Consider the following 72,089-nt stretch of genomic DNA (forward strand, 5'->3'; position numbering starts at 1 on the left):
TTAATAAAGCAGCTTGACTTTACAGCTTTATACTTGACATTTTATATTCAAACTGCATCAGCACAATACACTGCAGCTGACATAATCACTGCTTTGATCGGCAGGCGAAGAGGCTTTATACAAAGTTTGGTTCTCTGGTTGGCACTGTATCTTGTTTACTTTTCTTCACTGCTTTCTCACTCTTCCCCAATCTTTCTCTCTCTCTCTCTCTCTCTCTCTCTCTCTCTCTCTCTCTCTCTCTCTCTCTCTCTCTCTTTCTGATTGGTCTCTTTTGCTGTCTGCTGTAAGCCTGTAACTCTTGTATTTCCTGACTAAGCTCTTCATCCAGTACAGAGTCTCTTCTCTTTTAGGAAGATTCCTTCTCTGCCTGTGATTTAAGCCAGGTCTGTCCTCTTAGCTAATTGATTTAAGTCAGGTCTGCATTTACCCATTGTCAGCCTGTCAGGCCTCTTGCAGGCCCCATAAACTACATTAGCTGTATAACTGATGGATTGGCAGAGCTGTTGGTCTTGGTGCCCCTGACACTCACACACACACACACACACACACACACACACACAGGAGCGCATTAAGGCACAGGCTTATATGGGCTGAAGCCCAGGGGCCTACAACTCCCATGGGGCCCAGCTTGTAGCCATGGGACCCATTTTCCCCTATCCATGTTTGCGGGAGGAGTGCGTTTAAATGCTTTCAGCGGGAGATGCAGTTGTTGACACGGTGACAGTGCACAACCATTAAAGGTTTCAGTGTAGTGCTTGTTCAATGCACAGCAGTCCCCCCTCTCAACAACTGGAAGGGATCCTCTGTGGACCAGCGAGCCCATGGGTCCAGAGGTAGGCCTACCTTAAAGCGCCCCTGCACACACAAACACACACACACACTCACACTCACACACACACGCATATACTCAGCTGGTTTACAAGCATTCACATCGATCGAATCATACAGCACCACGTAAACAAAAACACAAACATACCAAAGTGCAAAGCAAAGAACAATTCGTTAATATTTTTCAAAATGTTAAAAAATACAATAAAAATAAAAATCTTTGATAATAAAGTTTCCTGTATTTTTTTATATTTTATTATTTTTTTTTTTTTTTTAAGGTGTTGGTCACAATGCCACAGAAATCAACCATTCACATTTGCTTTAAACTGAAAATTCTGTCATCACCTACCAATTCTTTTCCTGTAGAACATAAAAGGTGTTCAATATTTTGTAAATTAAATATTTCAATATTTCCCTTTTCCATGCCACGAAAATGCATTGTGATCACTGGCTGTCAAGCTTGGTTAATTAAATAAATACAAATTGGTAGTACAGTATATATTAGGTCAGAATTTGAACCTTTGTCTCTTTGCACACTAATCAAAAACTGTACCACTATACTAACATACTGTATCTTAAACTTATATAAAGAACTAATATATTCCTTTTTTCTTTGGTCATGTCTTATCTTGCTTAGAGCACCATGTGACCCAGGATTCTGAATGGTCAAACCAACCCAAAACCCAAACCCAACCGAACTCAACCCAACCCAACAAAAGAAACAAGGTGCATGAGCCTCTGTTCTCACAGATCACACTCAGCTACAGACATGCACACAAGCACGAACACTCCATGTCATCTGTGAGTGAAGCAAACAGGGTTTGTCAGAGGATCTGATTATGCCAGTGTTTACTTGGTTAGAAAGAATGGAGAGAGACGGACTCCACTGCCCTGCATTGATATTCTGATAAGCATTATCCAATTACACAGTCCCAGCACACTCTATTATTCCATTACCCAGCTGTAGTCTTCAAATATACATGCTGGTAAAACTACACAGTGGCCCCAAAATTATAACCCTGTACTACACAAGACTGAGCCAGACATGAGGTTTATGACCCATTAGCACTCTTTACTGGCAAAAATAGATCTCTTAAAAACATCACAGTTATATCTATGGTTTCCATCTCAAAATGTAATGAAGTTTGTACAGTGTTTGTGATGAGGGTTCATGTTTTGGGGGCCACAAAAAAAAAAAAAAAATCATGCTTTCAGAGCAGAGTTGATTTTAATGGTTTGTAGATTTATATGTCTCCAGACAGTGGTAATCCTGTGACAGGTGATATAGGCAGTCGCCAAAGGTGTCAGTGTTCTCTTGGGCAACGTGGAGCACCGTGTTGCTGTCCCTGCATACAGTAAGACACACTCCACTTCTCTTTTCTCAACTGCGGTAGTTTCACAGGATTGTGCACACTCTCGGTTACACTCGCTCCTCTTATTGAAAATTAATTTAGAGGGTAACATTTTTCGAGCAGCCTCATGGGCTCAAGGCCTCATGTCTGATCTCGCCTATAGGGCACCATGTGAGTCAGGACAACCAAGCAAGTCTGGTAAAAAAAAAAAAAAAAAAAAAAAAAAAAAGTTTTATCTTATATACAACATAAATCTTTCTCCAAAAGCAGTGAGTTGCTTTTTGTGGAATGGTTGTATAGTAGAATAGTTCAAGGTAATACATTGTCCTTGAAGAAATTGCATTTACATATTAATGTCTACCATGAGTGTAATAATAATAATAATAATAATAATAATACATTTTAAAGTTGTTTTTCTCTTTAAAAAAAGAAGGGGTATTTTCTTGCCAACAAACATTAACTTTCGCAAGCAGTAAAATTGCTGGTAAGACCTCTCTTATGGACGGCCGTCAAGGACATGGAGTGTTTGGATCTTAATGTCAGACTTCTTTATACATTTGTCTTTTGAAATCATGTGAAACTTCAAAAAGCATATTTGCTTGACTCAAACACAAGCAGTTATTCAGGCACAGTGAGTCAGGCACAGAATAATGTTATTTGATGTTTATGAAGTTTAAGTTCACAATTTATTTTACAGTGTTAATGTTACTGCTTTTTAAAAAATATGTAATTACTGAGCGATACTAACTTAAAGGCATAGTAAAAAAAAAAAAAAAAAAAAAAAGTAACTGGTAAACTCACTCCAAACCCCTATGACTTTCTTCCATGGAACACAAAAGATGGTGGGCAGAATTGTAGCCTCAGTTACCAGTGGTGACAGAGACTATCGTTCTGCATAACATTTCCTTTTGTATTCCACAGAACAAATAATGTTATTTGTGTTTGGAAAGATATAGGGAGAGTAAATGGCACAACTTTCTATTTTTAGGTAATCTGTTTGAATACTAAAGATACATGTATATACATGTATTTTGTGCTTGTACTTACTGTTTCTACTTAAGTAATTAATACAATTAACATGTGCAACACAGACACTGTAATGTATTGTAATATACATGTACACAGTCAGTGTAAATAATCACAAAGTTTTTATTATAGGAATTAGCTTTTGGTGAATCCCATTCCCAGCCTTACAATTAACACATAGTATTTGATATGCCTTGACCTTTTAATTTAGAAAGTCTAACCAAAGTGTAGCCTTCAGTAGATTTAAATTGTACATTTTTAAGGGTGACTTACTTGATTTATCACCGATTTATCATGCATAAACTAAACAAATATGTCTAAATGTCAGACTGAAATTTTTAAGGCCGGTGTCTAATGCACGTGAGTAGAGATACATTGATGATAATTACTTGTCAATATTGAATGTAATGCGATTACAAAGTAATTCATTTTTAAGTCAAAAAGTTACATAACACATTGCATTTAATTTTTTTTATCAGATTACAGTTATTGACATTCAGTTAATTAAAGTACTTTTAAGTACATTACTAGGTTACAATTTTCTTTAAAAACGATATTGTGTATAATGCATTTAAAACATGAATTCTGTTTATTCATATGTACAGGATGTCTGTTTACATTTCTGTGACAGTTGAAGAGTTACTAATAAGGATTTAATGTGTGAGTCCTTAAGTTCTTTACAATGAATGGAGGAAACGTTGACATTATGTTAATATTGTTGAGTGGAAAGAGTTTTAGAAAGTCATTTACTTAAGAAAGTAAATGAATCAGTAATGTGATTTAATTAAGCAATCTGAAAAGTAATCTGATTAACATTTTGGAGAAGTAATTAGTCTGTTGGAGTGGATTACTTTTTTTAGTAACCTCCCAAAAGCTATCTAATGGACATGTCGTTCCTCTGTCTAAAGCTGTTCCCAGTATTCAGTAGGAAAACACTTAGCGCACTTTGCTGCATGCTGCAATGAGAAATACTTAAATCCAGCAAACATTAGTCCTCAAAACAAAACTTGGTCAAGCCTGGTATATTTTGAGATATCATGGTCATTCACACTTTTTCCCAGCATTCAGGATACAGCTCTTTGTCTTCTATCAGGCAAGATGAATCTCCAGTAGTTTGCAAAAGAAAATTGGATTGTTCTGTTGTTGGGAATGGTTCTTTCCAGAATGACAAACTACAAAGGAAACACCAAGAGTCAGCAAGAGGGGTCACAGAATATAAGACAAATTACTGTTCATTTGACTCTTAACTACACATCCTGAATCACACTGAATTCATAGTGGTCATTGCAGATATATTTTCCCATGTTAGTGTGCCATTGCATTATGTGAGCTTTTTTTTTTTTTTTTTTTTGTCATTTTGAGCAATACTGTATTTCGATTTTGTGTCAGAGAGAAGCTTATGTATGATTTCTCAGCCCACTGTGATAATGGTTGAACTGCCCATTAGATGAAGTCTGAAGGGAACTTTACCTCATAGTGGGAAATTTCTGAGCTCGGCAGCTTGTACAAATCATTTTACTTCTTAATAGTGGCCATGTGATTAGAAGTTCATTAGACACCATGAGCCGGTTGCACCAGCTATACATATGTTACAACTTAGCCTAGTTGTGGCATAAATGGTCACTAAGTCACAATTTACACACTACTAAATATTTGAGCGTTGCACCATTAAATTTAGGTAGAACATAACCCTACGTATAAACTAAATATTTACGGAAGCCTCCGACCAGGAGTAACAGATGGAATAAAAAAGCAGACTCACTTAATGACATCAATGAGCTCATGTTTTGGTTGACAGGCTTCAGTCCTTTCAACATATATGATGATGTTGGCATTTACACTCATTTACATTTATGGGAGAAAACATTATGTAAAAAACTTACTTCTTCAGCATGAAACCAATCTAACGGTGCACTTTCCTGTGTACAGTGTGAAGTTTCAACATATATGATATATATATTAAAATGTCAATTTTTTTTCCAGCCAGTTGTATTAGTAGGCTATTATTTATTTATTGTCCCTTTCATTTTAGATACAGTTATTGAATATTGTTATTTACATAAGCTAAATATATCATTAATGAAATCTTGTTTTATTATGTATCGTATTTCAATGGGGATATAATTTATTATAGCTGACAGTTACATGAGCAAAGAAGGTTTGAACATCAACGGTAACAAGATCAGTCTGAAATTCAGGACTTTTTAACACTTCTGTGTACAAATTTGAAGGCTGTTTATTGGATCAATACTGGTAAATGTCATATTGTGTGACTACGTATTACTTTACAGAGAGCTTACGACCTATTAGTTAAGAACAGGTGGTGCAACCAAATTAAGCACTGACAAACTAACTAGTAGTTACTAAGCCCTTAGTGTGAACTTTACATCCCAACTTACACGAGACCTTACGCACAGCTGGTGCAACCCTACCCAGGCTGTTAACCAAAGACACTTAAATCACAAGAGATTGTTGAAGTTTCAAATAATTATTACAATTATTCAAAAATTGTACTGATGCAATTATAGGTGTTTCAGTCATAACTGAGCATTTGAAATACATTTCTTCATTCACTGAGAAGTTAGCTAATACATGAAGCAAAAAACAGGATTTCTTGGTAATGGTAAGTCAATCCACTCACAGTGCTAATACTCCCAGTAAATCATCTTTAGTACAGCTGGTGGCCATATAATTTATTTAGTAGCAAGTGAGGTTTTACGTTATCTTTAGACTTGCACACCTCTAGAAACACTGACAAGCCACTGACATTCAAACAGATTTTGAAGACTGGAAGATACGGTGACATTTACAGAATTTCCACCGTTTGACTATTTGTTTTGTAAGGGAAAACAGCACAAGGACAACATGATATTCAAGCATGACTGCTTCCAGTGTCATAAAATAGGAAGATAGTGTCAGAGGTCAGGGGAGGAATAGGACTCAATTGCAGATGGGAACAGGTCAAAATAAGGTTTATTATAAAAATAAAGTCCAAACAGTTCAATAATCATACAATTTAAAAATGTAAACCAAAATACTGGGCACTGGAAACGCAGGCAGGGCTAGTACAAACACAGACCGAAGGGATAATCCACAAACTCTAGAAACCGAAGGGAAAATCCACATAAGTACTGATGAAAGGAACTGACAAACAAAATAGGGAACAAACAAAATATATAGGGAGGAAAATCAGAAGGTGAGAACAGGTGAAACAGATTAATCAATGAGACAAAAAGAGGGCGGGGTCGAGAAATGAGACTGAGCACCTGGTGACAAGAGATAAACAAAAGCCATGTGCTAGACATGAAAACCAAAACACAAAAAAAAGGTTACAGGGTCCCAGCACTGAATAAAATCTTGACCAGAGTGTCAGGAACCTGACAGATAGAGTGTGGAGTGGTAAACGCTTAACTGCGATTTGTTCTTGCACAAGAAGGTATGAGCTGTGTTTTAATTAACCCCAGTAGCTGAACAGACAGAGGACACCATGGCCAAGCATAAATCATTGCAGGCAGTCCCAATCTACATCTTTATTGCAGCAAGCGGACACAAACATATTCACTTGACAAACTGCATGTCAATTTAGGCACAATAATTACAATTTAGAATGGATAAAGGGGGTTAAAATCAAGACTTCCATAGACAAATGAACAAATTATTGACAAAGTTTTCCTCCTATTCAATTCTACTCCTGTTCTAACTGGTAATGTTTAATCATGCTTAAATCATCAGGCCTGTGTACTGCTAAACTCATATCATTCTTGTTCAAATAAAATATCCAGATAAATGAATGCAGTTACAGTCTCCAGTTACTTTTATTACTTTTTGCGAGGCGGGGGATTTTGGCTAGTGAAAATGCTGAGTGACTAGTGACTTGAATACCACTAGCCAAAGTGACCAGTGAGCCAAATAAGTTAATATCATGCCCATATAGTTTATCCAAAAATGAAAATGCTGCCATCATTTACTCACCCAAATGTTGTTCCAAACCTGTATGACTTTCCTTCTACCAAAAAGGAGTTTTCCATGCAATGAAAGCGAATGGTGACTGAGGTTGTCATTCTGTGCCTAACATCTATTTTTATATACGTAAGAAAGAAAGTCATGTAGGTTTGCAACATCATGTGGTTGCATACTGTAAATGTTGACAGAATTTTACATTTTGGGTGAAAACATTCCCTTTAATATCTTATATCAAGTTTAAATGCACTATTGATTGTGATTTGTTGACTGGCATGTAGACTATAATGTATAGTTATCGAGCCTTGTCATTAAATGTCAAGCATACAACAAATTACAATGTCTTGTGTTATTTAAAGGGTGTCATGAAACATTTTCTAAAGGTCAGTGTCATATTGCTTTGAACAGTTAATTTAAAAGATTCCTTTGAGTCTAGTAATCTAGTTTATTTTATTAAACAAACATGAACAAATATATACTGAGACACAGAAAAGCACACTCCAACACACAAAGCCTGAATAATTGATGGGTCACCAATTTCATGCATCATAAGTTGTATTTGTCCATTTATTTGAGCACAACAAAGATACAGCTGCCTGTCATTTAAAACTGAGGCTTAGTTTGGCTAAATACTAGCTTATTTTTGTTTATTTCAAATGTCTGTAGAATTTACTTATTTCAAATGTCAGTTAGAATAGAATTGGTGCTGTGTTTCATTAGATATTCCCATAAAACTGCTACAGCTAACAAAAGACACACAGTTCTATGTTCTCCAACAATTGTATCCTTCTTGCAATTGATCCTGGACTACAACTACAAACCATCAACTATGTAAAACCATTGATTCAGCAGCAACCCATTGATTAGTGAAATCACGCAAGTGAGCATCACAAGTCACAACGTTTTTTCTGTTTTCCTTATTTTCTGGTTGTAGATCTGTCAGTGAGACTGTGAATTTTAAAAGGATGCCTCAGCACTGCATTTTCATCATGATGCAGACACTTCATTTCACTCTCACTGGTCAAAGACGGGAATACAAGACTCATTCAAGGAGATCATTATGATGCATATTTCCAGGAACTTTTTGAGGAGGGCTATATAAAAATGTGTTAGTTGTCAGCTCTCTAATAAAAGGCATAAGCCTTGATGTGGAAGTCATTAGAAAATAGTTTAAAAAAAATAAGACTTTTAAAAATGTCTACACCAAAAATGCTGTTAATAAAATTTTGTGACTATATTAGAGATATTAGGCATTGTGTTGCAAGGCTGCATTGCTTGAATTAATGTGTTAGTGAAAATGTTATTGCATTTCAAATGAGCTTGCTGTTTACAGTAATATAAAAGAAGGTCACATCTTTCAGATTGTACTTGACTGGCTGAGCACAGAAGAACCAATTCCTCTCTGTCCAGCACTCAGGCTTAAATGTCACCTGATCACATGGCATGCCAATGCTAAATACTGAGTGTGAGACCACGTTAAAAATTGTAGTTTATTTTTTATTTTAGGATTTTGGACCATTTCAGTAGAAAATGAATGATTTAAAATGAAGAAGAAATATTTAAGATTCTGCACTATTTCTAGGTTACTAATTAAATGCAAGCAAACTTATGAAATTAACCGTGTTTTGTACAAATTGTCTCATTTCCTAGATGCTCTTTGGAACATTCTCAAATCATGCTGGGATAACAGATCCGGTTTTACACAAATTTGGGGAGTCCAGCTTGAGTGCATGCAATCATTAAAGCAAAAAGGATAATAAATTCTGAAGAAAAAAAATCAATAAAACTTCACTTAAATTGCTGCTCATGATATAACTTGTATTTTTTATATTAAGAAAGGAAGAAAGAAAGAAAGAAAGAAAGAAAGAAAGAAAGAAAGAAAACATAATGAAATATAGAAGGATTTTCACTATTGGTCTCAGACTTCTGGACCCCGCTGTGAATAAAGTGCTCTTGTAGTCTGTGAGGTCACTATGTGAAGTAATATGTGTCTGGGTTTTATTTTACCTTTACCATTTCTTCTGGAGGTAAAGAAATTTGCTGTGAGAGGTCTTAATATAATTTGAGTTTTTTCCTGAGCTGACATATTGTTCTTTTAAAAAACACTTATGATATGGTCTTTGTCGTCTGCCTCATCAAACTTGCATATATTAGCCTGCATAGTTTAAATTAATTTACTACTGTATGCAATCTTGAAGCTGTACTATTTTTCCCACTGATGCCTCTGCATGTGGACCTGAGCGGGTGAGTGATTACAGAGCTGATCACACCAAAAGTTGGCCTGCTTCAAGCCATTCATCCCAACATTTTGCAGATGAACTGTCAGCTGGTGCTACTACATTAATTGACAACTTGCATTTTGTTCACCTCCCAGTATGGTCCTTCCTATAATAAATGTCTGAAGAAGAGCCAGCCTCATGTTTCTACCCTCCTCCACCATGTCCCCATATCCGCGACAAATTGCACCCAGTCAATGATATGGAATCTTGGCCTTTACGCCGGTCGCAGTCTAATTGCCTCTCATCTCCGCATCTGTCACGCAGTGGAGGGGGATGAGTCGGAAAGAGGTTCAAAGGTGTTTGGTCAACATGTTTAACATGACGGAAGAGAATAGAAGCGAGGTTGTTCTTTATACATGGAATTCACACTCCATTCATTTTTTTCTTTATTATGCCAAATGAGTCATTCACTGAAAGCTTCCTTAATTAATGAGATTTATGAATTGTAATTTTTTGATACACTTTTATTGTTTAAAACATGGCTGGAATGCAATCAGCATCCAGGACTATCCGTTTTATAACACTACTAAGGGGGTTCACCCAAAAATGAAAATTCTGTAATCATTTACTCACCCTCATGTCACCCTTCCTACTGCCATTGCTTAACGTCATCGGTAGGTATGACCTGGAGCTCCACTTTATGGCTGAAAATTAATTCCCATTCAATTAGTTAAGAAGTGCCCATTGACTCTGTTATTTTATGTGTTGCATCACTCATGTGCCGGCTGCAGCCAGAAGCATTCACACATCTGCCAAAAGTAAGATATGCCTCTCATATTATCATTCTTTTGTCTGTATTCTACCCATTTACACTCTTTTAGACACCCATCTTTGTAGTGGCATCAGTGCCATCATAATTTACAGTAAAGTGTGTAATTGGCATATATTATGGCAGCGTAGATTGTTATTGCATTAGCGCCATGATTGCAAAAGTTAAACATTAAAAATTACACATTATCTACTGCGTATATATTACTTTAAATCATCATTGAGTGGTTAATACAGCTTCTTTCACTGATCTCGTGTGAATTCTATTCATAGAATGAGGCATGAAGTAATTGATATTACATTTTAATGTCATATTAGTTGATGTTTTGTCTTTGATGTAATCTTTAGCTTTCATATTTACCTCTAAAGGCCTCCCCCAGCAGCATGCCATTTGTCTGAATGTTCGCAAACAGTATTTTCAAACTTCTTTTTGGCTCTGAGCAAAGAAAAAAGAAGAACTTCGCCGTGAGGGTGCCAGGCCTTCAATTCACCTCAGTTTTGACTCACTCATTAGTTTAATGTGCAGGTGTTGGAAAAGCTCATTTCTGGGAGACAAAGCAAGAATCAGTGGAATGTAATGATCATTTTAGGAAATTGCCATTTCAATCAATGCAAACACAGCAGAAGGAGCTGTGTGCTCTGATGAAATGCAGGAGCATTTGTAGGAGCATGCAGGAGGGTAAATTATTCATGTGGACCCTCAGCATTTCCCCTCCCTCTGATAACACCCAGCAATAGTCCCTGTCAAGATAGCAGCCGTGATTTAGTGGCTTTGATTTCAGTTACTACAGGCTGTAGAGCACTTCAGACATGTTGGGTGATACCTCTACACTTACACTTGTCATTTAGAAGTGATTTTGGAGTTTCACAATTTTGGCACCCATTCACTTGCATTGTGAGGACCTACAGAGCTGAAATATTCTTCTAAATACCTTAATTTGTGTTCTGCAGAAGAAAGAAAGTCATACACATCTGAGATGGCATGAGGGTGAGTAAATCATGAGAGGATTTTCATTTTTGGTTGAACTATTCCTTTAAGGGCAATTGAAAAATTGTTCATATAGGTGTCTAGCTCCAGCTAGTGGAACATTTTGGAAGTTACATGGGGAACTGAAAAACTCCAAAACAGCTGGGAGTAACTTCAACACTCATACTCAATATTAATTAGCTTATTTCATCACAATTAGTTGTCAAAATGTTACTCATAATTGTGTGTTTGTTCTATTTGGCCAAATTAGCAATTTCATTTTATTTTTATTTTTCACAAAATCTTTTTACCAAGCCTTATTTTTGCAAAATTTCAAATGCCTTTTAAATAGGCTATACATTTTATAGTTTTACTCTCATCCCAGATCCAGACTTGCAATCATTTTATATACTATTATTATATTTGTATAATTATGATGTAAAAAAGTGCAATGAATATAAGCCATTTCAATATTTATTGTATGAAAATGATTTAAATACTTTTTTTACACAAATTATGACTGTCCCTCATTTGTGATGTAATTTCTATCATGATCAACAATTTTGCCCCTAAAATATTTTTTTCTATTCTTTTCCAAATGTTAACATATCACATAATTCTAAATATATATATACACACACAGGTGCATCTCAATAAATTAGAATGTTGTGGAAAAGTTCATTTCAGTAATTCAACTCAAATTGTGAAACTCGTGTATTAAATAAATTCAATGCACACAGACTGAAGTAGTTTAAGTCTTTGGTTCTTTTAATTGTGATGATTTTGGCTCACATTTAACAAAAACCCACCAATTCACTATCTCAAAATTAGAATACATCATAAGACCAATAAAAAAACATTTTTAGTGAATTGTTGGCCTTCTGGAAAGTATGTTCATTTACTGTATATGTACTCAATACTTGGTAGGGGCTCCTTTTGCTTTAATTACTGCCTCAATTCGGCGTGGCATGGAGGTGATCAGTTTGTGGCACTGCTGAGGTGGTATGGAAGCCCAGGTTTCTTTGACAGTGGCCTTCAGCTCATCTGCATTTTTTGGTCTCTTGTTTCTCATTTTCCTCTTGACAATACCCCATAGATTCTCTATGGGGTTCAGGTCTGGTGAGTTTGCTGGCCAGTCAAGCACACCAACACCATGGTCATTTAACCAACTTTTGGTGCTTTTGGCAGTGTGGGCAGGTGCCAAATCCTGCTGGAAAATGAAATCAGCATCTTTAAAAAGCTGGTCAGCAGAAGGAAGCATGAAGTGCTCCAAAATTTCTTGGTAAATGGGTGCAGTGACTTTAGTTTTCAAAAAACACAATGGACCAACACCAGCAGATGACATTGCACCCCAAATCATCACAGACTGTGGAAACTTAACACTGGACTTCAAGCAACTTGGGCTATGAGCTTCTCCACCCTTCCTCCAGACTCTAGGACCTTGGTTTCCAAATGAAATACAAAAATCTGAAAAGAGGACTTTGGACCACTGGGCAACAGTCCAGTTCTTCTTCTCCTTAGCCCAGGTAAGACGCCTCTGACATTGTCTGTGGTTCAGGAGTGGCTTAACAAGAGGGATACGACAACTGTAGCCAAATTCCTTGACACGTCTGTGTGTGGTGGCTCTTGATGCCTTGACCCCAGCCTCAGTCCATTCCTTGTGAAGTTCACCCAAATTCTTGAATCGATTTTGCTTGACAATCCTCATAAGGCTGCGGTTCTCTCGGTTGGTTGTGCATCTTTTTCTTCCACACTTTTTCCTTCCACTCAACTTTCTGTTAACATGCTTGGATACAGCACTCTGTGAACAGCCAGCTTCTTTGGCAATGAATGTTTGTGGCTTACCCTCCTTGTGAAGGGTGTCAATGATTGTCTTCTGGACAACTGTCAGATCAGCAGTCTTCCCCATGATTGTGTAGCCTAGTGAACCAAACTGAGAGACCATTTTGAAGGCTCAGGAAACCTTTGCAGGTGTTTTTAGTTGATTAGCTGATTGGCATGTCACCGTATTCTAATTTGTTGAGATAGTGAATTGGTGGGTTTTGTTAAATGTGAGCCAAAATCATCACAATTAAAAGAACCAAAGACTTAAACTACTTCAGTCTGTGTGCATTGAATTTATTTAATACACGAGTTTCACAATTTGAGTTGAATTACTGAAATAAATGAACTTTTCCACAACATTCTAATTTATTGAGATGCACCTGTATATATATATATATATATATATATATATATATATATATATATATATATATATATATATATATATTGTGGCTTTTTCAGCCTGTGCATATAAAATTCCAATGCTTCTGACTGTCTGCTGTTTTGCTCTTGACTCATTTCATGCAGACACATAGGCTGATTATGGGCTTGATTGTGTCCCATGTCTCTCTCTCTCTCTCTCTCTCTCACACACACACACACCCATCTCCAGGGAGAGGTGTGTTTGTTTACTTTAAAGTTCACCATGCTTCACTGGGTTTGCGTTTGTCCACTCACATTTCAGGCTCTTCTCATCTTCCTTACTCATCTTCCTTATACTGGACATGCGTCCCTCCATGGCTTTGAGGCAGACAGGACTGTTTTTATGCATTTTTCTGCCTTCTCATTGCCTCTGATAATCCTGAACCAACTGCAGTTTTTCCACATTTTTTTTTTTTTTTTTCACATTTCCAAAGTGTCAGATTTGCGGCCCTCTTCAGTTCATGCATAAAGTGTTTAGATTTAATATGGCACATACTGACAAATAACTGTTTATTTAACGTTCAATTTAGTAAAATGAATAATTACACTTTTTCTTATTGCATGTAAACTACAGCTTTGGTCTATTAATTACTACATGCATTTAGTAAAAAAAAAAAAAATCATACCCATAGGAATGTGTCCATTGAAAATTAATTCACTGCAAGTTTGATGCTGAATGCTGACACACATAGTAAGCCACAACAAGAGGAGGGGGCACAACGCATTGTATGGTTTTAGGGCTGAAACACACTACGCAGCATTTCATTGTTGCCATCAGTGAGACAAGTGACTTACTGGTTTTGTACTCTATTTGCTTTGAAAGCACTGTTTTAATAGGTGACCTAGATAAGTAAAAAGCAAGTTTGTATAGGCTTTTATGTTGCTTAATGCACATGTAAAAAGGCCTATGTGTATTATTCCACGCATGATTCCTAAAAGCATAATCGACTCTGTAACTAATGTTTTATGTATTTATTCATTTATTTTTTTATTCAATAAATATCAACATTCTACATTTTTATATAATTACAAATATTAAAAATTATACTTTTAATCATAAAACTTCTTATTTTATTTATAGAGCCTCTAATATTGTCAACATATAGCCTTGCTTCACTCAGTAAAACCTTAAAGTTGGGGTGGGGGGTGGTGTAAAGGCCTACTAGAAAATTTGGTCTGGTCAGAATTGTAAAAAGATTAATTAAATAAAAGCATTTTTATCTCCTTTTGTATAATTGTGTATTTATTAAATTCATACATACAACTGGGGGACAAAAAGTAATTCAGTTTCTTTTACTTTCATTGGAGTGATTCATACATTTCATGATGTGCTTGCTGATAGACAGAAAGAATTTAATGGTAATTAATGTTGCTTATTAAACTACATAAAAATTAAATACAAGCCATTAAATTAAATTAAACATTGACACCTAATATTATTTGAATAATTTGAAATATTTGAGTGTAATTAATAATAATAATATTAATAATAATAAAGATTATTGTTATTTATGAGCCTCTGTGTAAAAACAAACAAACAAACTACGGTTTTATTGAGTGAAGCAAGGCTGCACATTGACAATATTAGAGTGCATTGAAAATATTTGTGAGCTTTATAAAAGTATTTATTTTAATCATATATGTACTTTTTGTACCTTTATTTTCTTTTATATTATTTCCTCCCCTTTGCATTATTTTATGTCTTGTTAGAAGTTTTATCCATATCTTGCTGTATATTGTTTTATATGTGTAAATATGTAAAAATGTGTAATGTTGATGTTTATGGAAATCCCACAACCAATCAAAGCGCTACTGGGAACCACGTGACTGAACACGGAACTAAATACATGTTTTTGTTTTGTTTTTTTTCTCTCTTGGAACAATTATTTTCTTTATGTTTTTTATTTTATTTTATTTTATTTTATTTATTTTAATTTATCAATTTCATACACAATTTAGGTCAAATTGAAGGTGCATTTTTATTCTCACGTACTGTTAATTTCATGTACACGTTATATTATAGCTTAATAGACGTTTTGGTAAACTTTATAAATTTTATAAAACTAATATTTATTTGTCTGAAGATCAAAATGATTTTATATTTCGTGTTGAAATCTCTCGGTAGCAGTGCATGCTGGGACTGCGGGTCCTCCACTCGCACCTCCATCTTTAAACCCCAGAGAGAGAGAGAAAGCTTCCGCTCAGCCGTACGCACACAGGGATCCTGCGATCACATTCACATTTAGGGCATATTAACCACCAATTCTGGGAATTTAATCATTCATTTAGACTAGACAAGACCTGATGAGCTCATGGGAGGCGCGTTAAATGCATTAGATCCTTTAGTTCTGCACTGACAACCTTAAAAACAGAAGGCGGAAAAAGCATCGAGAGCTGCTGGCCTGTCGCGAGAGAAAAACAGCGTTGATTTGAACTGCGCATCTCAGTCTTCTTTTGTCCATCTCTCTCTGGTTTCTGTTCTCTCCCTCCCGATCGCCGGCGATGAGTAGTGGAAGATGTCGGTGTCGGGACTGAAGGCCGAGCTGAAGTTTCTGGAGTCCATTTTCGACCCGAACCACGAGCGGTTCAGGATCATCGACTGGAAGCCGGATGAGCTGAGCTGCCAGTTTAATGTGACCGGAGAGAAGCTGCTCATTATTCACTGCAATATCACGGTACAAGAAAGAAAGAGAGAGATTTACATCTCACCTTAAAAAAAGGAAAAAAAAAAAAGAAAGAAAAAGAAAATAAAAATAATAAAGCAACGACTGTACCTTAAACCTATGGAGCTGCCTAACTAGACAGATTTTTGGGGCGCGTTCCGATTGTTCGAATCCCTACACTTGGTTTTGAGTGAACAAAAACACTGTCAGTGATAAAGAGGACCTTTCATCTGGTGGTTAGATTACTAATAATCACCGTTTCTCCCTGTACTTGCCATTTTGATTTTCGAAATCGCCAAATAATTAGTCATTAAATTGCGTTCCGTTAAATAAAACACCATTAATCTGCTTTCATTTTGTATTGATATATCTAAACTTTAGGCTGACTATCTATCCAGTATCTAAGTTAAATTGACCGGTTTAATGATAGATACATCATGGGTTAGTCTTGAAGTGCTTGCAATTTGGTGTGAGCTAATGATAAGTGTGTACTTTTGATGATCATTATTGACCCAGTTTTGGTATCTCGTTTCGATGTGTTGTTCTTTTAATTTCCGGATGCCATTTTCTGTTGCGTGAGAGTGACAATGACGTGAAATTACAGCAGAACATGCATTCTGGGCCGTCATTGGGCGCGTGAGATGCCGAAAATGCTGTCTACTAGGCAGCAGCGCATTATGTTTTGAGACACTGCGCAGTCCATAAAAGAATGTTCGATGCAAGCGAGAAAAATAATGTTGATTAGGAAAAATATATACTACTAATAAATAAAATAAAAAATATATAAAGCAAAAATCGTTGTTACAGTAAGGCACTTACCATGCAAGTGAATGGGGCCAGTCCATCAACAAAAAATACACATTGTTTTTAAAAGTATAGCCAAAAGATGTAAAACTTATTTGAGTTAACATGATTTTAGTGTGTTGAAATCATGAATTGACCAGTTTTAGTGTTTACCACATAACAGGGTTCACTGGCGTTACATTGTCATGTCAACTAAGTTGTAATATTGGACATAACTTTACACAGATCAGGTTTGTTGGTGATTTTATCACACTAAAATCATGTTAACTTGTGTAAAGTGTCTGCCCCCATTCCCCCATCATGCCACAAGTGCTGTTGAGTTTAACTTGTTTTGAACATTTATTCATCTTTGCTACTCGCTAACAGCTGACTAACTGCATACTGTAAACAAGATAGGGTAACACTTTACAGTTACTTCCATTCATAACAAACATTAATGACATTAACAAGCATTATACAGTGGATAAGAGATCAGTTAATATGTCATGAAAAAAGTCATGGAACTTTAATTCATATATATATATATATATATATATATATATATATATATATATATATATATATATATATATATATAATTCATATTTGAATATACATGAATTACTAATGTGTTAAGCATTATGTAGTGTTTGCAATTACTTATTAAAATGTTGCCAAATAGAGTTTTGCAATGCATCTGAGTTGCATTAAAATAACCGGTTCTTTTCTCAACACATTTTAAGCCCTGAATAATTGAATACTAGAACCAGGTCAAACTTAAGGGTGGAGTTAGATTCTCTGTAGAATCTTTTTGGATGTGTGTATAGATATTTATGTTTATCAACCCACAAATAAATACACTGAGCTGACATGTGAAATTTTAGAGTGTATGCTTGTTTTGTTGCTCTGTGGAAGTTTTCTGCATTGCAGGTATTACTCGACCTGGTTAAAGGTGCACTCAGTCATTTTTTTCTCATTTAAAAAGTTTTAATTCTAAAGAAATGAATAGAAATTTTGAAACGTGTATAAAGTCATGAGCATTCACCTGAGATGAAGACTCTAGTCACATCAGTAACCTTACAAAAGCTGTTTTATTTTACATGGGGAGGGTGTCCTCATGGGGGCTGCCATGTTAGAATCACATGACCAGCCGAATACTACCCACTTAATCTCAGTAATCACCCTGTTGTTGGACACTTTCACTCATGGATTTAATTAATCATGGCTGACTGTAAATAATACATTTCTACAATGGCATTGGTAACTAAAAACTATTGCGTTTGAATAATGCTGCATCCATGCCCCTACGTGTCAGTGTAAGTTTAGAGGGCATATTCAAAAAATTACTGTGACCTTGAAATATGGGAAAGTTGAGTTACCGATCAAAAGTTTGGAGTTGGACACACCCACTCATTCATTATAAACATTACAAGCTATCTTATGTTTCAGGTTCTTCAAAGTAGCCAACTAGATTACAGCCCTGCACACTCGGGTAATTTTTTCTGACCAGCTTCATGAGTTGTTGCCACCTTGGGTGCTTTTTAAACAGTTCCTGTCTATGCTGGGTATTTGTTGGCTGCTCTTCCTTGAATATCCAGTCTAATTTATTAATTTTTAATTTTTTTGCAAATATGTCCAAACTTGGATGCAATTTGTATTTGTCTGCTAAACTAATTTCAAGCATCTAAGCAAAAGCCTTGTGATCATTTTTTTTTAAGGCAATGAGAAGCTTCCGTCAAGTGTGTCCAAATTTGGACTGGTTTGTACTCTACCGTAAGGGTCTGTCCCTATATCACTTTGCACTATGGGCAATGGCCCCATCCCTCTGAAAACTTGCCAATTTACAGTCAACTCATTTTTCAGGAATCCTACCCCTTGACTCCCCCAATATGGTTTGTGGACTCCGATGACCCCAGTCTCACTCAAGTACTAGAACGTCTTGAGGATGTCAGAAAGGGCAGTACACTGGTAAGTGACAATATTTGTACGTTTCCATGATCAGTACATGTATGTTTCATAGACCTTTTAGACTTCATATACTGGTTGAAACTTCTCAAATAACTAAATTCTCAATGTTAACTTTTTATTCCCCCATTGCAGCTCCCACGTGGCTAGATTTCCAAAAGGCAGGATGGCAGGAGAAGACTCATTCATATTTATGAGGAAAGCTCTGCCTGATTGGTTACAATTTGGGGTAGACAAATCAGGTAGCGCTTTCCTGATAAATATTACTAAATCGTCCAATCAGGTGTCTCTTTCCTCGTGAATATAGTTGACTCTTCCCCTGCCATCCAACATTTCGGAAACTCGTCCACCACGCACTGTCTGACAGACGGCTTCTTTTTGCGTGCATGCGTGTGTGTTGTTAGAGTGCTCACGGTAATGTGGATATGGGCCTGTGTGATAGTCAAATACATTTAAAAATGTCTAGGCAAGGTATTGATAGAAACACAGTCAGTTATGCCTGAAGTAAGCGTTAACACCAAGACAAAAAAAAAAAAAAGTGGATTTGTATCAAAATATCAGATCTGTGCATTAGGACTTGTAATGCAAATGCAGCCTGTTAGACCTCCCAATGTTTATGTCATTAATATTAACAACAAGAAAACCATTCATTGCTCTTGGCTAGATACAGTTGTGCTCAAATGTTTGCATACCCTTGGAGAATTGGTAATATATGTGCCATTTTTAAAGAAAACATGAGTGAGCAGGCAAAACACATTTCTTTTATTTCTTATGGGATTCATATTCAACTGTATGTTATAACAGAATGGCATAACCATAAAACAAAACATGGCAACAAAGAAAAAAATGAAATGACCCCTGTTCAAAAGTCTGCATACCCTTAGTTCTTAATACTGTGTATTGCCCCCTTTAGCATCAATGACAGCATGCAGTCTTTTGTAATAGTTGTCTATGAGGCCCCAAATTATTGCAGGTGGTATAGCTGCCCATTCGTCTTGGCAAAATGCCTCCAGGTCATGCAAAGTCTTTGGTCGTCTTGCATGAACCGCATGTTTGAGATCTCCCCAGAGTGGCTCGATGATATTAAGGTCAGGAGACTGTGATGGCCACTCCAGAACCTTCACCTTTTTCTGCTGTAACCTCTGGAGGGCAACTTGGCCTTGTGCTTAGGGTCATTGTCATGCTGGAAAGTCCAAGAGCGTCCCATGCGCAGCTTTTGTGCAGAAGAATGCAAATTGTCAGCCAGTATTTTCTGATAACATGCTGCATTCATCTTGCCATCAATTTTTTTCAAAGATTCCCCGTGGCTTTAGAGCTCACACACCCCCAAAACATCAGTGAGCCACCACCATGCTTCACAGTGGGGATGGTATTCTTTTCACTATAGGCCTTGTTGACCCCTCTCCAAACATAGCGCTTATGGTTGTGACCATAAAGCTCTATTTTGGTCTCGTCACTCCAAATTACAGTGTGCCAGAAGCTGTGAGGCATGTCAAGATGTTATTGGGCATATTGTAACCGGGCTTTTTTGTGGCATTGGCGCAGTAAAGGCTTCTTTCTGGCAACTCGACCATTCAGCTCATTTTTGTTCAAGTATCGTTGTATTGTGCTCCTTGAAACAACCACACTGTATTTTTCCAGAGCAGCCTGTATTTCTCCTGAGGTAACCTGTGGGTTTTTCTTTGTATCCTGAACAATTCTTCTGGCAGTTGTGGCTAAAATCTTTCTTGGTCTACCTGACCTTGGCTTGGTATCAAGAGATCCCCGAATTTTCCTCTCATTAATAAGTGATTGAACAGTTCTGACTGGCATTTTCAAGGCTTTGGATATCTTTTTATATCCTTTTCCATCTTTATAAAGTTCCATTACCTTGTTACGCAGGTCTTTTGACAGTTCTTTTCTGCTCCCCATGGCTCAGAATCTAGCCTGCTCAGTGCATCCACGTGAGAGCTAACAAACTCATTGACTATTTATACACAAACACTAATTGCAATTTAAAAAGCCACAGGTGTGGGAATTAACCTTTAATTGCCATTTAAACCTGTGTGTGTCACCTTGTGTGTCTGTAACAAGGTCAAACATTCAAGGGTATGAAACTTTTGATCAGGGTAATTTGGATGATTTCTGTTATCATTATGATTTAAAAAGGAGCCAAACAACTATGTGATAATAAATGGCTTCATATGATCACTATCCTTTTGCATGATCAGTCATATTTTCAAAATCAGTGCCAAAATGTCACAATTTCTGCCAGGGTATGCAAACTTTTGAGCACAACTGTAACTTTAGTAGTTTTAAAATAAAAATATGAATGTATTATAATCACACAGTGAACACCTGTAATCTATGAGAATGAATGTTTACTTGAATACTTGAAACTGCTGTATAAGTACTGTTTTCTTAATTTGTTTCTGTTTTGTTATTTTTTTACTGAATGTTTCCTTGTCTTGAATAATTACTTGAGAACTTGAAACAGTGTTTAACAAATTAGTCAGTATTAGTTTTCATCGAGCGCATCGAGAATCATCAAATTTCACTGGTATTGGTTCTGACTACTGATATGTTGGTAATGTGACAACACTGCCTATAGTGTATTTTTATATTGTGCATGGTAGATCTTACTGTAATAGCATTATGAAAAAGTAGATCTCATGCCATAAAGTGATAGTACTATTTTAACACCCAGCAGTTGTTTGGAGCAGAGCATGTGTTGTAAATGTGATGCTTTTAACAGCAGTAAATGGTAATTACCTACCTATACTATAATTGAGTAGGCCGTTACACAACAAACAAAATAGTGTAATACGAGTTTCCACAATTCAGTAAGCCATTAGGCTTATCGTGCACACTTTAGAAGTGGGCTGACTTATACCTGTCTTACTGAAGGTAAAGCTTGATGATAAACTCTTTTGAGCTGTGCTTTTTTTAAACTAAGGCTTTGTTTCCGTCTGCTCGTTTGTTGTCTAGATACCTGTGCCATAAACTGGGACACTTTTAGACTTGAGCATGATTAAAACATATATTTAAATAGGAAGGTGGACCTCCACGCAAATGGTGGATCTGTAGTTTTTTTTTTTTTTTTTGCACATTTAGACCTTTTTCTACTTTAAGGAATAATTTACCCAAAAATAAAAATTAATTTGGCATTTACTCGCCCTCATCCATTGTTCCAAACCTATATGCTTTTCTTACTTCCATGAAACACAAAAGTTGTTCATCAAAATGGTGACACTCTATTCCATGCAATGATGTCCGTTAAACCCCCCATAAAAGTAGTCCATACATCTCATCCACTATATTCCATGTTAATTTAAATTATTATTATTATTAACTGAAACTCTTTCCCTCTGCTGCAGCTCTTAAATCATAATTTTGTTTGTATATATTTGAATAAGCCACATGAAGATGTAGTGCCTTAACATCAGTGATGCCGCACACCATTGGCTCTCATGTGTCACATGACCAATTGCGATGCGGCAAGATTGAATATGAAAATATTCCCTGTTGTAGGTCAGTTAGGATCACTACTATATTTTAAGAATGTGAAATATCAGAATAATAGTAGAGAGAATGATTTATTTCAGCTTTTATTTCTTTCATCACATTCACAGTGGGTCAGAAGTTTACATACACTTTGTTAGTTTTTGGTAGCATTGCCTTTAAATTGTTTAACTTGTGTGAAACATTTTGGGTAGCCTTCCACAAGCTTCTCACAATAAGTTGCTTGAATTTTGGCCCATTCCTCCAGACAGAACTGGTGTAACTGAGTCAGGTTTGTAGGCCTCCTTGCTCGCACGCGCTTTTTCAGTTCTACCCACAAATTGTCTATCGGATTGAGGTCAGGGCTTTGTGATGGCCACTCCAATACCTTGACTTTGTTATCCTAAAGCCATTTTGCCACAACTTTGGGGAGATGCTCATTTGTGACCAAGTTTTATCTTCCTGGCTGATGTCTTGAGATTTTGCTTCAATATATCCACATAATTTTCCTTCCTCATGATGCCACCTATTTTGTGAAGTGCACCAGTCCCTCCTGCAGCAAAGCACCCCCACAACATGATGCTGCCACCCCCATGCTTCACGTTTTGGTTAGTGTTCTTTGGCTTGCAAGCCTCACCCTTTTTCCTCCAAACGTAACGATGGTCATTATTGTCAAACAGTTAAAAAAACAAATTATCAGACCAGAGGACATTTCTCAAAACGTAAGATCTTTGTCCCCATGTGCACTTAAACTGTAGTCTGACTTTTTTATGGCGGTTTTGGAGCAGTGGCTTCTTCGTTGCTGAGCATCATTTCAGGTTATGTCGATATAAGACTCGTTTTACTGTGGAAATAGATACTTGTCTACATGTTTCATCCAGCATCTTCACAAGGTCCTTTGCTGTTGTTCTGGGATTGATTTGCACTTTTCACAACAAACTACATGCATCTCTAGGAGACAGAATGCATCTCCTTCTGAGTGGTATGATGGCTGCGTGGTCCCATGGTGTTTATACTTGCGTGCTATTGTTTGTACAGATGAATACCTTCAGGCATTTAGAAATTGCTCCCAAGAATGAACCAGACTTGTGGAGGTCCACAATTGTTTTTAGGAGGTCTTGGCTGATGTCAAGCAAAGATGCACTGAGTTTGAATGTAGGCCTTAAAATACATCCACAGGTACACCTCCAATTAGCCTATTAGCCTATCAGAAGCTAATTGCCTAAAGAATTGACATAAATTTCTGGAATTTTCCAAGCTGCTTAAAGGCACAGTTAACTTAGTGTATGTAAACTTCTGACCCACTGGAATTGTGATATAGTCAATTAAAAGTGAAACAATCTGTCTGTAAACAGCTGTTGTAAAAATTACTTGTGTCATGCACAAAAAAGATGTATTAAAAGACTATAGGCCTAAACTATAGTTTGCTAATATGTGGAATGGTTAAAAAATTTGTTTTAATGACCTCAACCTAAGTGTATGTAAACTTCTGACTTCAACTGTATATGGCTATCGTTTACCAATCAAGTCATATGGACAACCTTTGTAGGGCTTTTATGGTGCTTTTTTATTTTATTTTTACCTTTTTGGAGTTTGGCAGTCCCTGGTAAAGAAATGCTTTCATTACGTGGAAAAGAGCTATGTCAACATTTTGACTTCTTTTGTGTTCCATGGAAGAAAGTCATAGTTAAGTTAGTTAAGACACATCTTGATTAATTCCTTAAAATACAATTGAAATATTACATTTGGCTGTAGAAATGTATATTTTCCTCTTCCCATTGTTTTGTAATGATCATTGACGCTCTGATATTTGAGTTGTTCTCAATAGGCCTCTGTTTGAATGTGTTGAACATAAATATGGATCTGTCCAGAATCAATCATGCATTTGTCCTGCACAGAGCCCTCCAGCTTGTTTGAAGTTTTTATGGTCATGTGAACCTCCAGGGTAATTTAGCTCATCACATTTTGCTCAGAGGCTGCAATGTATTAATGTTCATGTCAGGGAGATATACGAGGTTCATTTCAAGTTCTCTTGAAAGCAGCATTTGCTTTCTATAAAGTCTGCTCAGAGTTGAGTTCACCTCTTGACAATAATACAGCGATTCATTTCCTTCAGTCATGATGGGACTGAAAGTTCATCTTAAATATGACCATCATACAGAATTCTCAGTCAAACAGTTCTTTTTATTTATGGTTCTTCTTGTAGCTTTTTTGCATTATGCAAACACTACAGATAATTAGCAAGTTAAGGCGACAAGCTAAGCAAATAAGCCGTCAACTCAGTCCCTTGGCTGTTGCTTCTCAGCTCTGGAAAACATGATTGATTTTCGTGTGTGAGCTACAGTCAGGTATTCATTACACACAAGTGAAATTCTATCGGCATCTGTTGTAGTGTTGTGACCAAGGCTCACCTCACCCGTATAGCAGACTGAAAGTGGATTGGTCCTTTGCTTCTCAGACTTCTGGAGGAAACGGATCTTGTGCACAATTTACTCACAAAGTCCTGTTATTCTAACCCAGCAAATACTACCAAATCCTATTATGGGACGGGGATATCATGTATGTTAGCAATTGTTTAGAAATCATGTACTGGCCTTGTAACTGGTCTTAGGCCTGTTCATAATGCTCACATAAAATTGATCTCATTTTACGGATGAAAAAATCCTCCACATGCAGCAATAACAGCTTTGCAGATCCTTGGCATTCTAGCTGTCAGTTTGTCCAGATACTCAGGTGATGACATTTCACCCCACGCTTCCTGTAGCACTTGCCATAAATGTGGCTGTCTTGTCGGGCATTTCTCACGCACCTTACAGTCTAGCTAATCCCACAAAAGCTCAATGGGGTTAAGATCCATAACACTCTTTTCCAGTTATCTGTTGTCCAATGTCTGTTTCTTTGCCCACTCTAACCTTTTCTTTTTGTTTTTCTGTTCCAAAAGTGGCTTTTTCTTTGCAATTCTTCCCATAAGGCCTGCACCCCTGAGTCTTCTCTCAACTGTTGTACATGAAACTGGTGTTGAGCGGGTAGAATTCAATGAAGCTGTCAGCTGAGGACATGTGAGGCGTCTATTCTCAAACTAGAGACTCTGGTGTACTTATCCTCTTGTTTAGTTGTACATCTGTCCTTCCACATCTCTTTCTGTCCTTGTTAGTGCCAGTTGTCCTTTGTCTTTGAAGACTGTAGTGTACACCTTTGTATGAAATCTTCAGTTTTTGTTTTGGCAATTTCAAGCATTGTATAGCCTTCATTCCTATGATTCTCAAAACAATGATTGGCTGAAGAGTTTCTAGAGAAAGCCATTTCTTTTTTTTGCCATTTTTGACCTAATATTGACCTTAAGACTTGCCAATCTATAATACTGTGGCAACTCAAAAACAAACACAAAGACCATAATAAGCTTTATTTAATGAACCAAATAGCTTTCATATGTGTTTGATATAATGGCAAGTGATTTTCTAGTACCAAATTAGCAATTTAGCATGATTACTCAAGGATAAGGTGTTGGAGTGATGGCTGCTGGAAATGGGGCCTGTCTAGATTTGATCAAAAATGACTTATCAAATAGTGATGGTGCTGTTTTTTACATCAGTAATGTCCTGACTATGCTTTGTGATCAGTTGAATGCACTTCGGTGAATTAAAGTAACAATTTCCTTCCGAAACAGCAAAATCTGTACATTATTCCAAACTTTTGCCCGCCAGTGTGCATATATATATATATAAAGTATATTTTATATTGTTTAGCAAGTTGTTTGTTTCTATACACATATACCGATGTGGGGGGTCCTGGGTAGCTCAGCAAGTAAAGACGCTGACTACCACACCTGGAGTCACAAGTTCGAATCCAGGGTGTGCTGAGTGACTCCAGTCAGGCTTCCTAAGCAACCAATTGGCCCGGGTGGGTATAGTCACGTTGGGTTAACCTCCTCATGGTCACCATAATGTGGTTCTCACTCTCAGTGGGGCGCGTGGCCTCCACACGCGCTAGGTCTCCTCGGTAACGCACTCAACAAGCCACTTGATAAGATGCTTGGATTGACGGTCTCAGACGCGGATGCAACTGAAATTCGTCATCCTCCACCCTGAATGAGGCGAGTCACTACGCCACCATGAGGACTTAGAGCGCATTGGGAATTGGGCATTCCAAATTGGGGAGAAAAGGGAAGAAAATAATATATATATATATACCGATGTTACATATATAAGAAACAGAGGAGTTAATTACAGGGCATTTTCTGCCCCCTAATTTTCAATATCGTTTAATACATTTGGTGACATTTTTGCTGAAAGCCCCTTTAATTCCTGCTATTTGTAATGTTTTTGTTTTTTTTGTTTTTTTATCTTGTATTTGTCATTCCAGCTCTTGCAGCAGCTTAAGAGGCTGATCTGCGACCTGTGCCGCCTCTATAACCTTCCCCAACACCCTGATGTGGAGATGCTGGATCAGCCCCTCCCTGCAGGGCCCGTCAACCAGGAAAGAAAGGTAAACATTATTAGTGACCTTGACTCATGTATGCTCGATCTCATAAGTACACATTTGGACATGTTCCCAGACCCAAACTAAGCCTACACATGGACTCAGTCAAACTATCAAAGGTGAATTAGTTTTTAATCTAGGGCTGAATTAAAACATGACAAAGAAACTGGCCCATGAAAATTTTCCCTTGGTAAAAAAAATTGCATGACTAATCATTTTTAGTAATCAACTAGTTGGGGAGTCAATGTTTAAAGCATGATCACATTTACCTTCACACTGAGAAATACAGTCATCTAAATGGGAATCTGTGCGATCGTGAATTTCACACTGTGGACTTCTGGTGGGAAAGAATTTCCCCCAGCGAATTTTGCCTGGAGTTTAAGTTGACCAATAGGAAATTGCTTGGTTTGACAGCACCTTGGCAGTGCTTCATACACAACTACACTGAATATTCACAATGGACAACAATATAATTTTATTGGTGAATTTCTTTTTAACTTCTCACTCACAGAGTAAAAAAGTGCAGCATTAATTTTTTTTTGCTGGTTTCACACTCGCTCAACGTCTGCCCACGTGAAATTCCGCAGTTCAAAGGCAAATGTGACAGCGCCTTTAGACTACCTCATGTAAATGACTCGCCGCATAATGTGCAGCATCAGCGTTCAGGCAGCCAGCCAGAGAGTGGGCCTTGCACAGTTGAAATGATGCAGGTGAAAAATGAAAGCTTGCATAGCTTCTTTGTCAGATTCATGCTGCTTGCGCTGACATGAACGTGCAAAAACATGTCCCATTTGGGATCTCAGAGCTAGAATTTTGTCTTGTATGTGAATACTGTAAACCAGTGGTTCTCAATCCTGGTCCTGGAGGACCCTAGCACTTCACATTTTGGATTTCACCCTTATTTAAAACACCTGATTCCACTCATAAGATCATTAATAAAGGCCACAAGACCTGAACTGGAAGTGTCACTTGCAGAATGTGCAGTTCTGAGATACTCCAGGACTTGGATTGAGAACCAGTGCTCTAAATGAACTCGGACCATCTTTGAAGGCTGATGCGCAGTTTACTTAATGGGCATTGTGAACAAAGTGCTCTACTTTAACATACACATAAAATTCCAAAAATGTGAAATAATGTTGGACAGGGCTTGAGACTGTCCATCGACATTTGGCTGAATCATTATCGGGGGAAACTTCTATAAACCTAATAAACATTATTTGTATTTCTGTTTCCCACCTTTGCAGCCTTTTTACATCAGTGGAATAAAGAAAAGTAATTTCAGAGGTTTAGAAAGTTATTAATTTTTTTTTTTTTTTTTTAGAGTATCTTGCATTGAATTGTGCACAGAAAGACCACGGGCAAATAAATAGTAAATAGTTATGAGTTTTTTGCATTTTAAAGCATGTGCTTTTTCTCTTTTCTAGCTTGGGACCACAGATGAGGTCACTTCAGAAGAGGAAGAGGAAGAAGAGATGGGAGAGGTTCATTTTCCTTATGTAGAGAATATTGCCTATGTTTAAATGGACACCAGAAAGCGGCTTATTGCGAGAAAGCGGGTTATTGCGAGAAAACATCATTCCGGTTTACATGCACTGTATAAGTGGCGTACTCTTTACTTCCGTATACTAGCGTCTCAGTCAGTAAGCAGCTTTCTCCACAGCAACGTAATTTCCCTTCAACGCTTTTGTAAATAACAAACATGGGATCCGAGGAAGTCTCTATTTTTGTTCTCCGTTGCTTCGCTTCATTTACAGATATTACCGAGTTTTTGATTTGTTTGTTTCCTTAACTTACTATCACAACCTGCAGCTGAATTGGACTGCAATAGTGGGGTTTCCTTCTTACATATAAGTCTGGGATTTCCCCAATGTACTAGCACATATACGCAAACTTGAGGGACAGACAATATTTTACATTGGTGTGTATAAATGGGTATAGTTTATAGTGTATGTGATTTTTCCCACTGGACTCCCATACATTTTGAATTCTTTCCGCTGTGTTGACTTGTTGTTGGGCTCCATCCTATTACGTTTGTTCTCCCGGTCTGTTCCAAGCACGCACACTCTTCAAACAACCATCAGAACTCTGCTTATGCATTTACATGACCACAATAAGCCACGTTCTCCAAAAGAAACCTAGATATGTTAAACTGCTTTCTCTTAATCCTTTAAACGGCATAAGGAAATCAGCGTTCTAGTTTACATGATGTTACAGAATTCCGCTTTCTGCAAAAACCCTGGAATAAACTGTTTTCTTAAGTGCATGTAAACATGGTCACTGACATGTTTTTGCCCTCTATAATCTTGTGTTCATGTATACGAAGGCATGAATTGTTGACTCCACTCTCTCCTTATCTGTGTTGGTCTGTGTCTCTTTCTGTCTGTGTACATCTGTATCGACCTGTGTCTTTGTGTCTGTGGGTGTGTGTTTGTGCTCTGTCAGCAGGACGATCTTGATCACTATGACATGAAAGAGGAAGAACCAGTGGACGGAAAGAAGTCAGAGGACGATGGGATTGAGAAGGAGAACTTGGCAATCCTGGAGAAGATCAAGAAGAACCAGAGGCAGGACCACTTGAATGTAAGTTCTCATTCGGTAAGGTGACTTTTCTTATGCTTTAGGGGTTCAAATGGGGGGTGTAAGAGAGACACTGCATCGGATGTATTTTAAATTATTAACATTATTATTTTAAAGGTGCACTCAGTGATTTTCATTCAGTGAATTGCTTAACTTTTTAACAGAAAGAAATGGTAATAGTAGAATAGTATTTTTGAAAATATGTCTGAAATGATGTACACATGAGATGAAGAGTCATATCAGTCTTGTGGGAAAAAGCTGCTTTATTCTACAAATGGTTCATATTGAGATCACTTGACCAGCCTAATATTACTTGCTTTATATCATGGGGTATAACGGTTTATCGTGGCATGATACATCGCAGATCAAAAATGTGAAGATGCGCATCGTGGAGATGGGAAGTTTTTTTTAATTTTATTTTTTAAGCGTCTTTTCTATCCAATATACACAATGTCCTAAGCCTACTTAACGCGGGCACACAAATGGAAATCACTTCAGGAACTCTAAATTCTATTGCACACAAGCAGCCACAGGTGTTGTACGATTAGATTCGGTTGCAACTGCAAAAACTGAAAACAGCAGTGGGATAGAGATGCGCATTTTCAGCGTGAGGGATCGAATGTCCGTTTGAAGCACAAGAGTGATCTGCTCTGACTGCGTGAGACAAAATGAAAGTTTACAGAGGTTTAATGATAATGCCATATAAATTTACTATGTATAATGCTAAATATTATATATAATAATGCTATTATATACCCAGGGGGCCTGGGTAGCTCAGCAAGTAAAGACGCTGACTACTACACCTGGAGTCGCAAGGTCAAATCCAGGGCGTGCTGAGTGACTCCAGTCAGGCTTCCATAGCAACCAATTGGCCCGGTTGCTAGGGTGGGTAGAGTCACGTTGGGTTCACCTTCTCGTGGTCGCTATAATGTGGTTCTTGGTCTCAGTGGGGCGTGTGGTGAGTTATGTGTGGATGCCGCGGAGAATAGCTGGAGCCTCCACACGCGCTAGGTCTCTGCGGTAACGCACTCAACAAGCAACGTTATAAGATGCATGTACTGACTGTCTCAGATGTGGAGGCAACTGAGATTCGTCCTTCGCCACCTGGATTGAGGCGAGTCACTACGCCACCATGAGGACTTAGAGCACATTGGGAACTGGGCATGCCAAATTGGGGAGAAAAAAAAGAATCGTGAACCGAACCGAATTGAGAGATGAGTAAATCGTTACATCCCTGTTATCTCAATAAACCCTTGTAATTAGACCCTTTCACTCGTGGAATAAATTAATCATGGCTAACTGCAAACAGCACATTTACAATGACATTGGTAACTGAGAACGCAAATATTACTGGGTGCACCTTCTAAAGCACTATGTTTCATTTATAGTCTTGTGTACAGTATAAAAAATTAACCAGCCAATGGTGAATTGAGAATTTACTAGCCATAAATTTCTTACCTGCTATGAAACTGTCATTACAATTTTTTTTTATTAATTAGTAAATAGATTTTATTCCTGACAATATAGCACAATACAGTATATTCCCTTGCATATTTATGGTGTAGTTAGTTTTTTTTTTTTTTTTTTTTTTTCTTAAGAATTGATTGTGTAGTGCTCAGTACTAAATCACTTTGCTACACTATCTGGTGATCTTAATGTTCTAATAAATATTTTCTTTTTAGAACGGTTGAGAGCAGCCAGGCTCTCAATGGTCATTCATCTCTGATTAAGTTTTGTGGGATTCATTTTAATTCATTTTTGCATTGTCTTAATCATGCTATGAATTGTATTTTGACTTAGTGTGTATGTTCTTGTGTGTTTTCTGTGTCTTGTAGGGTGCTGTGTCAGGATCTGTTCAAGCATCAGATCGCCTCATGAAGGAGCTCAGGGAGATCTACAGATCTCAGAGTTACAAAAATGGTACAAACACCAACTAAGGTTGTGAATGAAATAAACACAACTCAAAAGACTACTACAATTCTCTGATCACGCTCTATTAACTTTTCCAGGCATCTACTCAGTGGAGCTTGTCAACGACAGCCTGTACGAGTGGCATGTAAAACTAAGAACGTGAGCACTCAATTTTCATATTATTGCTTTAAAATTTAAAGCTGATGTGTGGAAATTTGTTGATGTTAAAATTTTCTCATATCTCAGCTCAAATATTGAGAGTCATCTGTAAGTATGCCATTTGTAGGTTGATTTCACCTAAAAGTGTCACACTGTGTCTCTGTGACACCCACAATGCATTTCTCTGTTTGTTTGAGCTCATCATCCAGCCCAACACAGCAACATTCACTCCAATAGTGTGGGTTTGGGGTGGGATTATCTCTTTGTTCAGCCAATGGGAGATGGAGGGAGTTTTCTGGAATTTGTTCAGAAACAGTGATTATTTTTTCAAATCCGTTTGGTGATACTAGTGGCACAAAAATTACACACTTCAGCTGTCATTTGATTGCTAAGGTGCAAAACACTAAGGTGACAGTTACCCAAGGCAATCACCTCATTTGAAAATGTTTCTGTTGTACTCTGCCTGCTCAGAGTTGATCCAGATAGTCCCCTGCACAGTGACCTCCAGGTGCTTAAAGAAAAGGAAGGAATGGACTACATCCTCCTCAACTTCTCATACAAAGTGAGTTGTGGTGGCCACCTTTTGGAAATCGCCTTGCCATAAACTTATAGTTCCAGTGAAGCTCTTTTATTTCAGTGTATGTTCAGTTTGATTTAAGTTTCTCCAACAACATAGCAAGCTAGCTAACAAACTAAAGCATGGTAATTTATGTTTGGCTAGGTTTGGCTTTGCAAATTGCACCAGCTTTTACAAAACTTTGTGATTGATATAAACTCATTGACAGCAGACTTCTTACATCAGAGCATCCTAAAATTTTTCTTGCTCAAACCGTTATTGTTATAGCTTTGTTCAAGCATTGCATCAATGAGGAACTTTTCCAGTGATGTTACAGTTCTTTAAACTGACAGATTGCCAGAACTGATTTGCCAGCATTTCAACAATGCATCCTGATCACAAATAAGCTCTAAACAGAAAAATGTTGTTACATTTATAGCAATGGCTACGTGAGTGACAGCACCTCTTGAAAAGACAGACTTTCGAGGACAACCATCAGTTGTTAAATGCTGGAGAATTAAATGTTTGAATGGAAAGTTAGATTCTGTGTAGTTCATTATTATTTTTCAGTACTCAGAGAAATGATATCCAAATTGTATTGCACATTGTTCTGTAACAAAAATAAAATCTTGTGTGTCTGCAGGATAATTTCCCCTTCGATCCCCCATTTGTACGTGTAGTTTCTCCTGTGCTGTCTGGAGGGTAAGATCTTTTTTCTTTTTTTTTTTTTTTGCCTTTCTGTATTGCTAATTTGCCTAATTTAAACTAGCTATTTATATTTGACCCTATCATATTTAAATCCTCTGAATCATTCTCATTTGCATACACATTGTATTATTATATTTCATATGTGTTTGTTCATAGTTATTATCTATAAACCAATATACTAGCCAAGTTGTTGGGTGCCATTATGAAGCAGTGTTGGCCAGAAGTTTGTTGTATAGTTGGTATAAAAGTTAACTTTTTTCATTTGATATTGTCTGTAGTTATGTACTTGGAGGAGGAGCCCTGTGTATGGAACTACTCACTAAACAGGTATGTTTTTATCTCCAAACTCTTGAGGTTAGGGAAATTTTTTATGACTGATCACTGCTGCCTGGTTTCATTCCCTCCCCAAACCACATTCCTCAAAAGCCAGTTAGCATACATGACACTTTGAATTATCCTCAACTTTAAAAGTTTAAAATGCCACATATTATGTCACATATTATTTTAAAATGTTTCCCTGAGATCCACTTATAATTTTAGTCAGGATCTTTTTCTCTCCAAAAACAGTCATGAATTTTTTTTTTTTTTTTATTATTATTATTTTTGCCATTTTCCTCTCTCTCTCTCTCTCTCTCTCTCTCTCTCTCTCTCTCTGACCATTAGAAGAAAACACACTGGGGAAAAAGTTTCATTGGATTTTCTTAAAATATATTGGTAGCATTTTTGCATCACGTTTTTTAAAGTATTCAACTTATGTTCATTTTATGTCAGCGCAACTAGAAAACCTTTGTTAGACATGCACAAATTTATCAGTTCATTCAAAATGTACTTAGAAATGTATCACATGAATAAGATTTAGCAATTAGCAAGTTGTTGTTTTTTTTATTAACATATATATCACTATTTCTACTTATTTTCATTAGAGCCAAGTAAATTAAGTAGATTGAAAATAAAAATCATTCAGGTCAGGCATTAAACTTGATTCCCTAAAGAAGTGCTCATAAAGCTACCCTTCAGCTATGCATATTCACATGCACAAGAAAAATTACATGAAAAGGATCAAAGTTGACCACTAATGGAACACTTACCACCCTAAAGGTGACTTTACACGAAACAGCTATTTACAGTAAAACAACATCAATAATACTGTAAATAACTAAAATCTCTATTGATTCTTAATAACAACTAATTAAATGTCCATATAAGTTCCTTTTGATCAAACAAACATGCTTAAATTATTCAAGTGCAAGGGCTTATGGGTATTCCCCACATCCTTAGTGCTGTGCTTGATTGTTTGAGTTAGTAGTACTTAAAATCTTTATATTATGGATTCAAAAGCTAAAAAAGGTCAGCTCACGATTATTCATTTACTTTATGCAACACTCCAAGCTCAGCTTAATTTATATTTTGTTGTACACATTAATGAAATTTAAGTAAAGCTGAAAATGTTATAAATATGTACATTTCTGAGGAGAGACTATTTATTTTATAAAGATATTTTCTTCTCTTAGCTCTTTTCAAAGCGTGTATTACATTGTGCCAGGTTGACAAGACAATCCACACTGAAATGTGCCACACAAACTGTTCTTATCAGACTGAAATGATCTGGAACAATAGATGGTCTTTTTTTCACAGGGAACTTTACAGTTATAAAACTTACAATATGTTAGTTAATGTACATAACACATCAAACTCGTATGCATCAAAGTATCAAGAACATTTTGATTTTAAGTTATATGCCCCCTTTAAATATACTTTAAGTTTAGAGATTGAAAGCAAAGTTATAAATGTTTGCTTGAATGCTGACACACATTTGGCTGTCTAGGAATGAGTTTGAGAGTGTAAGAAAGCAAAGTCTATTCATTAATGGTCATGTGATTTGTCCTCATCAGGGCTGGAGCAGTGCCTATTCCATAGAGTCTGTTATCATGCAGATAAATGCCACTTTAGTCAAAGGAAAAGCAAGAGTGCAGTTTGGAGCCAATAAGGTAAATAAACTAATTTTGCATTTGATTTTCTGCTAGTATTGTTCAGTGGGGTCAGGCATTATGTACTGCATGTTTGTCTTTTTATCTCAGATGCAAGTAGCTTGTCACACATTTAGAAATAAAATATTTTACAATTTAACTCTTTACATGCACTGCAGTCATAGAAGTTAGACCCAATAAGATCAGAGAGCAGTAGTGTACCTGTAGTGTACACACTCTCAACATCAAAATGAGAATGATGTAAAAAAAATCATTTGAATGTCCCAAATGACTTGTAGTTTTGCCAAAAACACAGGAACAATCATTAACCGATTAGGTGTATATGTAATTAGCTTTATTACTGAAGCTTTATTAGGATATTCGTGTGGTCAATGACAATGGTTTCAGCTATTAGAGACTAGAATTAAATCTAGAAAAACAATTAAAAAATGACTTATTGTGTTTGATTCCATAAATCAGGGGTCGGCAACATTTTTGACATGGAGTGCCATATTTTATTTTCCTTCAATGGCTGTGCCGACAACCCTCGCAACCACAAAAAAAATTTTTCCCCTTAAAATCAACAAAGTGAAGTGCTACCTGCTCGTGATGCGCAAATGGCTTGCATGCACTGCACGAGTCTGTTGGGTATACTGCAGTCTCGTCACATTTTAACTTTTTGTTTAGCCTCCCATTCAGCTCATAAAAACACGCTGCGTGATCATGAGGAGGGATTACATCAAGATATAGATTGGAATGCAGGTGCGGAATTTATATAAATAAAATAGTCTAATCCTCTCTTGCCGTTGCTGGCGTGCCAGTGATTACCCCTCCGCGTGCCAATGCTAGCACGAGTGCCATAGGTTGCTGACCCCTGCCATAAATTCTCTCCTATGACAACAAAATTGTTTGTGCTGTCTGTCTTGTTTTTAGAATCAGTACAATCTTGCCCGAGCACAGCAGTCATATAAATCATTGGTGCAAATTCACGAAAAGAATGGTAAGAACTCGTAACACATCATTACACACATTTATCATTCTCATAAAGTCTTTCATATAAACCTTTTGATATATGGAAATGTAACTGTGTCATTCATTTTAAGAAAGTTTCAAAATCACATACACAATCCTTGTTATATATTTTTTTAAACACAAGTTTGTTAGATTTTAATCAACAGAGCATGGGTTTTCAAGCTTTTTCAGGCTAAGGACCCCCTGGTGGGTAGAGGAACAGGGACATTTTATTTTGTAAAATTTTTGTAAAAAAGTGTTTTAGGCCTACAAAAACATGCCTATAGCACTATATTAATGTATGTACATACATTTAAATGATGTTCAGCGGGGGGCTGCAACCTTTTTGACATGGAGTGCCATCACTGGGCCATACCCCCTCCAAGATAGCAAGATAGATAGACAGACAGACCCTCTCTATGCAGAACAAAACAACTTTTATAAGGTTACTGATATGACTGAAGTCTTCATGTCAGTTGAGTGTTCGATTTTAAACATTTAATATTACTGTGTATTTCTTTTGGATTAAAATTTTATAATGAGCGCACCGTCAATTAAGTTGATTTGACAGCCACCATCTTGTGTGTGGAATATTAAAGACTGTGTAGCCTGCGGGGCCTGGGTAGCTCAGCAGGTAAAGACGCTGAGTACCACACCTGGAGTTGCAAGTTCAAATCCAGAGCTTGCTGAGTGACTCCAGTCAGGCTTCCTAAGCAACCAACTGGACCAGTTGCTAGGGTGGGTAGAGTCACGTTGGGTTAACCTCCTCGTGGTCACTATAATGTGGTTCTCGCTCGGTGGGGAACGTGGTGTGTTGTGCGTGGATGCCGTGGAGAATAGCGTGAGCCTCCACACGCGCTAGGTCTCTGCGGTAATGCACTCAACAAGCCATGTGATAAGATGCACGGATTGACTATCTCAGACGCGGAGGCAACTGAGATTCGTCCTCCACCATCTGGATTGAGGCAAGTCACTACGCCACCACGAGGACTTAGAGTGCATTGGGAATTGGGCATGCCAAATTGGGGAGAAAAGGGGAGAAAAAAAAAAAAACTGTGTAGCCTATGCCAGGTTGATAATCTCAGAGGTATCCATTTATTTACACCAAGTAGGCTATTGTTCTGAAAGCAAAAAGCAACTAATAATATATTAAACTGTTGGCTGTCATCCGCTCAATCCCGCAAAGCAGACACGTTTACTTGCGCGAACCTCTACTGCAGCGCTACTCAAACTGATCTGCGTCGTGCTATCAGGGACTCGTGATATGCATCAGTGGTTTGTGCTTCTGTTGATTAGCTCAGTTTCGTAACACTTCAACATTGTTTTGCTTTCCCTTCCATTTACAACTTCTTATACAACAGTTAGTTCCGGTCCTTGAATCTGATTGGGCGTGATATGTTCCGTAAGTGCTTATGTCTCAGAATATCAGCACTCGGACACTTCACTGTTTGTATCACTCCGCTTGTGTTCGTAGCATTCTTAACTAAAGTTTAAGAGCAGCACAGATGTGTTAAAGAGCTAGATGTGTGTCTTTTCATTTTCCCTGTTACATTAAAGGTTTTAGCCAGCAGCTGGTGACAAAAAAACAAATTGTATGTGTTATGAGCCAGTTAAGTTTGACGTGCATTGAGTCAGCGCTCGTCAGTCAGCGAGCAGTTTCTTTGAAGTCATCTGCATTGTCTCTCGCTCCATGATTGCTTTGATTACTACTTCACTACACATGTGAACATCTTCAGCATTAAGGTTTATCACAGCTAAGACACACATCCGACGGAGTAATCACACATACTCAGGGTGCTTACCTGATACCGGAGTTTCTGCGTTGTGAGATGTAATCAACATGGCGGAGTAGAGAGTGGTTTCTTTAGTGAATGACTCTTGCGCAACAGCTAACGCAAAATATTCAGGAGGACCTCTGCTCGGATGGCTATTTTTACACAGAGAAAATAGGATGTATTTGACCAAAATTCCCATTGTCTTCGGCAAGCTGACTAACACTACACTACTGCTTAGAACTCGCGACAGACGCAGGTAATCACACAAGCTCAATTGCGTGCGCGTCTCTCTCTCTCTCTCTCTCTCTCTCTCTCTCTCAAACACACATCTTGTTTCAAGAATGACTGGTTAGAAACCAGGCTTGTGCGCATCTTTTGAACTAGCAGTGGAAGATCCTGATCTATGGCATAAGAAAGTAGTTCTATGCACAAATGCACTTTTTATTTACTAGTGCACAATCGTGCTGTATGGCCCTAAATCAGCACAGCTGTGATTACCTGTGGCCGAATCACAGCAGTGCTGATGTAGGGGCATACAGCACTCTTGCTCGTGTGATATTGCTTTAATAAAAACAGGATATGAGGAAGGACTACTGCAAGAGGAAGTTTCCATGTAGGTGCGAGGGACCTCAAAAAAAAATGAGGGACTTTACCTATATGTGAAATACATACTGCTCCTATTGCTCATTTGTGATTGTCTTTTGCATGCCAGTGGTGGATCAAATAATATTTTGCAGACCCCCTGTGGTGTCACTGCGGACCTCCGGTTGAAGACCCTTGATTTAGATTATTATTACATAAGAGTAATTTGTGAATTATAAGGAAGTGTATTTTTTTTTACAGCATTTGAGCTCATGCCAAATTTAGAACAGTGTTGTTTGTGACTGTTCTTTGACGTAGATTCGCTTCGGCAGCCTCTTTGTCGATGAAGGTTCAGACCAGTCTATTTGGTCTAAAAATTGTGTGTGTGTTTGTATGCTCCCCACAGGCTGGTACACACCACCAAAAGAAGATGGGTAAAAGGAAAACTCCTTGGATTAAAACATGGACAGAATATCTTGGGGTGGACATCTTTCTTTCATTTATTTCCACTCATCCCTCTTGCTAATTGGAGACTCTGTGATTTATGAAAAGTGTGAGATCTTAGCTGAGGAGCCCAACTTACCAACTCACCTCTACATGCCCATCTGTTTTCTTCCATCTCTTTCTTTTCTTTTCTCCTCTCTGCCACTCTTTCTCATCACTGAGTTCATTTAAACAGGATATTCAAACTGAAAAGGGTTCATTTGGTCAAATTTGATAGAGACAAATTTGACCCACCTTAAAAGCCTGTCATGATGTGACATTTTTCTCCTGTTGGATGGATGTTTGTTTGCCATCTCTGACAGTTCCATGACCTCAGTAGAACAACGTGACACTGATGCTACTATATCCTCTCATTGAAAGATCTGACACGCATTCTACAACTTTTCTTAGGAAGATCCTGCTTCTAAGCAGTGGAAGAAATGTTTGGATTTTTTCCTTTACTGGCAACATAATGAAAAAACACATTAGCAGGTTTAGCCATGGCATCATTGTAGTCAAAATTAACTTCACAAGCAAGTAAACCTGTAAAGATTTTAAGTGTTTGGAAGAATGAACTGAATTGTTTCCATGGCAACCATTCAAACGTGAGTCCTGAAGACCCCACTGAGGTGGGCTGAACTGCTATATGCCTGCCTGTAGCAGGGAACTTCTTTACTTCTAAAAATGCAGAAGACATAATGGAAATCCTTATGGAGCTAAAAGGAATACCTTACATTTTAAGTATGCGTTATAATGACTAATGTTATTTTTGTTGTTTGTTTGAGAATGGGAGTTGATGTGTATGGCTATGCTGTTATGGTAATGGCAACGGAGACCATTCCTGTTTAACCAGTGCGTATTCTGCTGCAAGTTATTAATGATCCTGTTATGCCACCCTGCAATGCCAATATATGCTCACTTGAGAAACAGTACACTCTCAACACGGGCACATAGAGAAGTATCAAGTAGATTGTGGCATAGAATTTGCAAAATCACAATTTTCAGACAGTGGCAAACAACTATGAGGTTTTGTTAATCTTGTTTAAGTTTTTTAAAGCCCCATTGCAGCCTCTAAGGGAAACCTGGGAGGTGAGCAATAATGCCTTAAAAAAGGAGACAGAAAATTAGTGAGCGTAATTTTTTTTAGGCAACCTTTCTTCCTCCAAGCCACTGCCTCCTGTATTCCGTTTTAGCACTAGTTTCTTAACAAATAATTATTTGAGAGTTAGAGCAATCAGACAATTACAAACATAAAGAAAAGAGCCCTTCTTTAGTGTTGATTTTTCTTCCAGAAAGTGCACTCTACCTTTTAACACCACTTATATAACTGGGCACAGATTTTGCCAGAGCACACACTTAAATCCACATTATTATATTATTGTATAGGACAGATTCAACTTTGAGTGTTTCAAATGGGGGGGGGGGGGGGTTGAGTATGTTAACAAGAGCTGATTCCTGATCTGTTTGAAGAGTCTTAATGCCAGACAGATCCATTTTTCTTCTCAAGTGCAAGTTGTGCAGTAATCTCAAGCGTCATACATTTTGAGCTATGATTGACATGCTGGGGTTGGTTTTGGGCGATGATGATCTGAGACCTTGGTTCCCTTCATCTCTGGAGGGGGTGGGGAGGGGTTAAATGAGGGGTTAAATTTTCCATTGTAAGTGTAATTTTGACCATGTACAGTAAAATTTGTAAACTTGCATCAAGTTTATGAATAAAGAATTTTAAGAAATACATCAGTGTAAAAATGTACATACCATTTCAACCCATTTAAGTGAGCACATTATTTTTCATCTTTGCATAACCCAATAAAACAAAATGATTGTTTTTTCTAAAATAAATAAATCTGAACATTGAATGTGAAATTGTTCTTAAACCAATAGGCGCATGTTTCATTTGATGTAATTATAGAGTCCAGAACTAAGTCATTGCCAAATCTGATATTTGACAGGAATGATAACGAGGCTGTGAAGGATGCACTGTATACAGCTGTATAAAGTTCCTTGATCACATCAAATTTTCACAAATTCAGTTTTTTTTTTATATATATTGAAAAATTGTGGAAAGATTGGTTTTTCAGTGTTTCGTCAGCTTAATTTATACAACAGCACAACCGATGGAAGAGACGATACTTCTATCATTCACTGCCTTGATGTCATTAGTCAAAAATTAAATATGGCTCTACTGCAACTAAGGTCCATACTTTGAAATCTACAATTTTATAATATGAAACTACAATTACCTTTTTCAATTTCCCATTTTGTGTTTCCCACTAGTCACAATGGTGACTCATTTGTATATGTTGTGTGAGCATCTGAGCCAGAACAATGGCTCAAACAATAGATTAAAGGAACATTCCTGGTTCAATAAAAGTTTAGTTGAATCAACAGCATTTGTGGCATAATGTTGTTTGCTGCAAAAATGTATTTTGAATTGTCCCTCCTTGTCTTTAAACAAATGCAAAAATCTGGGTTGTGAGTCATTTACAATGGAAGTCAATGGGGCCAATCCTTAAACGTTGAAAAATATACTCGCTGTTTCAATAGTATAGCCACAAGATGTGAATAATATGCACATTACATGATTTTTGTGTGATAAAATCACCTACTTTTTCTGTGTAAAGTTATATCCAATTTTACAACTTTATTCCCATGACAGTGAAATGCCATAAACCCTAAAGCGACCATAAAAACAACTATTTAAACATCTTTACGGCTCAAATAATAAATTTTTACCAGGTGAATTCAAATAAGTGGTTTCATAATATTATAAGCTTCACGTTTCTGCCTTTAAACCGTCCAAAAATTGGCCACATTCACTTTCATTGTAAGTGCCTCACTGTAATCTTGATTTTTGCTTCTATTTAAAGAAAAGGAGGGACAGGTCAAAATGTATTTTTGTGGTAATCGACATTATGCCGACATTATGTTGCTGTTCTTGGAATGTTCCTTTAACTATCATATGTACCATAAAAGTTTTTGTGTTTGTATTGTGACAGATTATGGTAGGTTTACCTGCTTTATGTTATGCAGTTTTGACATAGGCATCTTTCAGAGGGGCAAACTGGAATGAAATGGCTGTATCTGTATATACACGTAACTGTTTCTACACTGCCCACACTGGGGGTGTAGGTCATACATAGATGACCTATGTCCTCCTTGTTGTCATCCCTGCTGGGACTGAATGAGTTAATGGTTTTTAATAAATGTGTTCAATAACTACTATAAATGTTACTAAACCCTTTTCGCTAGTAACAAACCACACTTCTTTGCCCACCAGGTGGCAACATTAGCCTACAAATTGGTAATGAGGTCACAGATGCACACTTCCCCTATATTTTGTAATAGTGAAATGCATATCCTATCTAGATTTATGCAAATAAGTTTACATTTCATTATGCTCACAAAACAGTAAAAACACACACAAAAGAATTATATTCATGTCTTTGATATGTTCAAAACAATCATTTTATGAGTTCTACTGAGAAAGGACTAATCAGTCTTCATATCTAAACTCCACTTTTACCTGAGACCTTTATTGCTGTTCAATTGTTTGGTTGCCCTTATTTCTCTCACCAGCATTGTGCTTTCAGAAATCCTTTTAGATGCTCATAGGGAAGCAAATGCATTGCTCTAAGTGGTCCATTTGAAGGCTGTACAAGGATGCCTTCTAAAATGAAATCACATTGGAGATGAAACATCAATTGATGAAATCATGTTTCTGAATCACTGGCTGGGCAGACAAACACAATATGCACACAATAAAATGGAAAAGACTTGAGTAAAAAGCAGAATCTGAGCGAATGACTCTGCAGAGAGACTCGAGGAGGTTAATAGACCATTGTTGAAATAACTCCCAATTATAATTGTATTTGTTGTAGTGTACATTTCCATTGCTGACCTCTACAGTGAGAGTACACAGGGTCATTGATCCCCCCCATAATAAAAACAAGCAAGTACACCCCACCCCAATATTTATACCATGATCAATGGAAACACATAAATTCTTCACACTGTAACCCCCCCCCCCCCAATGTTCAAGCCAAATCTACGCCCTTGTGAGTAGAGACCTCACATTAGCTGTTCCAGACAGATGTTAAGCTCAAAGTTTATCTTTGTTTCACAAAAAATAAAAGTCTTTGGGTTACCGTTTTGATGGAAAGACCATGACAACAGGATTTTGTGACATAATAAAATCTGAAACCCAGCTAAGGAGGCACCAAGTGTTAACAAAAATCACCTGTGATTAATTGTGTATCCTTTCCTTGACACTGACATGGTTTGCATCCCATCAACCCAAGGTCAGAACTAGATCATCACAACCTTGCTCTATAAAACCACAGATTGATAAACTGTCATTCATTTTATCTGGACTATACAAGCCCTAATCCTGTGTGCTACTGAGATACCAGACAGGTCGCAAATCTGTGTCTGCGTTAGCATGATAGCAAGAGCTGTAGTGCAGATAGTAACAGAGTGATTATTCCATCCCAGTTGCCAGTATCTCATTTATATTGAGTACAGGTAAATTGAATTTCTGTGTATGATATAAACTTCGATGAAGGCAACTCATGCATTTCCGATGTGTTCACCATGCAGTGATCTCTAAATGGCCTGTCCTGCTTGTCATCTCTAAAAATTGACAGCGTCTACTGGAAGATAAGGGAAGAGAACTTCTGTGATGAGAATAGCATCCTTTTTGGAAAGACCCAGCTTTAAATCTTGCACTGTGCTTTTCTGTTCACTGCCAATATGTTCTTAATCATGGCAGTTTTTTCCCATCAGCTCATGGGACTTCCTAATTCTGCCTCACCGCTCCCAGCCTCCCTTTTATTTGCGCATGATCGAATTCTTATATCCCTCTTGAACCTACGTGTTCAGGGGCTGAGAGACCCCAAAGCCATTTTAATTTCACGACAAAATAAATAGTGAAGTATCAAAATGGACAGATGTTACATAACTTCGATCTGGGGTCTCATACAAACACTATAGCAGTTCACTCTTTCCACTTGTCAAATTTGGATTTGTTTTATTATATTTTTTCTCCCATGCATGTTTTATTAAGGTCAAACTGACCTCAAACAAAAACAATGTTACAATATTGGATAACAGTCATATTTCTGTGCCTACTTTGTGACACATCAGAGGGTTAAAGCTTCAATGAAATCTGTCAAACGGGTTTTGATTAGTTCAGAGTAACATTTTAAAAGAGAGAAGGGGAAATAATAAGCTCACTAGCTCGTTGGCACATATAGTCCTGGAGCATATTAAGGTAAATGTATTTTGGGTGCTGTCCATAGGGAACACCCTGGACTATCAGCCTAAAGTGAGAAATGGAAAGACAATTTTGAAATAATTGGTATAGGTGTATACCATATAAAGGTGGAGATGGGGAGGTGGAGGGATGCCAGAAGTATCATTCCCAGAGCAAGGGAAGCAGCTGCTTCTAAATCCTTAGGCTATGATTGGCAGGCATAGATGAACAAGCTCCTCGTGAACATACTGTACATTTGGAACTGCATTTAATGTTGAAATGACCGTTTTAATTACTAATTGCATACAAATCATTGTGGTCTCCAGAACCCAAAGAAAGTAAATGACATACGTATTAAACTACTCATCCGAAGACTCAGCTAATTTTTTTTAAACATTTTAACAGTTTTGTTAAAGGGATAGTTATCCCAAAAATGAAAATTATCTCATTATTTACTCACTCTCATGGTATCCAGGTGTGTATGACTTTTTCTTCACCAGAACACATTTGAAGAAAAATATCTTAGCTCAGTAGTTCCTTAAAATGCAAGTGAATGGAGATTTCTCTTTTGAAGCTTCAAAAATCACAGACAGTCAGCATAAACGTCATCCATATGACACCAGCTGTTAAATTAATGTCTTCTAAAGCTACACGATTGCTTTTGGTTTGAAAAATAAATAAATATTTATGTACTTTTTTTAAAAACTCTAAATCATGCTTCCAGTCAGGAGCGGTATGTGCATGACGTAATCGCACTGGCATTTGAAATACAGCCGGAAGTGCAGCGCTGTTTACAAGTGAGGAGGTGGAATGCTGTACAGTAGCTTGGTTGGTTTTGGTTTAGATCTGTATTTATCTGTTTCTTTACTCACAATGGTGCATTTGTGTGCTTATCCTGGATGTCTCAACCGAGTGGAGAACGTGAGATTACGTTGGTATCTTAGCAACGTGAATACATCACAAGAGAGACCACTTGGACTCCACCTTCTAGTGAAGTTTACCCTCACATTGGATTATAGTTAAAAAGTACTTAAAAATGTATAATTTTTCACACCAAAAGTTATTGTATCGCTTTAGAAGACATTAATTTAAACACTGGAGCTGACTGTCTGTGATTTTTGAAACTTCAAATGAGAAATATCCATTCACTTGCATTTTAAGGACCTACTGATCTAAGATATTTTTCTATTTTTCTTTAAATGTGTTATGGTGAAGAAAGTCATACACACCTGGGATAACATGAGGGTGAGTAAATAATGACAGAATTTTCATTTTTGGGTGAGCTATCCCTTTAACAGGTTTGTTACTTTGTTTGCTATTATCAAGCATTATCCAACATAATATATTTCAGCATGAATATCAGTCACGCATCCTGGAAAACCTGGAAATATATATGTACCGCGGTTACCACATGTAGTATGCGGAAAACATAGACGGAATCTAGTCATAAAACTAGCATTATAGCTATAAAATGCAGAATGTCATGGAATATGAAATATTTGGACGAAAGTTAAAGCTGTGTATTTATTTAATTAAACAGCTTTATGGCTGCTTATCTGGAGGTGAGAAACTACCATAAAAACACACAGAAATGGCAAAATAAAAGCTCGATTTAAATGGACGCATGTGTTTTTGCTTAAATTGTTGGGCACATAAAATGTCCTGGAATTGTGCCTTAAAAAGAGTGGGAATGCTGTCAGTGTTATTGTTGTCAAGTGAGTGTTACTGTATTGCTGAGGACAGCAGCCAACAGTGTCCAGGAAGGTAACCTAATATGACATGGACACCTGTTTTGTCAGTATCATCATATCCTGTTTGATATTGTATGTATGTTTCCTTTGATATTTTAGCATTTTTTTCATGAATCATTTTGTGCTTCATAACTGTTTGTTGTTTAAATTGAGCTTTACAGCTTTTAAATATTCTATAATAGGCTATTTAACTGCAGGTTTCCGTTGTGTCTTACCCCATTGCATCAACGTTTGTCAAAGGAAAACCTTTTTTTCCTGCACAGTTCCTAACAGTGGAAATGTTCAATATCTTTTTTGGAACCAATACTTCAAAGTATATGACAGTACAAATTATTACTTTAAAAAAAATTAATATTCACTAGAGTAAAAAAGTGTGACAACAAACCCTGATCCTACATATTAATGTAACATTACATGCAATAATAACAGTATGCAATAAATTTCATCTTGGAAAGTTTGTGCTAGTTGTCTTTGACGCTGGTGTCTTTGGTGATCATATGTTTTCTGTCAAATTCTGATCTACTCATGCATTATCCATGCACACTCCCTTGGAACTGAGAACATGTTACATTGATATTGAATTGTTAATTAACTACAATACTCAATAGACTAATCCCACCAAAGAGATCAGAAAGTTTCTAGTTAACCCATCATCTTATTATGAGGCTGTACTCACTTTGAGTGTCTTTAAATATATAGATATATGATCTTTAATGGGTTTAATCCCTCCAATAAAACCAGCACATCATATTCTGTATATTGTGATCACTCCAAGCTCTGAACCATGATGAGTTGGTTCAGCCAACTAGCCAGCCACCAGGAGGTCTCCATGTTGAGTTTGTAAATCAAATTACATTTTACCACTCCAGGATAGAATCTCATTTCAATACATTACAAATTAGAAAATCAGCATTTCCACACTCAAATAATTGTAGCAAGCACCATACAGAGAATGACCTTCACAGTCATTCCAGCTTGTTGCTTTTCATAAATTTGCCTCAGATGTATTCATGACTTGCATCCCCAAGCTGGAGAGGGTTACAGGCTGAAGACAGAATGCATACATTACTGTGAAAGGCCAGCCTAGCAATTCAATTTCTCTAGCTTGATGTCAGTGTCAATATTAATGGTGCATGCATCCGTTATTCTGTTTGCGTTTAGAGGGTCTCAGAGTTCTTCCCAAGATCTTATAAACTAAAGAAGTCCATCTGCCATCTGATCCTATAGAGATCATGTTGATGGTATTAAAACAGGTTTTTATTACTGTTTAAATGGTTTAGTGTATTTGTAAACATTGTACATGCTATGAATGTGGATATTTGGATGCACAGTTGTGTATGAAATAAGTTTAAGAACATGCCTCCTGTGACAACTTGTGTTTGGATTTTGTGGGGAGGATCTCTGATTTCATGATGACATACATCAATCACTGTCAGTGTGTTACTGCATGACATTAAAGCGCAAAAAAGTCAGAAAAGACAAAGAAAGCGCAAAAATGTTTGCACTGTTTCTCCCAGATGCATCTAAAATTGAATTTAAGCACAAACGCAACTGTGACGAGGAGGAGGGTGGGGCCGGCCGTGTGCCTGAATCGGGCTAATCAGCCAGGAGAGGGATAAAGACAAGCCGGAGGCACCAGTTCGAGAGAGAGAGAGAAAAACACATGCGGACGTGCCCGTTCTTATACTGTTACAGTGGTTCCGAAACCCAGGAGGGAGGAGGGATGCGCTGTCGCAGAGTCCTCGCCGCTGCTGTCCACCAAAGGAGCAGCCGCGGCCGTCTGCCTGGGGATGGAGGGGTCACTGTCGGCCGCCGAGAGGCAGAGGAAATGCTACCGTCCGCTGGGGAAGGAGCGAGCTGTCGTCCGCCAGAAGGACTGGGTGACAGCGTGTCCTGGAACCGGCGGGCAAGTTTTTCTCTCTCTCTCTCTCTCTCTCTCTCTCTCCTCTCTCTCTCTCTCTCTCTCTCTCTCTCTCTCTCTCTCTCTCTCTCTGTTGCTCCGCCTTGCTCTTTCCCTCTCCCCTTTCCCTCCCCTCATCTCTCCCAGGGCTCCAGAAAGGCAGGGAAGACCTGCCAGCAGGCACGACCGGAAGGGCAACGCCCCCCCCTCCAGAATTGTGAAAAGGTTTTTAATATTTTTTCTAATTAGAGTATGCTTTAAGCAGCGTGAGCTCTGTTTAGCACATTTTACTATTTTTTAATTCATCCCACAGATTATCTCAAAAAATCAGCACAGAAAAAAAAAAATAAATAAATCTACACTTAACCTCCTGCTACCCTGCATCCTCATGCACGTTTTGTCTTCGCTATACGCTATGCATAATTTAATTTAATTTAAACCATCTGATCTCAGTTCAGGACACTCTGGGCTGTCATTGAAGGGTTAAACTTTCGACACATTGAGTCATGTGACAAAAAACATGGTGCCAATCTCAGTGGAGTTTGTCTTTGGGAGAAACACCAACAAAACTACATTTATTTAGAAATCTCATTAAGTTTTTACATTGAAAGCTGTTTGTATCAAAAGATGAACATCTCTAATTTTATCCGATAGTCCATTTTTAAAATTTTAGCAGTTTATCGCGAAACAGCACACTGTTAAACAAGATGACCTCCTATGAGGACTTTGGAACTAATTTACCTTAGAAATCCTACATTCACTGTGCATTTTCACATTGATAATCAATGTGTGCATCCAAAAACTGGAACATTTTGCTTTCAGAGGCTGTATACAGAGTTATGATGAAAATAAGGTGCCTTGAGACCAGTGCAGTCAAACAACACACTGTAGGTTAAGTCATCCACTAATTAGAGAGTATGGGAGCATCCTATAGCATTCCTATGCAGCCAAATGCATTCACTCCTATTATCTGGTCAAATGTTCAGTTTTAGGCTGCAGATGATGTTTGCACCACTCATCATGTTTGGCAGACATGGGACAATGGTAATCAGTACTTACAGGTGCATCTCAATAAATTAGAATGTCGTGGAAAAGTTCATTTATTTCAGTAATTCAACTCAAATTGTGAAACTCGTGTATTAAATAAATTCAGTGCACACAGACCGAAGTAGTTTAAGTCTTTGGTTCTTTTAATTGTGATGATTTTGGCTCACATTTAACAAAAACCCACCAATTCACTATCTCAAAAAATTAGAATATGGTGACATGCCAATCAGCTAATCAACTCAAAACACCTGCAAAGGTTTCCTGAGCCTTCAAAATGGTCTCTCAGTTTGGTTCACTAGGCTGCACAATCATGGGGAAGACTGCTGATCTGACAGTTGTCCAGAAGACAATCATTGACACCCTTCACAAGGAGGGTAAGCCACAAACATTCATTGCCACAGAAGCTGGCTGTTCACAGAGTGCTGTATCCAAGCATGTTAACAGAAAGTTGAGTGGAAGGAAAAAGTGTGGAAGAAAAAGATGCACAACCAACCGAGAGAACCACAGCCTTATGATTGTCAAGCAAAATCGATTCAAGAATTTGGGTGAACTTCACAAGGAATGGACTAAGGCTGGGGTCAAGGCATCAAGAGCCACCACACACAGACATGTCAAGGAATTTGGCTACAGTTGTCGTATTCCTCTTGTCAAGCCACTCCTGAACCACAGACAATGTCAGAGGCATCTTACCTGGGCTAAGGAGAAGAAGAACTGGACTGTTGCCCAGTGTTCCAAAGTCCTCTTTTCAGATGAGAGCAAGTTTTGTATTTCATTTGGAAACCAAGGTCCTAGAGTCTGGAGGAAGGGTGGAGAAGCTCATAGCCTAAGTTGCTTGAAGTCCAGTGTTAAGTTTCCACAGTCTGTGATGATTTGAGGTACAATGTCATCTGCTGGTGTTTGTCCATTGTGTTTTTTGAAAACTAAAGTCACTGCACCCGTTTAGCAAGAAATTTTGGAGCACTTCAGGCTTCCTTCTGCTGACCAGCTTTTTAAAGATGCTGATTTCATTTTCCAGCAGGATTTGGCACCTGCCCACACTGCCAAAAGCACCAAAAGTTGGTTAAATGACCATGGTGTTGGTGTGCTTGACTGGCCAGCAAACTCACCAGACCTGAACCCCATAGAGAATCTATGGGGTATTGTCAAGAGGAAAATGAGAAACAAGAGACCAAAAAATGCAGATGAGCTGAAGGCCACTGTCAAAGAAACCTGGGCTTCCATACCACCTCAGCAGTGCCACAAACTGATCATCTCCATGCCACGCCAAATTGAGGCAGTAATTAAAGCAAAAGGAGCCCCTACCAAGTATTGAGTACATATACAGTAAATGAACATACTTTCCAGAAGGCCAACAATTCACAAAAATGTTTTTTTTATTGGTCTTATGATGTATTCTAATTTTTTGAGATAGTGAATTGGTGGGTTTTTGTTAAATGTGAGCCAAAATCATCACAATTAAAAGAACCAAAGACTTAAACTACTTCAGTCTGTGTGCATTGAATTTATTTAATACACGAGTTTCACAATTTGAGTTGAATTACTGAAATAAATGAACTTTTCCACAACATTCTAATTTATTGAGATGCACCTGTAGATAGAAAATGTATAATGCGAAATTTTATTTTAACATGGTCGGCAGTGATAGGACAATGCTGGCCATTACTTTGAATCAGAAATAATTTAGCTAATTTCTGATCAGTAAAATGCTTCTCAAGTGGCTATCACTTGTTTGTTTGACAGTGCAAAGAGAGAACTTTGTGATTTTATTGTAATGAGTAGAAAAAAAACATTGTAATATAAAAGTCAAATGAAGTCAAATACGTTTTATTTGTATAGTTTTTTGTGTGTGTGCAGCCGCGGCCCATGCATTTTAAGTCTAGGCCTTCAGTGCGATTCATGCCATTAAGAAAACACAGTTTCACAATGAATAAGAAACCGTATGCCTATCATACATTACGTGGCAGTCAACTAATAATACCAATTGACATTTTAAAAACACATCCACCCACGAAAGCCAGAACCAAGGAGGTCTAATACCAAGAAAAAGCTCTCTAATAATATTTGCGATTTAAATTTTGCTTGCAATAAATTTTGTTTCATCAGGGTACACGGTTACTTTTCAAAACTTGATCCGACACTGAATGCTCAAGCAGCCTAATTTACACTTAGGGTATTGCTATAACAATGCAAAAAGCACTCACCAATTTACTTGAAGTGAAAATCAGTCCTCATTTCCTGTTTAATTAATCAATCGCACGATCATGCAGAACATCTTAGGTTTTTAAATCCATAAGGATCTCTTCCTCAACAGCTATAACAGCAGTGATGACAGCTGACTCGTCAGACAGATCTCGCGCTCTTCGCTTTCAAATTATGTACATCACTTAAAGCGTGATTGCGTCACTCAACGCCAGCTAGATGGCCTGGACTGGGACATATCCTAAAGACCACACCCACAATAACAAATAAATCAATCTGATTGGCTGATGAATCTGACAATCTGACTTTAGATGCCTATTCACTGCACTGTTGAGGGATTCTGTGGAAATTCTGGAGGCCTGACGGGGTGGAGCTCAGACTCACATGCTGCTTCAGCTAACAAGCTCGGCTTCGGGCATGCAATTTGTGAAACAGTTGTCACACTTTGCTTGTAAGCATCGAGGAATAAATTGAATAGAATAAAATTTTTTGTTTTTTGCTATTCATTTGTAGATTAATTAGGAGTGGAAAGCGATTGAAAATGTATAGGCAAAAAGGTCAATGAGAATGAAAGGATGAAAAAATATATATTAGGTATGTTATATCAGCAAAGAAGGCTTTGCTACTGTGTGTGTGTGCTTTTTCCAGTACACATTGTTCCAAAGCAGCTTAACAGAAAATCAGCTGTAATGTTTGTGACATCCTAAAAACATGAATAATGACCACTCTTGGAAACATAATAAACAATTTGATTAAAAAAAAAATCTGACTTTCTATAGCTTGGTATTATTTAAAATTTCACAACTTAGTCCCGCTGTCCCCATATGATGACATGATTTTTTTAGGAAAATGATTTGCTCTTTCATTTTTTTAACTTTATTTCTTTATTTTGCATGTTTATTAGGTGCTACTAATTACGAATCAAAAAGGGAAATGAAAAAATGCACACAGCAGTTACAATAAGGTCTCAGGAGGTTAAAGAAAGCCAGGGCCATAACCACCACAGAAACTTAGAAGAATTTTAAAATTAGTATTACAATAACCAGTTCTTAATTTTTGCCTTTTTTTTTCTTTCTTTTTTTCTTTTTTTTTTTGCCCCCAATACTGATAATCTGTCTTGTAATGTATAAAATTCTGTTATTTTGATCACTGAGTACTCTTTATTGTATGAAAAAAAAACAGCATAGTTTTATCACTTTGTGACATTATAATATAACGTAGGCACAATTGCACTGTATACAATGCACTAAGATGGAAATAACCCGGGTACTCTGGTCTTATTACCTGCTAGATCTCCACAGTTACCACACTAAATCACTTTTATTCTCTCTTGGGTTCTCATCTCACATGTGATTCTCACAGGGTTAAAAGAACCTCTTTTAAAAAGAGCTCTGAGTCAACTCTCTTCCATAATTGTATTACTGTAATGCACTTCATTCCATCAATCTCCCTCCTTCTGCTCCCCCAATATCATCTGAAGTCATCATAGAAGGCAACCTAGGGGACCCTGTTTGCTATGTGAGTTACATTTGCCATGCCCTCACTCAGTGGGCTTGGCAGCGGATCAGATTTTCAAAAATGCATTTTACAGTCCTTTACTACCCACAATGCCTCTCTGGTTTCAGGGGAAATGGAGTGGAATCCGAGGGGAACAGGAAGGAGAAGGAACCACAGATAAACCACAAAAATACAGCTAAGAGTGCACAAACAGCCTATCAGAGTGTAATGTATGTGTGTTTGTGTGTGTGAGAGGGAATGGATAATGGAAGATTGCAGACCACAGATATTGTTTGAGAATGACAACAATCACTCATACACTCTGATGTGTGTTTGAAAATTCTTGTAATAGATATACCAGTCATAAGTTTTGACAAACCTACTTATTTTCTAATATCACTATTTTTTATATTTTAGAATAAGAGTTAAGTGGAAGTGTGGGAATTATATACTGACAAAACAAACCGAATATATCTTATATTTTAACTTTTTCTTTTTTAGCATTTGCCAAGATTACAGTCAGGACATTCTCTCAATCAGCTTCTCGAGGTATCGACATGGGAGTCTTTTTAGATGGTATTGAAGGAGTTTCCATGTATTCTGGGTATTTGGCTTATTTTTCCTTCTTGTTTTGGCTGACTCATCCATTTCATTTTTTGGTAACACTTAACATTAATGTTCCCTTTGTTTAGGGTTTATAACAGTGTTTATTAATGACTTATGCATCATTTACAAACGCATTATAAACTATATGAAGATATAACAACATTAATTAAAATGGCAAATTTCTTGCAATATTTACCACAGTATTTTATCTTACATGCAATAAATGGATAATAAATACACTTCAATATTCATACTTACATTAATCAAAAACATACAATACCTTAATTCATGATTTCTGTCGCAATGCAGCAAAAATAGACTAGTGTAGTGAGATTAAAAGGATGGATTTTTAACTAATTTGACTACAGTCCGCTGTGTGTTTATAATTATTACTGTAATCTTAACTCACTTGTGTTGTCACTTTCATTGTCATATTGATTTCAAAAGAATGGCGCCACTCCGAGTGGTGTCCTAACTTAACGACTCATACCTGAAGTCCTCTGCAAAAACAAGGGAACATTAATGTAAACTGTTACCTATTTTTTATTAAAGTTTTTGTTTATTATTAGTTTAGCAATGACAACTCTCGGAAAGATTTGGCATGTTAATGTGGGAATGACACATTGATAAAATATTGGTCTTGGCAGACTAGAGCTGCTACGCTGCTGCTGCTGCTGCAGCTGCAGAGCAAATACTGAGATTTCCTACAGCTAAAAAAATAGGGATATGCATGGTTACTGTTCACTGTAACATTCGATTAAGCGCGAGGTTTCATGAATGATTAATTGGTTTTTCATCAGGATGCAGGATTAAAGAATGGTTTTTTGCAATGGAATTTCCTCAAACACTACTCAAAATAGCAGCAACAAAAGTGCACAGTGAGCTATGAGCCTAAATAGCAAAATACATAGATCTTCAAATGATAAGATCTCACATTAACTCAAACAAAAATAATCAAATTGTCACTGAATGTAGTATATTCACTCTGCCCGGGCGGGCTGACATTTCCGTGAGGCAGAGAATGCAAGTATTGTCATGTGCGTGGATTTAGCACTGCTGCGGTTAAATAGCCTCTTCTGGGTGCTTTGATTTTTAAATTATTTAAAATCTAATGGCATTCAACTTGTCTAACTATTGTGCCTACATACTGTATGCACATTAGACTGTCTTACCGTTTATAAAGCGCTGAAACTTTCTGTGGAGGTGGGGCGTGGTTGAGCATCGGCTTGTGAATAGAGAGTGAGATCCGGAGATGAGAACGGTAAGGATCGTCACCTGTCACTGATTATATCTAACAGCTGCTTGTCAATGCAGTGAGAGTTGGAGATGGATTTAAGAGTGAGCCCGTCGCCAGAGGAGGGAGAGGGAGTTACGCACACACCCCAAAACTTGACTGTTCCTATGAACGTTGAGATTCCGCTGAAAAGGAATCATGGTTGGTTCTTATGTTGGTAATAATAAATACCTTTCGTGTTGGATTTCGCCAACTCCCGCTTCCTCCTCACACCTTCATCGTCAAACCTGTTACACTTTCCTTGGTGAAAAACAACCTGGAATCATGTTTAATGGTGTAACAATCACAAAGTCCTCTTTGCAACCTGAACTTCTTCAGAAAGCAGCACAGTGCAACCAATGAAACAACGCAGGTGTTTCATGATACGTTTATAAAAAATAAAGTTGTTTTTAACTTTACTTGGTGTCTAAAAATGTGGCAATCTTATGCAAGACGCTGAAAGAGAAAACAGTGAGATTCAGCGCAACAGTCAAAGATGCCCGTCCAGCGTGTGTTAATAGTAAAAACAGTGCAGATGCACAGAAAAGCATGTTTGAACAGCCCCTAACTCTCCCTATACTTGAAAAACTGATCCAAACCCGAAGGTTTGTCAGAACTAGTCGAGTTTGGGTTGGGTTGAAGACCTCTATTGCACGTGTAGAATAACCAAATAGTGATTTTGACTATTTTGAAATAGTGGCGCATTAAGCGGTTAACCAAATGTCGACTATCCATTCACATCCCTACTAGAAAATACACAGACATACTGAGTTAGCATGTGGACATGCTGCTGCTGTTGCACAATTAGACAAAATGCAAGGTATGCTGCTGCACAAATAGACAGACAAACAATCCCCATGTAGCAGATCTAGACAGGTGGAGCTGGGTTTCAGAGGAAAAACTCCCGCAACACGCTGCAGTGAAACCAGCTTATATGCAGAACTGAGCAATTGAAATGTTAGACAAAAAGAGAGATGCAAGTTGATTGGTTACCTGATTAAATGTTAAAAGACCAATCAGCTAGCACTATGCAAGCTGATTGGCTTAACTTGTCACATGTGAGTGAGCCAATTGGCTAAAAGATATCAAGTGCACAAAACATATTAGCTTGTGCCACATTAAGTTTCATGGCTAAAATTTGGTCATTTGTCCACAGAAATTCATATGTAGACACAATTTATACTTTATTTTATAACTCATTTCAGGCATTTAAGCATAAGACTAAGACTTAAAGGTCTTTTAACATAAAAATTCCTAAAAGTGTAAGTGTAATAGTGTAAACTGCCCTACAAAGACAAAACTCGTAACTATGCCAACACTGAAACTGAAAAAAGTAGCTATTATTTATTTTAAGTTATTTTATGTAATTTTGTATTTTTACACATTTATTTTTTTTTTTTATAGTCAAACCTGTCTTTTGCGGGACACAAATGTAGTGCATCTGAATCTGTCGCTGTCTGTCTATCTCATCTGTGCTCCAGTTCTTGTAAGCTTTGTCATCATCTCTCTCTCCTCATCATCATTGAACATTAACACATTAACAGTAATAAATGAGCAAATCCATTATGGGATACTCTGCATATAAATAGCCTACTTAAGAGACTGAGTGGTCATTTGCATAACCTGCAGGGTTTGCAGGGCAATTACAAATCCAGACAAGCTATACCAATAAGAGGGCATTTTTTAATATGGTCACTGTCTATTTGCATGTCTACACATCCACAGAGCAAAAGGAAGATGTCTCTGACCTAGTCCCCTGGCTATCTATACACAGTTATCAATAAATGCGTTGAATACCAATACCTGTTTAGGGCTTCTTTTTGCATTCACTCTGTGAGGCAGCCTGTGTGTTGTTGTTGTGATAATATAATGTGATCATTGGTCACTGGAGACTTATAAAAGGCCATATGGTGAAGGAGAATCTGAAGACCCTCTTTACTTCACAGTTCCAAATGGGACTTTGAAGAAAAATTGCAGGAGACTTATTGAAGTTGACCGGTGCGAATTCACTACTAGTTACATACAATCAATGTATAATTTAGATAATGATATTTACTGTACATTATAAAACAGTGCTTATGTCTGGATCTCTGTGATCATAAGGACTCTTTCTCTCAAAGACCCTTTATATCTAAGCACCATCAGAAAATTATCAGAACAGTGCTGGATGTTAACTATACAAATATTAAATATTATTCTTTCTAAACCACCAGCCATGGCACTGAATTAACCATCTCATATGAAATTTTACCTACTACTGTGAACTGCTTGTTATACAAGATCTTGGACATTTATGTCAACTCACAGCAGGTCAGAGCTCAGTCACAGTGCATCATTGGGCTGGTATAGTAAGCAATTCAGTTTTACAGAACAGTCCATGCATGCAATGCAAGATAAATTAAACACTTTATTATGGAGATGAAACAAACTGTGAAACAGTTCTTCTGTGTGTGCTTTCCACTCTTATCTAGGATTGTGAACCAATGATTGGTTAATATGTATGTAATTTTTCATTTTTATGTTTTTCTCTGTATTCAGCACCATGGATCAACAGGATATAAAATGGTATCTTGTGTCAAAAATTTATGCATTGTAATCTCAAACAATTTTACGACAATGATCATAATCTTGGCACTTAATTTATAATGTACATGGTGAAATGTATTTGTTATTGTAACCGAAAACAATGTGTAAATGTTACAGTAAAAACCTGTTAATTGGTTTAATTTAAGTTATCTTATACAATGACATAAGACAATACTTGTAATTTTACTCTAAACACTTTTAAAATTATTTTGTTTTGTTTTGTTTTTTTATGTAAAATGTATACATTTCCTTATATTTTATGGTGCAATTTGATATTATATTTCAGGAGACAATGTGTCTACTTTTACCTTATATATAGTACCTAAATAAAACATACAAGTCACCTTATAATTATAAGGTAAAGGGACGCATTCAATTAAATTGTATTTATGTAAATAGCTGTTTCTTTTTTTTTCTTTTCATTGAATTTGGTGTGTTTTATGCTATATTTTAAGTACTCTATGGGTAATATTATTGCAATATTTTATGTGTTGTGTATTACCCTGATGGTGTTTTTGTTTGTGTGTGTTTGTGTGCATGGATAACACTTTGCAATATCTGCATGTTTATTAACCATGGTTCATGGAAAAGCCAATGATGAACTGTAAGTAGGGTGGCCAGACCTCCCGTTTTTCCCGGGACAGTCCCGTATTTGAGCACTTTTTCTAGTGTCCCGACTTATTCGGGAAAAAAACTGTGTTCTGTCCCATATTTCCCCTCTCCTAAAAGTTATTTCCTCAGTTGCATTGACACACTTTACTAGTTGCTTTGTTTGTCCTTCTGGAGATCAGGAAAGTGTTTTAAGAAATGCTCTGCATTGGCATGCATCTGTGACCTGGCATGAACCCAGACACTGAAAAATAAAACCAACTTTCAAAAGCCTCTCTTTGATGTTGGCCTGTCATCATGGAAACACAGATTGATACTTCCAGTAACACCAGGGATGCATGAATTTAGAGAAATGGAGATGAAACATCACTGAACTGATTGTTTTTAAAAGACACCCTGTTGACATCTGAGATAGAGGCCTTTAACAAGCTTGCTCCACCATAAAATCCCACATTCTTTTGCATCATGGTCTCATTCAGCTTGTAATCATTGGAAAAATGTTTGCCTGGGTAAATTATCATTCAGACCTATCAAAGTGGTCACTGAGCGTGCCTCAAATGCTGAACTCAGACAGAAAGAAAAGCAATTTTAATCAAGAGACGAGCTGTCGTTTATCGAATCTGTTCTTTTTCCATAGCAACTTTCTCCACAGCTGATGCTACATAAAGATCAGTGTTGGCTTTGTGAGAAGTAGCTGCAAATTATAGTTGCTTTCTTTAAGAGTGTTTCCCACTGGCCACCAGCAAACACTAATTAATTGTTAATTAATTACAGTGGAGTAAAGCATAATGGAAAAGCTTGAAAAAGATCTGTTTGCTACATTTTGTATGAGATTTAAACTCACAATGCTTGTACAACTACAGTTTTTCCCCAGTGTCCAATATAGTGTTGCTGATGATGTCTGGATTGGGCATGAAATATGTATTTTATTTTTTACAACGTAATTTGTTTTAAAAAAAATTGTATGTATGTCGAAATCGATTAGTTTTAAATCTTGATTTTCTGCGCTGTCAAAAGTTGGGCTGAATGAGTTGTATCAAATGTTATGTGTGTAATTTATTCAATAATAAAATATATTTTCTGCAATCACAGATTAATATGCAGAGATGAATATAAAAACATTTGTAGGTTGATTCCCCCAAAAAGTGTAAACACCATGAATCTGTAGCGCTATCAGAACATTGATCAATTTGTTTAAGCATCCTGACCAGCCCGACGCAGCAACATTGCTGTGAGTATGGGACGGGACAATCTGTTTGGCTGACCAATAGAAGATGGCGGAAGTGTTCAGGAAACCTGTTGGAAAACAATCATTTGATTTTGCGATTTTATTTGGTGACACTAGTGGCACAAAAATGACACACTTGTACTTGACAGGTTTATGTGCTGACATCAAACTTTACACTTAGGCTTTGCACTTCATAATGTGTCAAATCAATAAAAAAAAAAAAAAAGCATTAATAAATATCTGAGAAAACAGAGCTCGAAGATCGAAGATCTTTGTAAGTGCATACTGTATACGGAAGTGGGTGTGCATGCTTCTACACATACATAGTAAAAAAAAAGCCTTTAATAACACACTATATGTATCTATTGTAATGCTGTCAACCCTCACCATGTACCAAAACACCATGCCCTGTGTCCCACCTTATCTGTCTTCGAGCTGCCTAAAGGCACTGGAGCATGCAGCTCTCTATAGGGGGCTTCTTCACTGCAGAATATATATACCCTCAAGGATGAGAAAAGAAGAGAGAGAGATAGCCCGCAGTGTCTCCACCCAGGGAGAGATAGATGGCTCTTGTACTCCTTGCTGACGAACCCTACTGAAAAGGTCTAGAGGGAGGGGTGTATACTTAATAGGATTGCTTCAGTGGTAGATGCGATTTCCTATCGGTCTCCAGAGTAGAAGAGAAGAACTGCATGTCTCCTGTCCTGTGCTAAATGATGTCCTGATTGATGATCTAACTGCACCCTGACTTCATTTCTCTCTGGATGCTTCCGGGCAAGTCCATTTGAAAGCATAATTCATAATTATGTGGAAATTTGGTGTCTCTGCCTGGGAATGCTTGGAGAAAGTTAATAGAGAATACGATTTTTTATGGACAAGTAAAACTCAGACGAGACTCTTCATCTATTAAGATGAAGGGTTGTGAATGTCTATGGGCCATGTTTGCATCAGCATGATGGGAAGTTATGAAGTAAAGCATTTACGAAATGCAGATGGAGTTCAGGTTCAGCCAAGGTGAATGTTATAGTCACGGAATGTGGATGAATACACAAACATTTAAGGGTGTAGAGAATGCTTTCAGCTCTTACATGGGTCCAATCTAGAGGAATCACATTTTACTTGATCTTTAGAGACAAAAGAGAGAGAAAGATAAAACATAGCATAACTTTCAGAACTCAAATGTTCCTCTGTAGTCCAAAAAGAGTGTTTATTGAAACAAAGCTGAAAAACGATTTGTTCTGAACTTCTACAACATTGATGACAGAGATATTAGCATCAGCACATCACTAGCCACACTTACATGTCAGTGACACCTATTGGGTGATCAGAAACTTGGCCTGCACAGTCATGGTGAGATGGAGTAAAAAACAAAGAGGCTATTACTCATGGATGTGGAGTAATTATATTGACACAGCACTAATTGTTACACCGTGTCCTAACCAAACGTGACACCGCAACACACAATAAAAGGTATCTTATCTATGTTAATCAGAGTTTTTGTTCTAACCAGCCGTAACATGTGAAGAAGTGACAGAGCATTCTATTTTTGGAATGGTTTCTATTTCTGCAACCTCTAAAATCCTTCTAATAGCAATATTATAGAGCTAGCATTTCACTTGCCAGTTCAGAACAACTTGATTTTGGCCAGGAGATGTTGTTCTTGATGCCTCATCTATTCAGTCAGAGGTCTGTCACACACACACCAATTCAGAATGGTGGTGACATACGTTTGGCGTTCTCTGCTGCACAGCACGTCCAAATTTCCCACATCTCTTCTCAAATCTCACACTCTCCTCCAACTCGCACACTCCCCTTCTGAGGTTGAGGTACGAGTAGGCTTAGGGTTGGGTTAGGGTTAGGAGTAAGGTTGACAGTGTAACTGCAGATACAGCTTGTACTTGTCAGGTACTTTTGTAAGTACAATTCAACAGCACATATGTACATTACAAGTACATTGTGTATCAAACACTTAAGTACATAGTAGTTAAAGACATCTTAAAATGGTGGGTCCTTCAGCTGAAGGTTTTTAAAGTCTTTTGTGTAGTGGGCATTCTGTGAAAATACATATAGACAAACTAACACTTCTGATAAGATGCTTATCCCAGAGAGTTATCTCATAGCACTGGGTGCTGTTAGCCTTTAGTCTCACCAGCTTCACGATAATCCTTTGTGATCAACTACAGCATCTCCTAATATAAGAACAGAGGCTAACTTACACTGTTGCCAAGCATATACTGTGGAAATTTACAGCAAAAAAAAAAAAAAAAAAAAAAAAAAAAAGGAAAGAAAGAAAGATAAAATTACAGTAAACATCTGTCAGAGTCATGTGGCCTAGCAGTTTGCATACATGCTCAAGAAACATTTCTATGATCATGTCTTAAATCATGTACACAAAATTGATGAGAGTTAATTTTGGACCCTTATTTAAGAAAAACAAATTCTGTGTTAGCTACTTGATTTTATTAATTTTTTGGAGGCTACATCGACTTTACTAACATTTATTCCCATTGTAGCCAGCTACTCTCCCCTCCAAAAGCCTTTCTCATCTTTATTTTTTTCTAGTGGCTCAGAGTAATAGAACTATCCCATCATCCAAACTGCTGTCCAGATGCTTGCATTCATTAAGACACAACACATTATCAGCCCCAGCATGCCACCCTCCATCCCTCTATCACTTTATCCGTTCATCCTCCTGCATTTTCTGCTCCCCCATGCTCTCTCTTAGGCTCTCACCTTTGCTTTCTCTTTCTTTTTTAAAACAAAAGGTTTCATTTGTGGATCATGTTTAATGGATGAACAAAGGAGGTGTTACCTAATCTGTAGCTTCCTCCTATTGATCTCTTTTTCTCTCTTTTTTTTAAAAGTTTCATTAGTGGATCATGCTTATTGGATGGACAGAGGAGGTGCTATCTAATCTGTAGCTTCATCCAATTGTTCTCTTTTTCTCGCTTTTTTTGTGTTAGCTTCGTTATAGGTTTCATTTGATCATCTTTCTTCATTTATCTTCACTTAATATGTCTATTTTACTCGTTTGCTCTTTTCTTTACATTCATCACCCACCCAGTCTCAATCCCTATCTAGTGCTCCTTCTTTCTGTCATTAAGAGCTCTTGACTTTCTTAATAATTCTCTGACAGGATGGCGGTGCTGTTATCCAACTCGTTCTCACACTTAAGGTGTAAAAACCCTGCACATCACTATGTAGACGCTAAGTGACCCGGACTGCAAGATCAGAATTGCACGTGCAAATTGCATTCAGCAGAAAGAAGGTCAAAACAGTCAAGCAAAGGTATACTGTTTGTGAACATTCAGACACCACCCAGGCCATTGGGGCTGCTGTTAAGAGGAGCATTTAAATATGAGATCAGTAAAAGATACTGTTTTGTCCACTTGATGATTTAAAGTACTATAAATTAAGTAGATAATGTGCCATTTTTTCATGTTTACATTCTGTATTCATGGCACTAATGCTAACGGTAACACGTTGTATAAAGCCATAATATGCACCTGTTACCATCTGTAATTGTATTTTATGATTAAATTTATGACCAGAGGCAGGTCTGGACCGTGGAACAGAGGCGGGCCTGGACCATGGAGCAAAGGCTTGCTGGTGACATGGCATGGAGCAGTCTGGGGCGTGGCTGAGACATGACATGGAGCAGACTGAAGCTTGGCTGTGACATGGCATGGAGCAGACTGAGGTTTGGCTGTGACATGGCATGGAGCAGGCTGAGTTGTTGCTGTGACATGGCATGGAGCAGGCTGAGGCGTGGCTGTGACATAGCATGGAGCAGGCTGAGGTGTGGCTGTGACATGGCATGGAGCAGGCTGAGGCGTGGCTGTGACATGGCGTGAAGCAGGCTGAGGCGTTATTGTGACAGGCCCAGGCATTGCTGTGACATGGCATGGAGCAGGCTGAGACGTGGCTGTGACATGGCATGGAGCAGGCTGAGGCGTGGTTGTGAAATGGCATGGAGCAGGCTGAGGCATGGCTGTGACATGGCATGGAGCAGGCTGAGGCATGGCTGTGACATGGCATGGAGCAGGCTGAGGCGTGGCTGTGACATGGCATGAAGCAGGCTGAGGCGTTATTGTGACAGGCCCAGGCATTGCTGTGACATGGCATGGAGCAGGCTGAGACGTGGCTGTGACATGGCATGGAGCAGGCTGAGGTGTGGTTGTGACATGGCATGGAGCAGGCTGAGGCATGGCTGTGACATGGCATGGAGCAGGCTGAGACGTGGCTGTGACATGGCATGGAGCAGGCTGAGGTGTTGCTGTGACATGGCATGGAGCAGGCTGAGGTGTGGCTGTGACATAGCATGGAGCAGGCTGAGGTGTGGATGTGACATAGCATGGAGCAGGCCAAAGCGTGACATGGCATGGAGCAGACTCAGGCGAGGTATGGCATGGCATGGAGCAGACTCAGGGATGGCTGTGACATGGCATGGAGTAGACTCAGACATGGCTGTGACATGACATGGAGCAGGCCGAGGCGTGACATGGCATGGAGCAGACTCAAACATGGCTGTGACATGGCATTGAGCAGACTCAGGCGTGGCTGTGACATGGCATGGAGCAGACTCAGGCGTGGCTGTGACATGGCATGGAGCAGACTCAGGATCCAGGGCAGAAGGTGCCGCAAGCTCTGCGACCATGACGTGCGACCCTGGCTCGGCGGCCATAACATGGGACCCTGGTTCGGTGGCCATGACATGGGACTCCGGCTCAGCATCCGCCTCCCCCACAGTGAACATAGAACCACTTATTTACAGGGCAAGGTCGATATACTGAGCCAGATTGAGGGGACTGTGACCGCCAGGCATCAGGGAAGAGATTGACTCATTCAATCACCCGGAAAATGTCCTTGAGGGCGACTTCATTAAAGTCCACCTGGCAGGCCAGAGCGCAGAAGTCCTCCACATAATTTTCCAGGGATTGATTCCCCTGGTGAAAATGAAGAAGCTGGATTTCTGGGTTCATTTTGATCGGTCAGGTATTCTGTAATGATGCTGGCAATGATAGGCAGACAATGAAGACGATGATGTGTGATGAACCCAAATGCAGATTATGCAGTTTATTATCAATCGTGAAATCCAAAAACCATAACTCCCAACGTGAACAAAATACTAAAACATGAACTTGACTTGACTTGACTTGACTTGAACAATCCAACAAAGTTATATTCACAATACCTGACAATGGACAATGGCAAACATGAGGCTTAAATACATGGACAAGGGAGAAACATGACAATGATAACCAATGAAAAGACAGAACTGATAACAAGGTAACAAGACAATAAACCAATGAAAACAAGACACATGAACATGGAGGGAAACATGAAATCACATGACCAAGGAAACAGGAACAAACATGGCATGGAAACAGGAAATAACATGACATGAAACCACATGACCTGAACAGGAACAGGAACTAAACGTAAAAATAAAAAACCATGAACAAAAAACATGAACAAAAACACATCTAGACATGACAAATATCTATAATGTTTTAGAGTCATCATTGTGTAGTTTGATAAAATACGATTGTGAATTGTGTTTAAAAATAAGTACTTAAATAGTAATTGTATTTAGAAACCCAGTGAACAAGACAAAGGTGACTGTGGCAAAGAACAAAAAACTCCATAAGATGTTGGTTAATGGAGAAAAACAACCTTGGGAGAAACCAGGCTCACTGTGGAGGCAAATTCCCCTCTGGCTAACATCATGAATATAATGCTAATATTACTTAATTATGTATAGTGCAAGTTATGGTTTAAAATTATTAAACTAATTAAGTGTTAAGGGTCAGTGTTTAAACAAAATTTTGTAAGAACTGTAAGATTAATGACTAATGTCTTTGAAGTTCATTCTGGATTAACTGCAGAAGTTCACATAGATGCATTGTCCTTTGTTAGTTGGCTGATGAAGGCTTTTGTTGGCAATTAATTGATAGTCTATGTATTCCATTATAAGAGTGTAGTCGATTATCAGACCGAGGTGATGCAGGCAGAGATCAGTGAGGTGCAATGCAGTTCAACAGGCCAGTAATTTCTGTGAGGTCTATCCTAAATTCAAGGTTCAGGCAATGGCATATGATGTATCCCATGTTTTATGGTTGGAGTTGGCATCAGTTCATCCTCTGAAGTCCATCGTAATAGACTGAAGTGATGTTTTGCTGGCACTGGCTGCATTTAGTCATCATCACTCAGAGACATGTAGCAGTGGAGTCCAACACGAAGCAGGAATGGAGCTGGATCCAACTGGTACTGGTGACCTCAGGATAGGAGTCCCGAGGTTGAGACAGGGATACGAATAGAATAATATTAGCATAGATGCCATTCAATTTATTGCAGAGTTATAGATCACGATCATTGTTTCTGGTTCCAGCAGATCTAACAAAAGCAGCCTAATTGTGAGTTGAAGGATAAATTAGGTGTATGCCTTGCTAAATAGATGAGTCTTTAGTCTAGACTTAAACTGAGTGAGTGTGTCTGCATCTCAAACAGTGTTAGGGAGACATTTCCATAGTTTAGGAGCCAAATATGAAAAGGATATACCTCCATTTGTGGATTTTGATATTGTAGGAACTATTAACAGGCCAGAATTTTGCGATCATAATGAACATGATGGAATATAGTGTGGTAGAAGGTCACTTAAGTACTGCAGAGCTAGACCATTCAAAGCTTTGTATGTAGGTAACAGAATTTTCAAATTAATACTACATTTAACAGGTAGCCAATGTAACAATGATAAAATGGGGCTAATATGATCATATTTCTTGGTTCCAGTCAGCACTCTGGCTGCTCCATTTGGAACCAATTGAAGTTTATTTATTGATCTTGGTGGCCATCCTCCCAGTAATGCATTACAATAATCTAGTCTTGAGGTCATGAACGCATGGATTACTTTTTCGGCATCAGCAACAGAGAGCATAATTTAGCAATATTTAGTACCTCTGTTTTGTCGGAATTGAGTAGAAGGAAATTTCTGGCCATCCAATCTTTGATTTCACTGATACGCTCTGCTAATTTGGAGAATTGTTAAATTTCATCAGGTTTTGAAAAAATATAAAGTTGGGTATCAGTGGAAACTTATTCAGTGATTCCTGATAATATCTCCCAGGGGAAGCATATACAAGGAGAAAAGCAGATCCCTAAAACTGATCCCTATGGCACTCCATACTTAATTTTTATTTTGGTTTGACAATTCCTCATTTACATAGACAAAGTTGTAGTGGTCTGCTAAATAGGACCTAAACCATGCAAATGCAAGTCTACAAATACCAACATAATTTTCTAGCCTATTCAAGAGAATGTCATGATCTATCGTGTCGAAGGCAGCACTAAGATCTAAAAGCACTAGAAGTGAAATACAGTTGCGATCAGATGATAAGAGCAAGTTAATTGTAACTCTGATAATTGCAGCCTCTGTACTGTGATGGGGCCTAAATCCTGACTGAAATTGTTCATATATACTATTTCTCTGTAGAAATGAACATAGTTGGGAGGACACTACCTTTTCTAGTATTTTTGACATAAATGGGAGATTTGAAATCGGTCTACAATTAGCCAGTTCTCCATGATCAAGATGTGGCTTATAAATAAGCAGTTTGATAACTGCCATTTTAAAGTTTCTTGGGACATGTCCTAAGGATAGCAAGGAGATAATAATATTTAGAAGATGTTCTGAGATTACAGGGAATACCTCTTTTAAGAGCTTAGTTGGTATTGGATCTAACATTCATGTTGTGGCTTTTGATGTTTCGATAAGTTTTGTTAGCTCTTCATGACCTATGACAGTGAAGGACTGAAGTTGCACGTGAGGAAAATTATGAGACACTGTTTTCTGAGGTACTGTGACAGATTATTGCATAATTCCAATTTTATTTCGGATTATTTAAATTTTATCAGCAAAGAAATTCATGAAGTCATTACTATTGTGCTGCGACAGAATATCTGGTTCAGTTGAGGCTTTATTCCTAACCAATTTAGCCAAAGTACTGAATAAACACCTAGGATTGTTGTGGTTATTTTCTATGAGTTTGCTAAAATATGCTGACCTGGCAGTTTTTAGTGCCTGTCTGTAGCTACAGACACTATCCTTCCATGCACTGCGAAATACCTCTTATTTTGTATTCTTCCACTTGCACTCCATTTTCCGAGCTGCTCTCTTGAGAGAATGAGTGTGACCATTGTACCATGGTATGGGGATTGTTTTCTTTTATTTTCTTTAATCGACAGGGGGCGACACTATCAAGAGTGCTAGAGAAGACTGTATTTATATTTTCTGTTATTTCATCAAGTTCTTCTAGACATTGGGGCTTATTGAGTGTATGAGATAGATCTGGAAGATTTTTAATGAAGCTATCTTTAGTGGTCGAAAGAATAGTTTTACCTGAATGATAGTGTGGTGTAGACTGAGTAATGTTAGCTGATCACAGCATACAAGAGACAAGGTAATGATCTGAGATGTCATCGCTCTGCGGAAGAATTTCTATACTATCAACATCAGCTCCATATGACAGATCTAGTGAATGATTATGGCGATGAGTTGGTCCTGCCACATTTTGTCTGACTCCAAGCGAGTTGAGAATATCGATAAATGCTAATCCCAATGTGTCATTTTCATTATCTATGTGAATTTTGAAGTCACCAACAATTAAAGCTCTCTCTACAGTAACTACAAGATCTGATAAAAAATTAGCAAATTCAACAAGGATATCAGAATAACGCCCAGATGGCGTTTCACCTGCATGTCTTAAATCCTGTGCTAACCAGCTGGCCCCCATCTTCACACTCATTTTCAATAGATTACTGGAGTAGTGTGAAGTTCCCTGCTGCTTCAAACGCACAATCATCATTCCTGTCCCAAAGAAACCAAAAATCACAGGACTTAATGACTACAGACCTGTCGCCCTGAGGTCATGAAGTCATTTGAGAGACTGACGCTGGCCCACCTGAAGGACATCACTGGACCCTTTCTAGATCCCCTTCAATTTGCTTATCGAGCAAACAGGTCTGTGGATGATGCAGTCAACATGAGATTGCATCATATCCTGCTACATCTGGACAGACCAGGGACATATGCAAGGATCCTTTTTGTGGACTTCAGTTCGGCTTTCAACACCATCATCCCAGCTATCCTCTGGACTAAATTACACCAACTCTCTGTTCCCACGTCTATCTGTCAGTGGATTACCAGCTTTCTGACGGACAGGCAGCAGCTTGTGAGACAGGGGAAATTCACTTCCAGCACCTGTACAATCAGCACTGGTGCCCCCCAGGGATGTGTGCTCTCCCCACTACACTTCTCCCAATGACTGCATTGCCAAGGACCCCTCTGTCAAGCTCCTGAAGTTTGCAGATGAAACCACTGTCATCGGCCTCATCCGAGATGATGATGAGTCTGCATACAGAAGGGAGGTTAAACAGCTGGCTGGCTGTCTGGTGCAGTCAAAACAACCTTGAGCTGAACACGCTCAAAATGGTGGAGATGATTGTGGACTTTATGAGGAACATCCCAACACTGTCCCCCCTCACCATTCTAAACAGCACTGTGGCAACAGTGGAGTCACTCAGGTTCCTGGGCACTACTGTAGGTGCTACTGGTTGTTTAAATCAGTTTTACTATCAGAAATAATCAATAATTAATTGTTATTAATTATGGAATAATCAAATAACAATTAAATAACTAAATAGAATTTAACAAACTATTCTCCAGAAATGATCAATAATTAATTGTTATTAATTATGGAATAATCAAATAACTAAATAGAATTTAATTATTTAAACTCTATTCTCGGGGCACCACTCTTTGAAAAGAGAAAAATGATAGCAAGTTACTGATTGAGTCTCATAGAATAAAATCTACCCTGTAGGTTGAGTATCTTAATTGTTAATTAAAATAATCAACAAAGGGGAAAAACTAGTTAAATTATTGGTGTACAAATCCAACAGTAATCTAGTTACAGTTAGTTTCTAACACCAATAACATAATAGTACTCTGAGGTACCTTGGGAGTTCTTCACGTGGCAGAGGTTGGCCTCAACGCAACATTCAAACAAAAACAAACAGGAGTACTTATATTATAACAAGATTTATTATAATCAAGCAGTAGTGAACACAGCCAATACTATCCTATATTTAATCCAAATAAAATCAATGATATCCTAAGCTAACAGTGGAGCTATATGCTAGTGTGTGTGTGTGTGTCCCGGTGTGGTAACAAAGGAATCAAAATGGAGGATCAGGTTCAAAATGGAGGGTTAAATCCAAAATGGAGCTAATACCACGTGCAGATGGAAATGAGCAGACACACTAAGGAACTGACGGAACAGGCGGGAGAATTTTGTTGCCAGCCAGTGAACACAGCCAATACTATCTGAGTATAATCCAAAAATAAAATCAATGATATCCTAAGCTAACAGTGGAGCTATATGCTAGTGTGTGTGTGTGTGTGTGTGTCCAGGTGTGGTAACAAAGGAATCAAAATGGAGGATCAGGTTCAGAATGGAGGGTTAAGTCCAAAATGGAGCTGATCCCATGTGCGAATGGAAATGAGCGGACACACAAAGGAACTGACGAAACAGGCGGGAGAATTTGGTTCACCAGCCTGAGTCGAACACGAACCGAGGTGCCGCTCACTCACTGAATATCAATGAGAGAGAGAGAGAGAATGAGAGCGAGCGGGAGCGAGGAAAAATGCATGCAGTTTAGTTAAGGGTAACCGCTCGTAACAGCGGGACTGAATTACTAGTTCAAATCACTCAACAAAACAAACATAACCCCAAAAGAAACTAAAACAAATATCCCAACTTGAAACAGCGAGCAGAGTTTAACATACAAATATATATATACTCAAAACATCAGCATTTAGAATCAAAAATACGATTTAGATTCACAAAAAAAATCACAGTTTCTAAACTAAATCTGCCCAGATATCAAGCCTTACTTGGGAAATCCTGTGTGATTTCAGTAGGTTTGTCCGTTGGAATTCCTGTTGCATTGAGCGGTCAGGAGAAACGGTATGGATGGTTCCTTGTCTTACACTCGTCAGCGGAAAGACGCGTCTCTGCTTTATTCTTCGGATCCAGCGATGGGGAAGAATGCAGATCGTCAACGTTGAATGAAAAAGAGGGAGAAGGGAAACTGGTCGCCTTTCCGTTTTTCAAAATAAATTCACTGTTGCTTTACAGTGAAACTGAACCGGTTGATATAAGTATACTCTAAGACTTGAACAAAGCTAAGTTAATCTTACTCTACCGTGGCCAAATGGCGAGGTTAGAAAAACGTGGTCTCTTTGTTCTCAGTCCAAACGGAGGGAAAACTCCTTCAGTACGTGCACAGTACAGATGTCCCTTTAGAGCCAGGCAGAGCTTAGCACAGAGAGAGCGAAATTCATCTGTCCGCGGGTTTTGTTGACGAGATGACGTCATCGATCGTAGGCCGCTCGACCAATGGCGTTTAAGACTGGGTCCATGGGCGGGACTTCGCATCCAGTTGTGAATTTGTGAAGGATCTTGGGAAACTGAGTTCAATGTCTCCCCTTTTGATCATAGAACAAAGGGCCATGCGGTCTCTGCTGCAATTTTAAGTGGGCCAAGGCCCTACACTACCATCTCACAGGACCTGAAGTGGGAGACCCACATTGACTCCATTATTCCAAAAAGGACCAGCAGAGGATGTACTTCCTTCGCCAGTTGAGGAAGTTCAACCTGCCACAGGTGCTGCTGATACAGTTCTACTCAGCAGTCATTGAGTCTGTCCTCTGCACTTCTATAACTGTCTTGTTTGGTTCAGCTACGAAATTGGATATCAGAAGACTACAAAGGACAGTTTGGACTGCTGAGAGGATCATTGGTGGCCCCCTGCCCTCCCTTCAAGAACTATACACTTCCAGAGTGAGGAAAAAGGCTGGAGAAATCACTCTAGACCCCACTTACCCTGCCCACTACCTTTTTGAACTGTTGCCTTCTGGCCGATGCTTCAGAGCTCTGAGCACCAGAACTGTCAGGCACAGGAACAGTTTTTACACCCAGGCTCTCTATCTCATGAACAGTTAAAACTGCCCCATTGATCTCGATTATGAGGTTAGGCAAACCGATAGAGGGGGCGTTCGTCAAATATATCGCCTAAACCTCCTGAAATTATGGAGGGAGGTGGTCCCTGTGACATTGGCTACGGTAGTTCCGGAGAGGGCAGAGCTCGGGCCAGAGGTGAATACAAAACCTAATCATAACACCCCGGTCACTTGCGGAGACCACATCTCACCGTATCAGCTCGCAGGGGTTGCCAAGTTGCAACAAGAATTTGCAGATGTGTTCTCCCCCCTACCAGGTCGTACAAACCTCATCCAGCACCACATTGAGACCGAATCGGGAGTGGTGGTACGTAGCTGACTCTATCGCTTGCCTGAACACAAAAAGAAAATAGTTTGGGAAGAATTGGATGTGATGCTTGATATGGGGGTAATAGAGGAATCCCACAGCGATTGGTCCAGCCCAGTTGTTCTAGTTCCCAAGAGCGTCAGGTCTGTATAGTTCTGTGTGGATTATTAAAAAGTCAACACGGTGTCTAAATTTGACACGTACCCAATGCCCCTCATTGATGAATTGCTCGATCGGTTAGGTACTGCTCAATTTTATTCGACATTGGATTTGACAAAGGGTTTTCGGCAGATCCCCTTGACACCAATTTCCCGCAAAAAAACAGTCTTCTCCACGCCGTTTGGATTGCACCAATTGGTGACGCTTCCGTTTGGTTTGTTTGGGGCCCCAGCTACGTTTCAGCATCTCATGGACTGAATCCTCAGACCACTTTTGGCTTACGCCACTGCCTATCTAGATGACATTATAATTTACAGTAATGATTGGCAGCGGCACATGCAGCACCTAAAGGCGGTCCTGAGATCGCTGTGGTGGGCGGGGCTCACAGCAAACCCCAAGAAGTGCGCGATTGGGCAGGTGAAGGTACAGTATCTGGGGTTCCACTTGGTTCATGGGCAGGTGCGTCCCCAAATTGACAAGGCTGCGGCGATTGCAACCTGCCCGAGACTCAAGATCAAAAAGGGGGTGAGACAGTTCCTGGGGCTGGCTGGCTATTACAGGAGGTTTGTGCCTAATTATTCGGATGTCACCAGCCCGCTGACTGATCTCACTAAAAAGGGGGCTCCCCTATATTGGGGAGCCCCCTTATTGGGGAGCCCCCCTATAATATATATATATATATATATATATATATATATATATATATATATATTGTCTATTGTGTATTCTATATATATATATATATATATATTGTCTATTGTGTATTCTATATATACTTTTTTCTTTTCAATATTTATTTATTTTTTATTCAATTTTTAATTATTTTTTAAAAGTCTTGTTGCTGTTTTGTATTGTTGTGTACCGGAAGCTCCTGTCACCAAGACAAATTCCTTGTATGTGTAAGCATACTTGGCAATAAAGCTCATTCTGATTCTGATTCTGATCTATATACTGTAGCAAGTGCAAAAGACGACAGAGTTGTTTTATTTATATCTGACGGTGTCACATTAAGCATTATTTGTTCAAAAGACTTAAACTTATATCCTGTCCTCTGAGTAACACCAA

The 72,089-nt window shown here is 38.1% G+C and overlaps 1 protein-coding gene and 1 long non-coding RNA gene across 5 annotated transcripts; one reads left to right on the forward strand and one right to left on the reverse strand.

The window, feature by feature from the left end:
- Positions 1 to 3,908: 3,908 nt before the first annotated feature.
- Positions 3,909 to 10,712, reverse strand: LOC127417193 (uncharacterized). Its single transcript, XR_007893234.1, has 3 exons — positions 10,575 to 10,712; positions 10,019 to 10,089; positions 3,909 to 4,378 (listed from the first exon to the last, which is right to left on the reverse strand). It is a non-coding gene; the product is annotated as an uncharacterized LOC127417193 (long non-coding RNA).
- Positions 10,713 to 15,582: 4,870 nt separating this feature from the next.
- On the forward strand, positions 15,583 to 40,570 carry LOC127417181 (ubiquitin-conjugating enzyme E2 Q2-like). Of its 4 annotated transcripts, none has more exons than XM_051657001.1 (13): positions 15,583 to 16,102; positions 18,737 to 18,841; positions 26,681 to 26,803; positions 28,222 to 28,278; positions 29,243 to 29,392; positions 31,210 to 31,294; positions 31,384 to 31,444; positions 31,916 to 32,006; positions 32,644 to 32,702; positions 32,987 to 33,035; positions 34,601 to 34,696; positions 35,609 to 35,675; positions 38,450 to 40,570. In XM_051657001.1, exons 1-13 carry the CDS (start codon positions 15,944 to 15,946, stop codon positions 38,479 to 38,481), a joined length of 1,134 nt encoding a protein of 377 aa, XP_051512961.1. In that variant the 5' UTR covers positions 15,583 to 15,943; the 3' UTR covers positions 38,482 to 40,570. The 4 variants fall into 4 exon arrangements, with proteins under 4 accessions (XP_051512961.1, XP_051512960.1, XP_051512963.1 ...); XM_051657000.1 differs by having other exon boundaries at positions 15,584 to 16,102; positions 29,240 to 29,392; XM_051657003.1 differs by having other exon boundaries at positions 15,584 to 16,102; positions 29,243 to 29,377.
- The last annotated feature ends 31,519 nt before the right edge of the window (positions 40,571 to 72,089 follow it).

This window comes from Myxocyprinus asiaticus, chromosome 26, assembly GCF_019703515.2.
Source record: "Myxocyprinus asiaticus isolate MX2 ecotype Aquarium Trade chromosome 26, UBuf_Myxa_2, whole genome shotgun sequence".
NCBI classification, from domain to species: Eukaryota; Metazoa; Chordata; class Actinopteri; order Cypriniformes; family Catostomidae; genus Myxocyprinus; species Myxocyprinus asiaticus.

Bases quoted from the DNA above. Each gene is read 5' to 3' on its own strand.
- LOC127417181 (XM_051657000.1), top strand. From the start codon at position 15,944: ATGTCGGTGTCGGGACTGAAGGCCGAGCTGAAGTTTCTGGAGTCCATT. The intron at 34,697-35,608 runs GTAAATAAACTA...TCTTGTTTTTAG, and splicing joins TGCAGTTTGGAGCCAATAAG to AATCAGTACAATCTTGCCCG. The intron at 35,676-38,449 runs GTAAGAACTCGT...TGCTCCCCACAG, and splicing joins GCAAATTCACGAAAAGAATG to GCTGGTACACACCACCAAAA.